The following is a 72089-nucleotide window of genomic DNA, read 5'->3' as shown; positions in this document are numbered from 1 at the left end:
AATGGGATTGGACGTGTTGTAAAGTTCCTTCATAACAAATCCCTTTTGAAAAAGAGAGGGACTTTTATTTCTAATCAAATATGAGAAAATAAGAGAATAAGTTTTAATCACAGCTGCAGTGACTTCCTCACAGACTTAGAACATTTCCAGAAAAAAAAATCCAATTTGATTTGCATTCAAATTTCTTTTCCCTCAAGCCTATACTGCATATACTTCAGTTTGGATTAATGTGATCTCCTTTACATAAAAGGCTTCTTCTTTTACATAACACTTCAAAATTATCATGCTATTAATAACCTCAAAATATGTTGATGAGGATATGATGAGCACAAGAAACATTATATACAATTTGCAATAGATCTACATAGAGATTTCTGCAAATGAGACAGTGTGAACTTTGAAGACAACCATAAAAGCGGTGAGGCATCAAGGAGAGTACTTCAAAGTCTTGAAATTAAAGTTATCATCAAGTTCAGTAATTTCCAAGATTAGTTAACCATTCTGAATAATCACAGCATCACAGAATCAAATAGAAAAGATTTCAAACAACTTAGGAGTAATGGGCTTAGGTCACACCCTAAAAGAGCTTAAATTCCTTCTTTAGTCTGTTAACCAACAGGATTATTATCAAGTTGGGAGGTTTGTTCTGGTCGCACTTATGGATTTATTTAAAAACATACTAATTATGGATCTGTCGGGTAGAAAGAATTAGGGAAGCATTTGAAGCACACAAATTAAAACATAGTCTCCAACTTCACTGAATACACACACATGCACATTCACCCACATAAAACATAATATGTTCATGAAGCACAATTACTAAAACTTTGGAATTTCTTAGAAAATGTATAGTGCATGGTATCTATAAGCCAAGTGAGCACCTTATTTTAGCTGAGAAACTTATCAGCCAGAAAGTTAATAGTAAGTGATGATGATGGTAAAACTAACATCACCCCATCCCCATCGGTGTCTCTGTAGAGCGTTTTGACACACAAAAAATTAGCTGATATAATTGAGAAAGTACTATATTATAAGCTAACCTAGATCAAAATTCTTCAAATAAAAACCTAACTTTAATGCAATATCTCTTGTGGCGTTGAGTTTTTGTTTTCATTGAATTTTACTGCCTGTATGCCTCTATTGTCATTCTACATAGTGATTTATAGCAAGGGCTTTGGAGCCAGACTATTTGAGTTTTTTGTCCCAGTTTTACCATTTACTAACTGTTTGACATGCGATAAATTAGTTAGAGACTATTTTGCTTATTTTACTTTTGTATATAGGAGATCATATTTATCTCAAGGGTTTTTTTTTGCAAGGAGTAAATGAATTGACAGTTTATAAAGCACTTGGAAAAATCCTTGGCACCTAATAAATATCTAATAAATGTTAGTTATGATTATTACTTTGTTAATAATTTCAAGCAGTTAAATGCCATAAACCTTTATTTGATGTCTTGTTAATTACTGTACTGTTAGAAAGATGCCTGGTGTATAATAGCTAGTCAATAGATACTTGTATGAGGCATGTGATGATTTAAATGGTTTTATTTTGTATTGTATATTAGTTGTGCTTCCACCTTGCCAGTTCCAAACTTCAAATTACAAACTATTCATCTAACCTAAAGGTGCAAATTAGAGTCAACTGCAGGAGATATAATCCCTCAAGTATAAAAATATAGCGCAGCAACTGAGATGGGAAGAGTAACCTAACAGTAGATCCAGCAGAAGGATTTATTTTAGGTAGCCTTGAGTGGAAGATGTTTTTGGAAGAACTAAACGGAAGAGGCTGACTCAGAAAAGGAAAAAAGAATCATGTCTGGTTGCTCAGTAATCCAGGAGGAAGATGCTCAAGTAGGTTTAAAATACAATGCCTTTTAAGAACTTCATAAGTTATTGTACCTTTTAGGGGAAAATCTAACTATAATTCACTGAACATTTACTATGCTCCATACTTGGTGGTAAGTCAGTACTTTACCCTCATTATTTCATGTTGGTCATATCTACTTTTTAGCTATTACCATTTCAATGTTAAAAATAATAAAACTGAAGATTTAGAGAATTTAAGCAATTTACACCATGTCACACAGTAGACATTAATGCAGTATTTGAATCTAGTGAATCTATACTTTTACTCATGATGACATTTACCTCCATTACTCAGGTACTACCATTATTCCCTGGAGATTTTGCTCAAGTAGATAAAGTTAAATGTATTAGCTATGAATTCAGTCACATGCCAGGGAGCTGTGGAATAGGTAGATGTTGAACGAAACGTCATTATTGCCTTTGAGGAGTCTACACTATAGTACGAAAGTAGGGGATCTGGACAAAGTCATTTTACATAGGAAGAAAGTAGAGTAAATCATAGACTCCTGTCCTATTCTGGGTAGAAAAGATTTCACAGCTGACTAGCATCTTCTTAGCAATTCTGGCCAATTTACTCCTTCTTTATAAAATGGAGTGATCAGATTAGAAGCTCTCCATGATGTCTTTCAAATCTAAAATGCAATGATTGTACCTTCACATTACCTGCTCATCAGTTTTTATGTTCTGCCTTCTAAAGCCAGGAAGGTAAGTTAAAATTGGGAGTTGAATGTAAGCTGCAGAAGGAAGGGGATCTGGATACCTGCAATGGAGAGTTCACATGGTCGTGAGACCACCATGGTTCCCCTAAAGGGTATCAGCATATACTTTATAATTATGCTGTGGCAATGCTTAGAAACTTATAAAACTGAGGGAGCATATCATTGTGTTCCCTCCCTCTAGTGCGTGACAGCCAGGCAGAGGAGAGTGCATACATTAAATCCATGGAGCCACTGCCAAGCCTCACGCTCGAAAATACTGTTACATGGAAACCTGATAACAATAAACACAAAAATAACAAATAGAACCTTAAGGATAAATAATAAACATTTCTTTTTTTTCTCCTTTGGTTTTCAACCTTTGCTCTTGAGGGAAGCATTATCTTTATTATGATAGTGGAGAGAATGTTTAAATAAAAGTGTAGTAAGTACTACACAAATATTCTCAAAAACGTGGTTTAGAACAAAGGATATCAATGCCTTTCTATTCAGGAAGAATCACCTCCCAACAAATCTAAAACCAATACTCTTAACATTTTTATTTCTATTGCTTTTCAAATACTCAAACACCATGAATAACTGAAGAAGCTTTTTCACTGATACTTTAGTTTTTCGGTTTTGAGATTACAGACACTGATGTCAAGTGGTGTCTAATCTATAGGCTTCCCATCCTCATCCCCATCCACAGCATAAGAAATAGGTCTTCAAACAAATAAGGCAAAATTTTAGCAAACTTTCTTTTTGAGGTACTGATTCTCAGCTCCCCCTACCTCTCTTGCTCTGACTATTGTCATTTGCTGCAGAGACACTGTTTTGTTATCTAATCTGCATCATAATGTGTGCTGGGAAAAACTGATCTACAAATGAGAAGTATTATTTTCCAGGACAGATGTCATAGCTAGCAGATATTAATAATAACTCTTATGTTGATAATCATTATACTTAAAGACAATTAGTATAGAGCACACTCCCCAAAATTGGTAAAATAGATCAGGAAAATATATTTCTAGAATTGAAATTTAAAGAGAACATTCAATACATCAGATTAACCTTTTACATAAAAGAATTACCTAGGTGTGTGGTTTGTGTGTTACCTGTAGGAATAAGACTTCTTCTGATAAAAGCAATAGCAGCTTCTATTCCAAGGAGAAGATTATAAACAGTACAAAAGAAGTTCTACATCAATCAGTTGTATTGTACCTAACTGAAATAATATAAACTGGAGCAAACATACAAAAAAGGTGAAAAATTAGACAATAATGTATCGTTTTCTCACAGATGTTTGGAGATATGTTTTTACTTTCAATTAGTTATGTGAATTCTGAAAAACTACTGTAACACCAGCACAGTCAATTAATAGAGATAACTGGTTTAATTGACATCTTCTCACTTACAATCCTATGTTCACAAACCCCTCTCTTAAATAATAAATTTAATCCTAGTAATTAATTCACCACAAGGAAACCTCTTGCTTAAAGTATCAAGATTTGCTTTATATATCGATCTTTTAGTTAACAAAAACATATTTCATTAGAAACTAATAAATCAGCATCTTATAAGTTTGTTCATGGATGTTTTGTTGGTGCCTCTGCGCTTGAACCTGCACAAATGAAAGACATTTGTGTCTAGAGCCATGATGGCCTCATAAAATACTGTATCTTCTTTATAAATTGTCCAGCTGGTCACTCTCTTTTGACATCACTTCAGGAGCAAGTGCTTCCCTCTATAATTCCAGATTACAAATATGTTAGAAACCTACATGATTCCAATATGAACCTTATTTACTGAAATAAACACTGGAATGTCTTGTCAGACAATTAACTAAATATTTAATAAAGAACTATCTAAAATCATTGAAGACGGATGTTTACCACAATGATAATTTACAACCAAATGGACATCACAAAGTTCTTCTTTGAGATCTGAGTCAAAATACATGATCAGTGCTTAGAACTATAAGCCCCAATATGTTAATTCATCTCTCTCTCTCTCTCACACACACACACACACACACACGAAGCGTGATATCAGTTTGCAAAGTTACTATGTGGCATAAATATTTCACTTACGACTAAATAATCTGAGTGACAAATTGGTAATGTATATACTTTTTTGTGACTGAGAAAAGGTATACTTTTAATATAATCATCATTTTTTACTACTTTAATAAATATTTTAAAAAATCAGTATATGAGACATTCTTGAGCTTTCTATGAGCTTTAAATAACTGAAATATCTAGATAAATTCATATTATCACAGATACAATGACTATTTTTACCTCCAGACTGGAATTTTTTACCTCAATGCAAGTCAATTACTGAGATTCAAATTCTGTTAGGGAACGGTATAGACATCCAGTAATTTGACTCCAGATCATAAGAATATCTTGAAATGAATACATTCCTGTATTTTATATAATAATTATTTGCAAAGATAATATATTCCCCCATTTTGGTGTTTCTGAACAAATTAAAGTGGGAAAAATAATTCTTAACGTATCTACCTAAGTTAGAGAAATTTCCTCTTCTCCCTCTTTATCCTCTCTTTTCTCCTGACTGAAGTCACATGGAACATCCGAATTTTGGAAACACAGTATTTTTTAAGGTTGTTTCTTGTCCTACCCAAGAACATTTCACTATTTCCTTCATTATATCAAGGAAATGTTAACATACATATTGTTCACTTATGATTTTTAAAATTTATCTCTGTAAACAAAGCTATACATCTTTCCATGCATTTTTTAAAGAGAACATGAACCAAAATTTCAAAATTCAGAAACAGATTTAGCTGATTTTAGTATAAATATATGCATATTAAGGAAATCTTACACTTGAGAGCATGGATTTTATCATCACTTATCGCTGTGCTTTCATAATGTTTCTAAAGAGGAAGACAGGGAACTGTCTATATTTCACAGGGGAAAAACAAGTCCAAATAAGTGGAGAAGTTAATCAGCTCATTTAACCATTCGGTCAAAGAAATGAAATTAAAAAGCAAGGCTCCAGCCTCTCAGTTCTCCAGTCTTTTTTTACAGAGAGCAGTCAAATATTACACTTGGAGTCTACTTTTATTTTCTTTTTTTCTTTGAGAAGGGGTTTTGCTCTGTTGCCCAGGCTGGAGGGCAATGTCAAGATCATAGCCACTGCAACCTCAAACTCTTGGGCTCAAGCAGTCTTCTTGCCTCATACCCTGAGTAGCAGGGACTACAGGCAGGCACAGCTGTGCCTGGCTAACTTTTGTTGTTGATGTTGTACAGTTTTTGTAGAGTCTGGGTCTACCTATGTTGACCAGACTGGTGGCCTTAAGCTATCCTCCCACCTCATCTTCCCAAAGTGCTGGGAATACAAGTGTGAGCCACCACGCACACCATTAAGTCTAGCTCTAATGTTCACATATTTGGTGAAAACTGAGTACCGATTAAATTATTTTGAAATTTCTCTAAAGGATCTACAAAGTGCAGTACAGTATATTTGATTCTGTGCTACAACTTTATATTGAAGCATCAAGGTTTAGTAGATATGAAATTTCAGAGTGAATTGTGAGACTGGATAGCCTATAAGCTGGTAAAAAAATTAGATAGAGAAATAAACAAAAATATAATATGATACTTCACTGAAGTATTGTATTGAAGTGATCATAGACTCCAGGGTGGAAATTAGAAAAGTCCAAGGAAGACTTCATTGTGGGAGTGGGGAGTGGCCATATTGTGACTCTCAACACTCAAAATGGGGGAGGGTACTCAGTTAGTAAATAATCTTCAATGGGATTACTAAAATAATTTAATCTATACTTTCTGCAATATAAGGGACACTGGCGATTAGTGTTTGTCTCATGTTGAGAAGTCTGAAGAGCTGGAGACAGGTTGGCCAGCAATTAACTTATAAGCCAGAGGAGAGGCAGTTGCAATGGGCTTGGTATGCATTTTCAGATTTTGTTTAGCCAAAGTGTATATTAGTGTTTCCTTTGAACCAGAAGTGGACTATAAGCAATAGAGGATTAGCAAGGGAGTCGCATTACGTTCTGCCCAGTAAAGGTGCTTATCCTCTATCAGAAGTTGGATCCCTAGATTTCTAGTGGCTTCAGAATTATTAATGTAAAATTGTGGAATTGTAAATGAGAGGTTCTCAGCAATAGGGAAAGGACATTCTGGATAACTCATGAGATTGGCCATAGCATGTTTTTCAGACCACCAATTTGATAGGATGTTAATTACAAGTTCCTGAAAAAAAGTTCTGTGATCCAATAACATTGGAAAATATAGTTACTAAATCTCCCTTTCTTGAATTTGCAATGCATATTAGTATATTAGAGATTCTGAAAAGACTTGCAGTAAACATAATTTAATTTTGCTTAAACACATTATTTACAAATGATTATTTGAATATGGACTTTTCAATATATCAATTAATATCATTCATACGTGCACACATACACACTCACACACAGACACACACACATATATATATAACACCTCTTGGAGCACAAATTGAAAAACCTTGCTCAATATTATCTTCCACATCTCCAAATGTCAATACATTTGCAAAAGAAAACTCCTTTGATAATATATTAGTCACAAACTTACTGACTCCACTTCCGCAACACCTAAATCCTGGAATCTCCAAGGATTTACCTCCAAAAATTTTATTTATCTCTCATATTGCAGTCTGCTAATTGAGTGACTCTTTGTTGGTGATCCTCCTAAAAGTGACTCAGGATCTGAGTTGCGTTCTACTTGTCCATATTACACATCCATCATTTCACACTTCTTTTCTTCAATCTCAAAGACAAGAGAGAGGAAAATAGAGACACCATAGCATTCTTACTTGTCTCAAACTAGAAGTAGCACATCACTTCACTACCTCCCACATTCCCATTGGCAAGAACTCAATTACATGGTTCCAAACTAGCAACAAGGGAGGCAATGTAATATTTCTTTATGCTCCAGGAAAAAAAAATAGTATGTTGGACAAATACTATTTTTCTGTGGCACATGTCATATGTATTTCCACAACAACAGAAAAAATAAATGAGGTAATAGGAAGGGGCTCCCATATTTGCATACTAGTTCTCCATTGCTACTTCCAACATTTTCATTCATACCCAAGATGCATTCATTCATGTAGTTGACAAGTATGTATTGAGTGTCTACTATGATAGACAATAATCTAGGTATCAGGGGTGCATTAGTAAACATGAAAGACAAAATCTTGCCCTCATAAATTTGAAAACCAGTCCATGAATAAGAAAATATTCTTTTCCTAAATACTCATTATTTTCATCTGCAAAACTGTTTGAGAATAGCTATTAAATAACTGTCATTGTGGTCAAACTATAGCATCTTTATTTTGTTTTGGATCATAGACCTAAAAGAAAGACTGTTAGAATTTAAATGAATATGTAATAAATGGCTAAATTTATCTTAAAAATCCCCTATTACACTTCACAGCATGTTTTCTTTTCTGGAAAATTTCAAAGAAACAGAAAAACCACAGTGCTATGATAAACAAACGTACAGAATGATTTAAATTTTTAATCATTTTACGATATTTTATTTGATAGAAATAATACTCTGTGGACCTATCAAAAGCAATAAATTGGTTTATATGTGTCCCATCATTTTAAATATTTTCTTATACATTTATTTGTGTTCACAGAGAGTAAGTAATTTTTTTGTGAATTTTTAAAATATGCATAAATTATATAGTCTATAAAGGCAGGAATTATTGTCTTTATGGTTTATAACATAGGGGCAAGAAGAAATTTTCCCTTTAAATCTGAAGATTCTCTACAAATCAACCATTAAAAAGCAGGTTAAAAGGAGAAAAGCATACACAATTTATTTTAATGTGAATAGCACATGGAAACTGTAGGAGAATAATTACTCAATAACCCCTGGGTACAGATGTTTATATACCCTTCTTCATAGGGGAAGGGAGATGCAGGAAAAGTGGCAATTCGAAAGATAGCAAATGGTTTTTAGGGGAAAATGAATGGACTTGGAGAACATACAATGGCCTGAGACAAAGTTTGTTGGACCTACAGAGCAGACAATGGCTGGTAAATGATTCTCTGAAGTATCGAATAGGCTTCATCTTTACAAAAAATACAAAAATTAGCTGGGTGCCGTGGTGCGTGCCTGTAGTCCTAGCTACTCAGGAGGCTGACGTGGGAGAATTGCTAGAGCCTGAGAGGTTGAGGCTGTAGTGAGCCGTGATTGTGCCATTGCACTCCAGCCTGGGTGGCAGAGTGAGACCTTGTCTCAAAAAAAAAAAAAAAAAAAAAAAAAGGAAAAAAGGAAAAAAAAAAGGTAATATTAAATGTGACCAAAATAGAAGACAGTGGTTTATGACAAAAGTCTGTCTAGGTGGGCTGACAGGCTTCTGTCTTTTTTCTTGCAATAGGAGTTAAGAAAACGAAAACGGAGGGAAGGAATCAGTGGTAATTGTTTTCTATTCTGGGTGGTCTGGACTTCCGGCAGATGAGAACTTTAGAGAAGGGTTTCATCCAGAGCTTTGAGAGAGACTGAGAGACAGGAGGGTGGCAAAGGTCACAGACAACTGGAAGCTGCTGCTTTAGTCTAGCATGTCAAAGCGCCATATTCAGGGGTATTAGTTTCCAAGCCCCAACAATAGTAAGCAGTCAATAAATATAAGTTGATTGAATTAAAAATGATATTCTGAAGTATATTTTTACATAATCAAAAACAATTTTATTAGATTATAACATATGTTCAGAGAAGCATACAACAATATGCATTTTGATAGGCGGAATTCTAAAGACATTCACCCAAGAATCTTGCCCTCTTGTTTTTCAACCAAATATGAATCTAGATACTGCTTTGAAGGGACTTTGCAGAGCTAATTGATGTTACAGGCCTTAAAGTACAGAGAGTATTTTGGATTATCTAGGTGGGCCCAATCTAAACATGTTAACTTTCTCCAGCTAGAGTCACAGGGCAGATAAATTTCTCCAGCTAGAGTCACAGAGCTGTAGAGAAGAAAGTGAGACAGGAGAAATCAGGTAGAAGAGATGAGTGACATTCAAAATGGGAGAGGTGCTCAACCTCCATTGTTGGCTTTGTACATGAAGGGGGCCAAACACACCAGGGAATGTGGGTAGCTTTCAGAAACTGAGAACAATCCCTGGCTAACTGCAAGGAAATGGAGACGTCAGTCCTACCACCATATGGAATTGAATTTTGTTAACAACCTGAATGAGGCTGGAAACAGATTTTGCCCTAGAGTCTCCAGAAAGAAATGTAGGCTGGCCAACACTTTGATTTCAGCCTTGGGAGACTCTCAGCAGGGAAACAGCTAAGCCTGAACTTCTGACTTTTAGAAACAGTGAGATAATGAACGGATGTCACCTAAAGCCACTAAGTTTATGCTAATTTGTTACTGCAGCAATAGAAAAAAAATCCAGGTTCAAAGAATTATTACACAATAAATACACTGATATAGCCACTATCCAAACCAAGAAATAAAAACCTGCTCCAATCGCTAGCCACCCTTCACTTCCCAAATGAACCATCACCTTTATTTCTAACAGTAGAGATTAGTTTTCTTATTTTTTAACATTATATTAATGGAATCAGAGGTATATGCATTAAGTTAGATCTCATTTATTTCACTTAACATTATGCGTATATGATGCACTCACGATTATATATATATATACCTATAGTTTGTTATTTTCACTGTTGTATATTTCATGGTGTGAATATACTTCACATAGCCTCAAATTTCATTCTGGTCTGCTTTATGCTTTCTTCCAATGTGTTAAGACACTTTCAGTTTGTGTGGCTTATTTTAGATCAAGCATCAATGATCTCAGGGCAAACTAAGGTAGTATCTTCATATTAGGGTTGTCATCAATTTTTATACCTTTAAATAAATGAGGAGTCTCCCAGCCTACTTGTTTCTTTGAGAAAAACAACATTGTTTCCCAAACTCGTCCTGCACCCCAAATCCTATCCAGGGCTGTGGGTGGAGAGGAGGGAAAGAAAGTGTTCGAGAAGGTACCTTAGAGATGGGTAATAAAGAAAGGAACATTACAAAAGAAAAAGAAAACTCTAAGAATATTGCTGTTTTATGAAAGATGGGAAACATAGAGATGTTAGGCTCACTTAAAGATTCTTTAAAAACATGTAAAATCATATGGGAAAACCAAACACTTAAATGGAAAAGACATGTAAAATTTAAAAACAAACCATTACTTAAAAGGATAGGAAAAGTTTCTCAGTTGATGTGTTTTACCTCAGGTTTTGAAGGACTGAATATTAAAAAGGATTCTAGACACAGACATGTGTGTCATTGGTACATGGCTAACATGTAATTTGGAATATTTTTTGAGAGTTTTTTTCTAGAAATGTAAAAACAAATTGGTAAAAATGTATGATGAAGTGATGGAGAGAAAGAACCAATGAAAAGAATAACTTTACATATTTTGCATTTATATATGTTACTGTCATATGTAGTAATAAAATTCATTTACAAGTAAGACAACCAAGGTCGATATTACATATCTCATCACTAGTTCTAGAACCTACTGTGGAAACAATTCTTTGAGTTTAAACTATTCTTTTTTTTACCTACTTAGGCGGCAATGTTTTATTTCTTTAGCGATGACAAGGTGGTTTCATTGACGTAGACTTGGATTTCTAAATCTCAGCCCTATTAACATTTTAGGCCAGATAAGTATTTGTTTGGGGGTCTATCTTAGGCATTTCAAAAGTTTTAGCAGCATTCTTGGCCTTTCCCCGACTAGATTTTAATACAGTATCCCTCTCCTCAAGTTACATGTACCCTGAGTGGAGAAAATTGCCCCTGTTTGAGAACCACTGGCCTAAATCGTCAACTTTTAAAAGTGTGGCACTAACAGTAGTGTCTTCAAGTGTATTCTTCAAATGCCTGTTACTACAGTGAATCTATGAGCATACAAGATCTTATAATTATAAAGGACATAGTAATCTAGAAGGGCAGTGTACAGAAACAAATGCGGGATATACAGCCTCTCCTCTCCTGGATCCACATGTGTGCATGTGTATGTGTCTACTGGGGGACGTGTATGAAGTGACTAATGTGAAAAATTATATTCATGGAAACATTTAGTGCTCACCTTCCAGAAATTAGAACAGAATGGACTGGGTGTGATCTAGTCACTCAGAAACCTTGTGTGTAACTACCAAGCATATTTTACCAGGTGCCAAAGGTTATACTGGCTTTAAAGAGTGTATCTATTCTGAAATTTGAAAAGAAACTAAGCAGCAATTGAGTGCTCAATGCAAGGGCCAGATCACTGCCTACTGTTTCCTCTTGGAGTGATTCCAGGTAATATTTGCACATTTTAACGACTTCGGATTTGACTAGCTTAAATAATTAGAGGCTGGAGCCAACAATGCAAAAATACTTTCCCAAAATGAACAATGTAAGCCTGTCATCTATAAGAAAGAATGCTCACAGTTACGGCATACATCCTCCTTAGTTGTTACATAATAGACTGATTCTTTGAATTGTGCTAAAGATTCAACACCACAGCTTCACACGCATAATATCAGACACCAGGGATTCCTTGTGCCTTCTGAACATGCCTAAGATAATGAAAGTTTACGGAAGAAGATAAGATGTATCTATTGTACTATTTTTTCACTTGCCATTCTTCTCCGACAAGAGTAAACAGAACACTAAATGAATTGCAGCTATTAATTTCTTTATGAAGGAATAACACTGTAATAAGACCTGCCTTGCTTTATCATCTGAGAGTCCTATTTTTCTGAGATATTCATACGCATGCAATCAAAATCCCTCATTTGGAAATGATCATAAAAGAAGTATCAAATCCATCTCTACATCAAGAATGAAATATGTAAAGCCAGCCTAGCTCCTTCTCTTTTTCTCCCCCTCTTATACAGTAATTTAAACATTATTTTTCAGGTATCTAATATACCTCTAAAATTCTGTGCAACTATTCCAATGTTGAAAATAAATAAAATGATCATTCTTGTTTAAAAAAAAAATAGTAAAACAACCTTTAGACCAAATGTGATGCATTATATTGACATAACAAATGTGGACATTAATTAAAGAGCAGCAGAATCCAGCAGAGAAGTTTGCCCTCCATCTGCTTGACCTGAGGTAATAACAATGTTCCATTAACCCAAACTGACAGATTTTCTAGGGTTTGTCTTCATCTCTAAAGTTGCTGCGCCTGGTATGAATAACCATATGTGTGACATCATCCATAACGTGCCATGTGGAATAAAATTAATTGCTTATGCATCCTATTTTGTTTTTGATTTTTATTCTGTCTGCCCCCTGAGCTCTGCATTCCATGGAGCCCTCTACTCTTTTCTTAGCTCACTGCCCAGGACATTTTCCTGTACAAAGTACTTAGGCCCGAGATGGCGTCCCAGGTTCTGATCACTCATATTTGCCAAAAGGAAATTAGATAAAGCCACATGACATTCGCACTGAGAAAAGAGTCAACCCAGAAAAAGTGAAATATGGCATAGTAATCATTAGGATTATTATTCAAGTCAAATATGAAAGCAGAAGTATGTTAAACACATCATGTTCTGTACAAAAAAAAAAAAAAAAAGAAGAAGAACTTACAGAATTTTCTAAATAATAAATTAGTGGGATGGGGGATCTTGTCCCAGAACTGAAACTTAAATCTTTGAATCTGTTCATATCTAGTATGTATTAGTTAACCAAGGGAACTGTTTTCCTCTTCCATCTCATTACAGATCAAACATCAAACGCTTTCCACTAGAAGCAGGCACCCAGGAGGCATTTTGTTTTGTCACAATACAGTATTCACAGCCACCCTGATAGGAGTGCTAACTCTCTTGGTAGCCTTAAAGAACAACAGTGCAGTTATTTGTTGTGCTTCTTCCTCTCCTCCCCTGGAATTGTTGCTTCACTGTAATAAGTAACATTCCTTCCAATTATCCAAGCTCCTCAAGTCCGCAGAGCTGACCTCCATGACTTTAGAAAAGACTCACTGTTTAGAGTCATTAATCCAAGATTATAAACATGGAGGGAGATTCATGAGAAAGGCATGAACTCATGGTTCCTGAAGAAAGACAATGGCATGCAGTGTTTTCCCAGAGGCTTTGTGTGTATATGTGCATATGTGTGTATTTTGATTTTAAATCCTTCCTTTTTCCTGCAAGAATGTTTTTTGCCCCTCATCTTTTCAACTGCCATTATTTTCTGGCTTGCTCTTCATTGTGGGCTGGCGGGAGGGGGGCAGCAACACCTATTACAACTGGTGTGTCAGGATGGCTTAGCTTTTCTCTGAGTCTTTGCCTGGACAGCAGAATCCAGACGGCAACATTCTGATGGAGTAGTGTGAAAGATGGGCAGATCAGATCTGCAAGTTTTGCAACCAGCCAATGCAAGAATTTAATTGCAAATTGCTTACCTCTCCTGTAAACCCATTTAATATTTGTTTTTAAATTTTGGAAATGATAATGATGCACCCTTCATGACTCTGTGTGAGTCATGTTTGCCTCTTCTTGAGTTCTACAAAGGCTTTTAAAAAAAATTTCTGGAGGAAAAGAAGAAATTGCATAAAATAGACACCTATGGTCTATACTGTTCTATTTATAAGCTAATATGGTAATTAGGAATCTTGAACTCTTTTTTGTGAACTTGATATGTATGCAACTCTTTCATCTTCACCAGAAATCATATTAAATCTTCTGAGATCTTTTTGGAAGCCGAAGAGGAACAGTATCCTGAATCTGCATGGTTTTGTTACTACATTACATAGGAAATTAAAACATTCTTTTTGTTGCTGGAATTGGCCATAGAACAGTCAGCATTCTTTCCCCTTGGTCTGGAACTCTGATGTCAATATGAGCTAAAATATTCTTCCATCTATCCCCAATCTCTGTTGCTTTTGCTGCCTCCTTATGAAGATTACACTTATGCTTAGCAAATGAAGAAAGGAATTAGTGATGCTCTCTCATTTCCTGTCTTCCCACAGATGGTGATAAATTCAAATTCAGACTCCATTAAACCTGAGTAGAGCAACCCAGCAGGTGGCTGTACTAATGGAAAATCCTGGCTTTGGAATAATGGGAATTATAACCGACAGCTCTTCTACACCACAAAAAAGATGATGTATTCTTATTGACAGTGTCGCATTTGAGTCCAGAAGGCTGATCTGATAGTTCAGTCCTGGCACAACGGAAGCTAAAAGCCCCCTGGGTGTTTTCTTGGCCACACCACTGTAATTTTTGTCATCTGAACTTTCTATTACAATTCATTTTACAAATCTCATATAAGTTGAAGAGAGCAAGAGGAATGAAAGGGAGGGGAAAGAAAAAAGGGGGCCTTTATTTTGCCTACAGGCATACTTTTATTCTTTTTTCTTGGCTTAAAGGACAAATAAAGGTTGACACACAACAGTATTTCTAGCCAATTCGGTATTTTTAATGCTGACATACTTGGCCCAAGTTCTTTTAGTGATCCTAGACAAGCTCATCGGAGGGAGTTTCTGTTTAAAAGATACATAGATTGCCCCGGAGGTGTAATGTCTGAGGTTCCACTAGAATTCTTGCAGGAATCCTACATTTGTATGCATTTTTTTTCTTTCTTTTCTCTTAGCTCCACCTTCCTTTTTAAACTCCAACATGTTATTTACAAAAATATGATTTGGTCACACTGATCTGAAATGGCATCTGGATGTTCAAATATTTAGAACTTCATATTTTCACTAAGCCTCCAAGTCTCTGAAAATATAACAAGCAGTTATCAAAATATTTCATTGTATTCACCATCTGTCAGCAGTTTAAAAATATTATATTAAGATTAATAATCATACTTTGCACTTACTCAATATAGCATATTTCCTCTTGAGAACTGTTGGTACTTTACAAAACTGAACTGAGTCATTGCCACTTTTTCCCACAAACAATTCTTCTGGGTTTAAAAAAAAAAAAAAGTTGGGAAAAATTTTAAAGACAGGTAAAAGCTGGAGATGAGCTGGAGAAGTTGACATTTAATTCATTCCACAATTTTTTTCTTCAGCTGATTACTTTCACTTACTTTTCATTCTGTAACTTGTTGAGCACGGATCTTTGTTCTAAACAGTTAAGGAGCTTTGACATTCTGCTTTTATTGCCCCAAAATTCAAAGCTTAGAAATCAGCCTGTTAACTAGAAGCAGACCTACTGCCTAGAAACTCTGTGGCATAAGGAAAGGGATCTCAGGAACTTGAAGAAGAATACAGACCAGAAGAGTCTGTAACACAGAGGGATTTGTGCTATTACCATTTTCTTACCAATGATTCATTAGAAGATATATATATATACACACACACACACAAAAACACGCACATATATGTATATAGCATATACGTGTGTGTGTATATATACACACATATATATACAAATATGTATTTAATGGAATATATATATACACACAAACATATATAAAAAATATATATTTAACTGCATATATAGATGGGTTTCATCTTTTTTAGTTAATTAGCTTGTCTTCATTATGGTATCCTGAATTGAAGAACCGCCCAGGTATATGTGAATGTCTCCACTTGCAAAGTAGACTACAACTCCCCATCGCATTGAGGAAGGAGCAAATCACAGCCAGAGAGAAACTCACAGAGAATGTTAGTTCAGGAACAATTATTTAGGACTGTGTATGCTAAAAAATGTGAATACTAAATCAGAAGAACTATGAAATATTGTTATCTTTGAATGGTTTCATTATGTAAAAGCACTAACCCAAATGCACAGATTGTCAGCAAAATCCTGAAAGACTCAGATGAAGTCACAAGGTAAATGGAAGAGAAATTTAATAGATTTCCCTGTTGATATTTTAAAGTCCACCGCTGTTGCCTGCAGGCATAAATTGCTAGGGAACCTTAAATGCCTGATGATACAAAAACTTTAAATGCCTGATAATACACAAATATTACAAATTTTCATTTAGAAGTAGCAGTAACATTTATTGACTCCTTAGTAAGTGCTAGGCTAGGTTGATGATATTAAGACTCTTAATATCCTTATTTTTCAACAAAATCAACAGGGACTCTTATGATTTAGGTCCCTTTATCAAAATCACTTTACTTAAATGGGGATTGAATTCAGATCTGACTGGCTTCAAAAACATATTGAAATCTCAATTGTGCAAGGCAGTGATTCTCAAAGTGTGGTTCTTGAACTATAAAATCAACATGCCCTGAAAACTTGTTATAAACACAAATTCTCAGATCCCAACCCAGAGTTATTGAATCAAAAACCCTGGGTTTGGGACCAGCAATCTGATTTTAAAAGCTCTCCAGGGCATTCTGAAGTATACTAATGTTTAAGAATCACAGTTGTAGACTGTTGTTATATTTGTATGTGACGAAAGAGAATGCAATGTTTGATGATAATTTGCATGCACCTTCTATAAATTAGCAAAGCAATATGCCAATTAAAAAATATTTAATGAGTAAATTTAGTGAAAACTCCCTAGTATATAGTCAATCATGTAACCAAAAGCAGGAAAGAAAAATAGCACTAACATAATATTAAGGAAGAATGCATCATCCATCTCTACCTAAAGTAATTATCAGTAAAAGGAATGAGGAAGAGCCATTAAGAGATTCAAAGTTAAGAAAAGCATTGATTCAAACTCATATATCTGTATAAATGAACTTTAAAGTGATGATGTATCAATTTGCATAAGAATGGCAATTAAGAAAATATTTAACTAGGCAGAAATATGTGCTAGGGATTTCATGATTTTTATTTCATTATTAAACTTTGTAAGGAAAACTACAGCTCAGAATCCTACTGAGGGATCATCAGTCACGTTTTGTAACTTGTGATCTCTTGGCCACATCTGATATCAAAGCTCAACATCTGATACCAGGGGAGATCTATAATTGTTATGTGGCCCCAAATGATGTTTCTCACATCTGGAATTCTGTTACCAAGAAATTTAAAAAGAATTAATAGAAAAAAAAAAAGTGACATGAAGTAGAGTTAGGGCAAGAGGAATTAAAACAAACTAAAGATCAGGCATGGTGCTTGCACCTGTAATTTAGGCAATATGGGAGGCCAAGACAGGAGAATCACTTGAGCCCAGGAGGTCAAGACCAACTTGGTTAAGATGGAGAGAACCTGTTTCTACAAAAACAAAAACAAAATTAGCCAGACACAGTGGTATGCACCTGTAGTCCCAGCTACTTGGGAGACTGAGGCAAACGGATTCCTTAAACAAAGGGGGTTGAGGCTGCAGTGAGCTGTGATTGTACCACTGTACTCTAGCCTGGACAAGAGAGAAAGACCCTGTCAAATAAACAAAAAAACACCACCACCAAGAATAAACTGAAGTTATAAGGAGGCAAGAATTGTAAACCAGAAAAGTAAATCAACCGAGAAAGAAAGAAATGAGCAAATAGGTAACGGGAAGCAGAAGAGTTAGAGAGAGAACTGTCGTGCTGTTCAGGAGAGAAAAGTAAAAGTGGAGATACATTTTGTAGACTGTAGCAGAAAAAAGGGAAAGAAAGGAGAAGGTAGGCTAGTTAGAAAGTTGTATGAATTTAGGAGAGAGATGGTGATGGTCTAGACTTGGTCAGTAGCAGTGGTTATGTAAAAGAACAATGAATTCTAAAGACTTTTTGTAAGTGTTGGAGGAAGAGGTATGGGAATCCCAAGTCTTCAGCAGCAGAGATTAGAATAATGAAGAAAGATGTTGTTGAGAGTTTTCAGCAAAAAATTAAAAAGGGTTGAGATCTTAATAGTCAGGATTCTCCAGAGAAACAGAACTAATAGGATGAATGAATGGATAGATAGATAGATAGATAGATAGATAGATAGATAGATAGATAGATAGATACAGAGAGATGATACACAGAAAGACGATAGATCAACTTATTTTACAAAATTGACTCCTATGATTGTGGAGGCTAGCAAGTTCAAAATCTTTAGTGTAGGCTATCAGACTGGAGATCCACAGAAAACTTAATGTTACAACTCAAACCTGAAAACAATCTGGGGGCAGAATTCTATCTTCTTCCACTGACTGGATGAGGCCTGCCCTTATTATGAGGGGAGTCTGCTTTACTCAAAGCCTACTGATTTAAATGTTAATCTCATCTAATAAATACATCACAGTGGCATCAGACTGGCATTTGACCAAACATCGGGTATCATTGCTACCTCCCTAAGTTGACTCATAATATTAACCATCACAAATTAGAAATACTGTGTATTATGAGGCAAGTAGTACTATGCTTCACGTAGAGTAAACAATCAATAAATGTAATTATGACTATTGCTGGGTCAAAGCAGAAGATATCAGGCTCCTCCCTAGTGAAGAGAAGTGGTAAAATATCAAGGATGTTATTGAGAAGTGAGCATCAAGCACAGGCAGATTCTCTCTACCTCCTTCTTCCTGAGCTTCTACTCTCATTGTCAGTACTTATCAGGCTTTATTTTATTCCTCAATAAACTCCCAGAGAGGCAGGGTGCATTGTAAACATTTTTTTTTTCCTATGCTCAGCCTTTTCTTGCCTTTCAGTAGGATTTAAAATAAAGTCATCACTAGGACAATAACCAATGCGTAATGAGAATTTTGAGACTTGGATGTTCCCACAGTCATAATCTCGTTTTGACTGGATGTCCTCTATTGAGATGTTGGATTGAGAGCAATAGTCTCAATAGGCTCAACATCTGCATGGCCAACTCCTATATCTCTTAATGTGTATAAGTCTAAAGTCAGAAGTTGTTAAATGAGAGACTTCTTGTTCTTGAGAAATACAGAGCCAAATTCACTGAGATTTAAAAAAATTAATGTGTACATATTAAATATTGTCAGAAAATATATAAGAGCAAAAGTCTACATTGAATCACCTATATTAAAGAACAGCAATATTTTTATTTTCAGGAGACAAACAGTTTCATGTTCAACAAGAAGAAATGCATCTTTCCTCCATAACAATTGCAAAAGAAATTCTGTTATAGAAAACTTTTTCCAGCATAATAATTCATATGGGCTCTAGAACCAAAAATCCAAGAATCTTACCTCCACCAGTTACTATGACTGTGTTTAAATTATTCAGCTTCTTTGTTTCTCTACCTACAAAATGAGGACAAAATGGTACTGAGAAAGAGGAAAGTGGCATCAGACAGTTAGCAGATAGCCTGGCACTGAGCTAGGCCTTGTTGTTAAACCTGCCTCACAGTTAGGCTGTGGTGTTCTCCCATTGAACACATAACGTCAGACATCGCCACCATCAGACAGTCGGTCTGTGACTGAGATAAAGTGAAGCAAAATCAACGTTACTTCATGATCATATCTGAGCAGAGACAAAAATATTGTGATTGCACAAACTACAATCCTCTCCCAGCTAACATCAAAAACATAAGCTTATTCATCAATTACATCTTAGCCCCTCTTCATTCATACTATGTTCTACATAAAAATTACTATGTCAAATTCTAGAATTCCCTAGGCTTCCTGGCAATGTCCTATGGAGAGAAAAAGTTTGCTTCCTTGAATTTTCACTAAAATCACCCAAGACTAAATTCCCTAAGTCCCTTCCAACACCTTCTTACTCCACAGGATTTCTTTTTTTTTTTTTTTTAGCTTGTTGACTTTTTTTAGGATTTTAGTTTTTTTTGTTGTAATGCATCAATAAGCCCAATTTTTCATGATTTGGGGTGTATTTATCTTAATCTTTGGCTGCAGACTGTGGGACTGTTATAAATATTAAATTGATTAATGCACAGTTTGCATTTAAAACAGCATCTGGCATATAGAAAGTTTAAGCCATCATTACTTTTAAACGCAGTCAAAATGCCTCATGAATGTCAGTATTCATATTTAGGTATGTTTATTTTATTTATTTAACAAATGTATTTTTATTCAGCATCTTCTACATTTTAACCCATTGCTATGTACATGGATATAAAGAAATGATAGTTTTCCTGTCTTTAAGTTAAACAGTAGACACCTGTGGATTTCCAGGACTATTTAAATTTTCCAGATAACTCCTTCTTACTGTTCTCTGTACCACTGCACAGAGATAATTACTCAGCCTCCCTTACCTTCATACCTCTACAGTTCCACAGGCACAGATCTCTGTTACATGGAAATCATCATGGATAGTTGAAGATAATAGGAGGGAATTTCATTGCAAATATAATGTAACCTAAAACAAGACATGAGGGGTCCTTATAAACAAAAATGGCCATCGTCAGAGAGATTACTAACAGATAAGAGCAATTTTCTAGTTTATATAGCCAATTGAGTATATTCCTGCTCATTGGGTATAATTATAAACAGGGACTCTTCCCTGTCAAGCATATCTTGGTTTGGATGGTAAATTTTGCAGTTCCCTTGTTTAGTGGTCATCACTCTTTTTGATACCTCATCTTAAAATTGGGGTCCACTTTTCCATCTCTGCTCTCTCTTTTCCATTACAGGCACCACAAATGACATCGAAAGACCAAGCAAGCAATCACTCTTACAATCTATTATTTAGAACCATTTCATTTCATATTCATCTTAACACGACTTATCCAAAAGATAGGATGGTTGTCCTCCTAGGACGAATATGTTTCAGTACTTCCTGGAATAGTTGGAATAAATGGCAGCTGGATTCTAATACCACAACAATGTTTTATAACACAAGTTTTATTCAATAAAATATTGGTAAATTTTCATCAGTGATATAGTAAGAATACATATAGCATTACTTTCTTGATAATATTGTAGTCCACTATATTACTATAACATAATTTGTTAATATATTAATTTTTTACTGTTCCAAAAATGTTTTAATGATGGCATTTCTACAAATTTCTTTATATTATTTTCTTTTTTTTCATTATTGCTCCAAAAAAATGAAATACATGTGCAGAACGTGCAGATTTGTTACATAGATATACATATTCCATGGTGGTTTGCTGCACCTATTGATCCATCCTCTAAGTTCCCTCCCATCACCCCCCAACCTATGCAACAGGCCCTGGTGTGTGCCTTTCCCCTGTCTGTGTCCACGTGTTCTCAATGTTCAACTCGCTTTTATGGGTGAGAACATACAGGGTTTGGTTTTCTGTTCCTGTGTTAGTTTGCTGAGGATAATGGCTTCCAGCTCCATCCATGTCCATGCAAAGGACATGATCTCATTCCTTTTTATGGCTGCATAGTATTCCATGATGTATATGTACCACATTTTCTTTTCCAGTCTATCATTGATGAGCATTTGGGTTGGTTCCATTTCTTTGTTATTGTAAAAAGTGCTGAACTAAACATATAAGTGCATGTATCTTTATAGTACAATAATTTATATTCCTTTGGGTATATACCCAGTAATGGGATTGCTGGGTCAAATGGTATTTCTGGTTCTAGATCCTTGAGGAATCGCCCCACTGTCTTGTACAATGGTTGAACTAATTTACATTTCCATCAACAGTGTAAAAGCGTTCCTATTTCTCCACAGCTTCGCCAGCATCTATTCTTTCCTGACTTTTTAATTATTGTCATTCTGACTGGCATGAGATGGTATCTCATTGTGGTTTTGATTTGCATTTCTCTGATGATCAGTGATGTTCAGCTTTTTTTCATATGTTTGTTGGCCACATAAATGTCTTCTTTTGAGAAGTGTCTGTTCGTATCCTTTGCCCACTTTTTGATGGGGTTGTTGTTTTTTTCTTGTAAACATGTTTAAGTTCCTTTTGCATTCTGGATATTAGACCTTTGTCAAAAGGGTAGATTGCAAAAATTTTCTCTCATTCTGTAGGATGCCTGTTCACATTGATAATAGTTTCTTTTGCTGTGCAGAAGCTCTTTAGTTTAATTAAATCCCATTTGTCAATTTTGGCTGTTGTTGCCATTGCTTTTGGTGTTTTAGTCCTGAAGTCTTTGCCCATGCCTATGTCCTGAATGGTAATCCCTAGGTTTTCTTCTAGGGTATTTATAGTTTTGGGTTTTACATTATTTAATTTGGGGATCAAAGTAAATGCACATTTAAGGCTCCTGATACATATTGCCAAACTGTCCTCCAAAGAGCTTTTATCAATTATAGGCCCTCCAATAGTAAATGTGACTTCCTATCTTGCTTAGATTTAATTGCTACGAATCACTAGTGACATTGATTATAATAAATATTTTAAATATTTTCCAATAATGGGTATATTTAGTTATTTGCATTTCTGATTGTTAGAAGTGTGAACATTGTTTGACATGTTCATTTATTATGTATTTCTTCTTTGGTGATTTACCTAATCTTATTATTTGCACACTTTTATTTCTGTGATTGTTTCGATAATTACTCTTTATATGTAAGAATATTAATGCTTTGTTTTATAGAGAGAACAAACATTTCACCAGTTTATATAATTATTATAATTAAATCATGCAAGTATACATTTTTAAAATTTTATAATGTCAAATATGTTGATCATTTTTAGCACAGATTCAGGGAGTTCCAGGTGTGAATTTATTAGATCTTCATATTATCACCTCTCAGTTTCCATGTTCATGGTCAATCAATTAAGGTTAAATTAGATAATGCCTGCAAGGGATTTGAATTTCAGTGCTTAGAAATTTGTAAAGTCTCAGTCAATAATTACTGAGTTACTTTTTAATAATGCTTCTTCAACAAAGTAATGTATTTATTTAACCTTATTATCTTTCAATGCTTTAGTGGTTCTTGTTTATATTTTAAGTCTTAATTAGAATAGAATTTGCCTTTTATATATGGTAAAACATTATTTATGTACACTTATTTTATTCATAATGCTCAGTACTCCAGAATCATTTTTTAAGTAAATTACATTTTTCCAAATTATTTAAAATGTAATTTCATAATAGACTGCATACAGTTCTCCCTCCCGACACATGCACTTTCATGCACACACATGAACACAACACACTTTGATCTGCTTTGTATTTTTTGTTCTGTAATAGGAACGTGTCTATTCTGGTTTTAGTATGATACTTGACACTTTAATGATTTTATCTTGGTGCAACATCTTTAACACTGTAATTTATTTTCAAGAAATTATTTGCCTTTTAGACAAGTTTATTCTTCAAAATATATTTTGGAATTATTTCATCAAAGATCAGAATAAATATAACAGCACCTGAGTATTTTTATGATAATTCTTTAAAAATAAACTAGTGTAATTTTTATTTCAGATTTGAGATTTTCTTAAGACTCTTGTTATCCTAAACAGATTTTTAATATAAGATAGATATTTTAATAGTACGTTTTGATGATCTATTAAAAATGTGATTCGTCTGTCACAGTCTTAAAATTTTCAACTATTACAGAATGATGTCACCTACTGAATAAAGAGTCCCATTTTTTGAAGAACTTAAACTTTCTCCTTAGAGGTGTAAGAGAGATTAATACATCTCTATGTAGTAAGCACATTGAAATATACACCATAGCAGGATTTTAGAGGTTATTAGCTATTGTCTTTAGAATATCAGTATAAAGCTCTGTTACAAAGCACTGTTTAAAAGAAAACAATGAAAAAGAAGAACAAAGTTGACTAACTACACTATATGACTAAGACTTGCAATATGGCTCCAATATCAAGACAGTATATATTGGCATAAATATAGACATAGAGATAAATGCATCATAATAGGAAACCAGGTTATACCTACCAATATTTGGGCAACTGTTTTTGGAAAAGGTGTAAATGTACTTCAATGGGGGAAAGATAGTCTTTTCAACAATTGCAAATAATTGAACCTCTATCTATACCTTGAACCATACTCAAAAATTAACTTAAAATGAATCATAGATATAAATTAAGCTAAACCTACACATTTCTAGAATATAACATAGAAGAAACTCTTTGTGATCTTGGGCTCAGAAAAAATTTCTTAGAAAAAATAAACAATGCACAAATTATAAAAGAAAAAATGATAAATTAGACTTCATTAGAATTAAAAGCATTTACTCTTCTTAAAGTAACTATTTTTAAAGGTTTAAACAAGTCACAGACAGGAAGAAAATATTTGCAAAACAGAGTTGACATCGTATTTGTTCCTCCAATGTATTTTAATAAACTTAGAACTCAACAGTAAGAAAACGATCAAATTTTCAAAAAGAGCAAAAGATTCGAAAAGACACTTTACCAAAGAAAAAAGCCAAATGACAGACAGGCAACACAAAACAATGCTCAACATCATTATTGACTGGGGAAATAGAAATTACAATAAAATTCCACTACACAAAGCTTAAAATAGCTCATGAGGATGTAGAGCGACTGGAAATCTCAGACATTGCCTATGGGAATGCAAAAAAAGTAGTCCCTTTGGAAAACAGTCTGGTAGTTTCTGCTTAAGTGAAACATACAAACAAATATATTTATGACCCGCTCTGTATTTACCCAGATAAATGAAAATATAGGCCCGTACAAATATATATACATGAATGGTTATAGTGATTTTATTCATAAATGTTAAAAACTGGACACAACACAAATGCCTGTTAACTAGTGAATGAATAAACAAAGTACTTCCATTCAGTGTAATACAATTTATCACTAAAGAGGAATTAACATGCAAAAATGCAGATACATCTTAAAATAGCGCTAGGAAAAGAAGTTTACACAAAAGACCACATACTGTGTGATTACAATGTTATGACATTTTAGTAAAGACAAACATATGACGACAGTAATGTCAGTAGCAGCCAGCCAGGTTGGGAAAGTGGATTGACCATAAACAGTCATGAAAATATTTTTCTGTTGACTGTGGTGGTGGTTACACACTTAGAATATTTGTCAAAACTCATAGAAAATGGTGCCTCCTCATGTAAGTTATACTTCAATAAACTTGACCTTTAAAAGAGTAGAGAATGATGCCTTGACTAAAGGAGATACTGACCTTGTAACTTGGGTGGAGTTTTCTAACTTTGAAATCTCAGTGTACCTATCACACTATTGAAAATAATCGTAGCGCATACAAAATGCTTGACATAGAGCCTCCTTCTGAGTAAGTGTTAGTTATCATAAAAAGGATGTGATGATCATATCCCACTTAGCAAGAGGAGTGAGGAGTGGTAATGAGGTAAGTTAAAGTGCACAAATGTTAACTCTTTTTTTAAGATGAACAGGAAAAACCCATGTACCCAACACTTTTGAAGCTAAGTCTTATCTTGTCAAATAGATTCAAATAGAAGATTCTCACAGCTTACAGAAGGTAATTTAAAAAGTTTCATTGCCAACACAGGAAAAATATAAACTATAAATATATGTGTGTGTATCATATACAGTTTGTTAATTGAAGTGTGAATGCAGTAGAAAGAGGGTATGAGTAATAGGTGGCTTAAGCCAAATTTAGTTTAGTCATATCCTTGCTCTGCCAATATACCTCAAGTTTAAATGGTATCACTGAAGCTGTTTCAGACTTGAATTGCTCCAAAGCATTATTCTTGTGCCAACTGGGCTGAAATCTGGTGGTAGTTTACTTCTGCAGCCAGATAGGCAGTATCTTTTATGTTTTATTTATTTATAGTATCACTTAAGCCATGCATAACTTTATATGCACTTATAAAGCTAAACTCACAATTTGTGAAGCAAACTTATGATGGGATGTAAGCAGTTTACAATGTGAAACACATTATTGGATAAGAAAAGTTATTAGAGAGAGTGTAGTAAATTAAACATTCAGCCCCACACAAGCTATTTGATTGCCACATGGAACAAGTAACGCTAGAGGTCTTAACCAATTTTTGTGACTTTTTCATGGACAAATTTATTTCAAATTTGACTCTGATTCCATAAATTTAGCTCCTCACTGCACCCAAGTAATGATGAGAAAATCCTCTTCTTTTCCTAGAATCTAATAACAGAAAACAAATGCTAGTTATCTGTCACCCATTCAAGAGGCAGATTCGTGGTAAAGACCCAGATTATCTATGACCTCCAAAGCTATAGGGATTTTTTGTTTGTTTTTCCATTACACCTTATGACCTTTCTTTAGAATACTTATCCTATTAAGGAGATGGATAGTATATGTTTACAGTGTGGCTATACTCATTTTTTAAATACTCAAGGATTTGAATTTTTAAATGGTAGATTTATAATTGGTATTTTTATTTACCATTTAACATTTAATGACAATGAATTATGAGCTCAAGTGCCTAGGAAATGTCTCCTCTTGTCCATAGATCATAAACAACTTGACTTAAGGGATAAGTAATGGTTAGTTTGAAATCTTCCGTTAAGAATAACTGCTCACTGAAAATCAATAAAAAAATGAACTCACATAGTTTTGTGATTCTGATGCAATCTAACAGAAGTTATTCAAGCTATTATAAAATAAGCCATCAATTAATATTATGAGTAGTTGTAATTATGAAAGCAACATAACCACAGTACAGAGGAAATAGTTGCCATAATTTCATTCCCCTAAGACAACTATTGTCGTTTTATAGCCTTTTAAATGTGAATGCAACTTTTGCAGTGTAGTCTTTTACAAAGTAAAACAGACCTGAATTTCTATAAAGCTCCACCAACTATGACCTAATGGCCCCTAACTTTTGACCAGTGAGCTAAGAATGATTTTTATGATGTTAAATAGTGAAAATTGAAAACAGAAAAATATTTCATGCCATGTGAAAATAATATGAAATTTAAATTTCAGTGTTATAATTTTTTGAAATACAGGCATGCTGATCTATTTATGTATTGTCTGTGGCTGTTTTTGTGCTACATGGGGCTGAAACTAGGCTAAGGCAATTTAGGTACTCACCTCAGGCACAGAACCTAAGGGTGGGGAGGGGTGCAAAAAGTTCAGTCATGAAGATAAATCATATCTAATGCAATATGTTAAAAATTAAAATTAATTCAAAAGAAGTTATAAGCAAAATATCTAAATATTATTAAGACAGCATAAGTTCTACAACAACAGAACTGAGCAGTTGTGACCAAGACTGTATCACCTGCAAACCTAAAATATTAACTATATTTAGTTTATTTGCTAACTCTTACTCTACAACATTTAGGCCTTAGAGTTATTTTCATATTTCCTCTTAACAGTTTCTACTTTAGAATATAATGTAGATTAGTAAAGTTTTGTTTGACAAAGATATTCCTTGCCAAAGACTCTTTGTCAATCAGAAAAGAAAAAATAAAATAAAATAAAATATATGTGGACAATAATATGGCAAGCATAAACTCTTTTTTATTCTTACTGTGGTTTTCTTAAAAGGAGGAGGAGAAAAAGGAGGAGCAGGAGTGGAGAAGAAGGAAGTCTTAGGCTGCATGACCCGGAAGATATTCTGTGGAAAGGGTTGATTTTATCTAATATGATACCAAATAAGATACAAGTGTGGGAGGCCATAAAGGCTTATAAAGACCATCACTCACCCATATTTACCGAACAATGGTTGTTCTAAAAAAATTACTTTTCCTTTAATGTTCTGTATTGAGTATTCTCCACCATAATCGCACTCTGAATAAGTTAAAGATGTGAGGCACCAAGCCTTAGATATTATCTAAACTCTTAACAACAGAGGAATAGACTCTGCCAAGCCTCAGGCTACACTTCTTCATTATTTTCAAAAACTAGTTACCTAATGACAGTTGCTTGGACATTAAGCCTAATGCTAACTATTGGAGATACTTCATACCCTGTCATATGCTTAAATATCAGAGGGAATATTCTAAAAACCTGATTTCTAAAGATTACTTTAGAAATTCTTACTTGTTTCTCTGAACTCTAATTTTTTCACACATCAGTTTTTATAAATAATTTGCTTCTTACTGCCATTAAGAAGGGGTAAGCTGACAGTTTCTCATATTTGCTCAAAGAAATCTTTGACACCAGTTTGTCAGAAGTCTTTTATTACTGTTGAGAAACTTGAGAAAAATATTTCCTGGAAAACACACTCAGGATTCCCTGTCCCTTGGGAGTCATTCTGCTTTAGGAAGATTCTGTTCTGTAACAAGGATTCATGTGCTTGTTACCAATGCAAAGTTATGTTTTACCTGCTTTTCTAAAAACAGGAAGATTGCATAATATTTTATTTTTATTTTTTTCCTAAAATGGAAGTGGTAATTAAGCACAATATTTTAAAATCGTATTCTAGTTTTGTAAACAAAAATGTTTAATTCTACAGATTTGCAACAAATTAAAGAATGAAAATTTTTGTATTGTCATCGTATTACTACATATAACTGACATTTAGCTGGACGCAGTGGCATGCACCTGTAGTCCCAGCTACTTGGGAGGCTGAGGCAGGAGGATCACTTGAGCCCAAATTCAAGACTGTATCACACTACACTTGTGCCTGTAACTAGCCACTGCACTCCATCCTGGGCAACATAGTGAGATCCTGTCTCTAAAATAAAGTGACGTTTTATTTTTGCAACTGTGGTAAACACTGAAGGACTTTACACATATTTGTGATTTTAAATTGTTTATTTACCTATCAGAGGTTCAGAGTGGCAAGCTTTATAAACATTCTAAATTACATACTGATCAATCAACTCAATTACGTAGTATGGTTAGAGCATCTAGTATCTTATAAAACTTACCTTTGAGGTCTGTCACCAGCAATTCCACCTTTACTAAAATAAAATATTTAAAGAATTCTAGAATTTAAATATTATGAAAAATTGATATTATGTCAAGTTTAACATTGTAAAATTACTCAAAGGCATAATATGTACCTGAAGAAATGCATGGCATCTTTGCTATGTAGAGTGGTTATTAAGTGCTCAGTGGTTGGCTCAGCATTTTTCTGTGTGTATGCAGTGAATTGCATAGAGTTCTTTTTTGATAAATATTTGCTGAATAAATAAACTTAGTAGATTGAACAAACACTGATAAAGTCATGTTAACACAGGCTATCAATGTGAACCTTGACAAAGCCTCATTAAGCATTTTAAACCAGTCTTCATTAAAACCTGAGTCTATATTAGAAATATGTATACAGATAAACAGATAATTAGGTATATAAAGTACATAATAACTCTGTAAGTAAATTTAGGTTCATGCATAAAAGAATCAGAAAGTTTATTTAAGGCTTTATGTCTAACAGGAAATATAGCAATCTCTATCTTTTCCATTTTGATGATAATTTGGATTCGGAGTAACATTTCAAGTGAAATTTCTTAAGGCACATTAAATATCCATTGTATTCAGGGCTATCACTCTGAGCGGATGCTGGTGGAATGTTGGCTCATTCTGTAATATCAGACTGTCGGATGGCTTTCATGTGTAATGTCTTCTCCCTATCATAACCTCTAGGTGGTCCCATAAGCAATTCTCCAAATCAAAGGACTGACAGACAATTAACATTTTGAAGTAGTTACTAAAGAAAGAACAGCATTAGAAACTTCGAGAATTTTAAATAGATTTTAAATCTACTTATACCATTAGGTATACTTTCTCTCAGGTCAGAAACGTGAAAAACACCTGGAAATACCTGAAGAGTTTGTTTCAAAGAATACAAATGGTATGTTGTACAGAAGCACTCGAAGTGCTAAAGAACAAAAACGAAACACTCATCTGGGCATCAAGAGATGTGTATTTTCTTCTCAGCGGAGCTAATGACTGGTTGTGTGATCCTGGACAAGTCACTGACTTTGTCTTGGCCCTTCAGTTTTTCACCTGTTAAATGAGAGAAGTCACAGATGCGTTTGATTATTGTAAACCCTGAGAGTTTAAGCCCTAATGGATTCTACAGAAAGTAGAATCAAGTCAGGGGAGTATGAAGAAGGCACCTGAGTTCTGTTGGCAAGGGAAGAAGTTGGCCATCAAAAGTTGGGGTGCAAGAAAGGTAGAGGGTCAATGTGCCACACATTGCTTCATGCTCCGAGGAATCTCCCTTCTACTGCATAACTTGCTAGCTCAGTTCTTTTGGTTTTTCTGATTCTTATCCACAGGACACTGCAATCACTTGCTGGATGGTGTGTATGTGCTCAGAGTAATCATTTTACATCCAGCGACTTAGAGTGTGGTCCTAGGAAGTGGCAGCATTTCAGCTGCAGAAAGGAAGAGGATCAGTCTGAGCATTCTTGAAGAAGATTGCAAAACTGCTTTTAGTTCATGTAGTGTATTTCTAGTCCAAGATTTCTTTTAATGGGCAAAAAGAGATTTTTAAAAGAAGGAGAAACTTGGATGTTTCCTAAAGCAACATTCAAAGCAATTAAATGGAGCTTTTTAAGCAACATGATCTTTTTCACTCTCACAATCTCCTCTTTAGCCTTAAGTAAAAACCAAAAGAGATCTTTGAAAAATGATGATTTTTTATATTTAATATATGATCTTTTCATGTTTCTGCTGTTATATGCTTTTGAGCTGTCTAACAACTATAGCTATGTAGCCAGCAGAAGGGCAGACTTGTCTTATATCCTGTGAAGAGGTGACTACCTGAAGTGTGAGAATGAAAGAAAAAATAAGAATTCTATGAAAGGTTTTACTACAGAGAATATAGGGCCAAGACCTTCATCTAACCCTGGATACACATTATTCTTAATAATGCATACCGGTATCCTTTTTTTTTTTTTTTTTTTGGCCAACTTTAAGTCATGAGCTTACAAAAACTGACAATATTTTACAGAAACAGATATTTTTTTAAAAAGCGTAATTCTATTTCCTGTATCTTTCACAGTTCTTTAATTTGAAACATATCACTTTTATCTCGTCTTGCTTTAACACCAGATTTGGTTTAATTAAATTTATGTCAAATGAACACATGAAACGAAAGGAAAATCGGAAAGCCTGCAGTTGCCCATTAGTGAGTCAGTGACTGCAGTGAAAGGCTTTTGAAGCCTGGCTTACTGCCAGGACAAGCTTGCAATGATGCTCGGAGACACCCATGATGCTTTGAAGGAAAGGACTTAGCTGACCTGAGCCTGCTCAATGGAATCAGTCAAAATCCTCATGGGCTGGATATAAAATCTGTAAGTCTTCCGTCTTCAACCATTTACCTGTCAAAGACAATGAGTAGGGGGCGTGAAACCACAATTCACATAGAAAAGTAATTGTACTAGGGCCATTTCTTCTTATTATGATTACAGCATTATTGATTATGTGGGTGATTTTGTTTGTTTTGAAAGCTACATGCCAAGCCTTTGAAAGGCAGTGCCAAACTGTCAATCCTTGGAGCTACTCTATCAAAACAATGTTTAACTTTGGCTCTCTTAACTGAAATACCCATCAATTAGTCAAATAATACATGCTATTAGCGAATATAAAAAGCATAACCTTCAGGAGCTAATATTTAGAGCTTTGCAAATTTGTCACTGTTAAAACACCTACGTTTAAAAATACATGAAGCCCTAAATGTTTTGACACTGCTGCTAAAATGCAAAGTAAAATCCCATGTCTCATACTGTTTCTGATACCACATGATCTTTGCGTCTTTGTACTTGAACACATTTATACATTCAGCTTCTGCACTGTCATATAAAAATATATCGAATGACTCCATGAATCAAATAATGATGTTTGTTCTGATTTTGTATTCAAACAACATGTCCTTAAAGGATACATATTATTTGCTTTCCTCTTTTTGCTTAGTGGGATCTGATCCACAGGTTCAGTTGTATTTTGTATTTTCATACTTTAGACATTAAAGGCTTTACACAAACTTTCAACACTAAAATAAATAACTCATTAGGGAGCAGCAGGGTGCGCTGATGTTAGTAAAACACGATATTTAAAAGTAAGCTTGGTTAGCATCTAGGAATATCAAAGGGACTAGGGAAGGCAAGAGAGGGCTATCAGTAGCTATTTTTTCTTTGTCCTGCTTAAAAATAATTCAAAGAAAGGTCTAAATGTTCCAAAAGTCAAATGGATATTACTGGAGGTGCTTCAACAATCCATTCATACCAAACATCATCAATGTGCTTGTTCAATTTCTAATTTACTCAGTTCTGCTATTCTCCTACAGGTATACTGTTTTATATTTTCCACCTCTTCTGTATGCTTTGCTTTTTTTCCCCATTATTTCATTTATAACTTAAAATAAAAGTAAAACAAACCAAAAGTAAAAACCCTCTAAGGGTTGCGATTTTTCCATGTGAAAAAGATTCCATTCACAGATCCAATGTGTCTTTCTATGTTCTAAGATAAGTGTCTGCACTGGAAAACCATATTAAGAGTTTCCTTCGGTAGAACATAATTTTGAGAAGAGAAATGATTTCTGCCAACAGTTAAAGATGAGACATCATTTCTTGGCCAATAGAAAAGTCCTTAATTTTGTGGAATCGATGAAATATGTTCATCTGGATTCTGCCACTTGCCTCTAGTTAGATATTAGTAGTCTTTTCATTTTCACGAGATCAAATAAGATATGAAAATATTCAGTGTTTGCAAATTCCACAGGATATAGTACAATCCTAGTAATATAAGAAAAAAGATGGGTTTAATTTGCACTCACATTACCTCTGATGAGGTTGAAAATGTAAGTTTATATTTAAATAATTTACTCCTTAAAATCATTCTATCTTTGTTCTCAATATACATTTAACATGTAAAATATTTTATAACACCAACCACACTTCTTTAAATGTACATACTTATAACTAAAAAGGAAGAACTGCATGTTTATGAAACAGGAATTATTATACTTTAATTCAAAATTCTCAGGGCCATATTTTTCTGTATAAAATTTTGTCAGTTCTTTCAAATATTTTGTCTTGTAAAGTATGAATTATATTATTTGTTACAAATTGCACATGATCATGATAACTGAGAATAATTTTTAAATGCTCTAAGAGGCTAATAATGAAAGTTTTAAGAAATTGATTATATTTGTCAACATGATATGCAATAGTCTTGCTTGCTTTTTATTGTGTTAAGATATTAGATATCTGCTTTACTTTATTCTTGGAGACTTTTTCAAAGGGTTAGAGAAGAAAATAAGCAACCACTCAAAACTATCCTAGAGACTGCGCAGAAATATTTATTTTATCTTGCAAAATATTTGCCAAGTAAGGTCTTTTCCAACCAGAATACATAATGACCACAGTATTCAGGCAAATTTTATCTTTTTTTTTTCTTTTCTGAATTATTCTAGCAATTGTGTAGTAGAGCTTTTCCCCCTGGCACTAAGGACCTAGTCTCTTTATTTCACATTTTAAAACCAAATTGCCAGAAGTGTCTGAAAGACTGTACTTCAGGGGGAAAAAAAAAAAAAGCACTTCAGGGCCAAGCTTTTGCTAACACACTGAGCATTAAGAGATGAATCAAGGGCGTAACAGAATGCTGAGAGCACCTTTGCACTGGAATCAAAGGCACATCACGAGGAGTCAACATTTTGCCTGAAGTTGCTCGCTCTGACTCTCCCATTGCCTGTAATAAAGTAGCTAAAAGGACATTTGGGACAATCCTGGGCCAAGCAGAGCTGTTTCAGATCCACCTAAAAAATCATAGCCAAAAGAAAAAGTGATTCTGAGAAACATCTCAATCCAATTCTTTATACCTGTCCATAGAGAAGAAAACGTATGGTGAGGCATGGCCACACTTACTGGGATTGAGGTTCAGTTAGTTGTTGCTGAACAGACTCCAATAACTAGCCACCAGTTTGAACTCTGCCATCATTTTGATTCAGTCAGTGTTAGTTTTGGAGTCTCTGTTTCACTAAGATGCAAATTCCCGAGTTGTATTTTCTGATTTCTTCAGGTACTCAAAGTGGAAATTTTGGGATGAAATGACAAGATAGAAGAACAAAATAAGTCTTTTAAAAATGATCCATGAAGGTGTTTTTTTACCCCATGTAGCTGTCAACAGTAAGAATATCCATCAGGAAGGGCTAGTTCAAAGTAGAGATTAATACAGAAGCCGTACGGTTCTGATTTTGTTAATGCCTCACAAAGTGTCTTCATATCACTGCCAAAGAAAAGAAAATTGCTCACAAATGCCATTTATTCATTTATACTTGTACAATGAAACAAACAGATCAATAAATGTATATAAAGCAGTTGAAGCGTTGAGAAACCAAACTTCATTGCACCAATTTTTTGGTTGTATAACTAACTGCATTCCTAATTTCAAACAGATGCTAAATTGCAAAGACAGTCCCATAATTTCAGGTACCTTTTCAACACAGAATTCTTTTTAAGAATTAAAAGTAGATAACTCATTTTCATATTATCCCCTAAATAAAATAAATGAATATATAAATATGTTTATTTTCTTAGGTTAAAATGGTGCCATTGAGAACAGATGGTTAGAGGTTAAAAAAACTGTTTCTAATATAATGTTAGAAATATGATTATTCCTCATATAAAATGCAAAATATTTAAATGGAACAAAGATCTTATTTATGCAACTCTAGCTTAAAACTCAAATGAAAGCATTTTTATTCAACTTGAAGATAATATTTTTTTCATAACTGCAGTTATCCACAGGAGAGCCCGTGTCACTTTCGTTTTTTAGAACAATAGCTTGTTTTGTCTCTTGTCAACATTGGCATGTAAAATGCTTGTAGTCATATTTTAGAAATCACACAGGGTTCGTCTTCAAGTTCTGTCATTACAAATCTCCTAATTCTAACAATATAATTACAAAATATTAAAATGTTCACAGCAAAGGGACATACAAGTTTGAAGGTTCCAGTCAAACTGATTATACAAAATGATAACACTAAGGTTGTCCCAACATAAAAGCTGACAAGTCAAAAGTGGGGATAATGTGCATTTTCACTAACAAATAATAAAGATTCTGTGCATCAGGACAGCCATATTCTCATGATCAGAGCCATTACTGGAAGAAAGGGCTTTGATAAAGACCACTAATTTTGCACAGAGGCAAATTTGAAAGAAACAGTAAGAGTGAATGTGCCCAATCCACCTCTAAAATATTAATTAGTACACCTCTGGAAAGATGAGCCCTTATGTTCCAGTTACAAAGACAGGGTTCATTCACGAACTTAGTTCAACATTCACCCTGCATAGCGATGGGGTGCAAAAAGGAAGGCAGCGATGAAGTCACTTACAGTTTGCAATTCAGCTGTCATGTGGAAGTCTGCAGTAGGTATGAGCAAAATATACTGTGAAGAATATGTGGCTCAATATTATACAGCAAAATCGAACTTTGCAACTGCTTATGCATAATTAACTACCTGGGACTAGCCTGCCCTGGTGCACCACTTTATAGAGTAATAAAAATGTAAACTAAAAATACAGACTCCTAGGTAACTGTGGTCACAGTACAACTCTATCTTCCTTTGCAGGCTTATTATTTCCTGAAGCTGTGGCTGACAGGTTCTATGAGCACACATTTTTGCATATATTTTGTTTATGTGCAAGCCTTGGCATTTCAGCCATCTCCTGCTGAGGCCCCTTCCAACCATATGCTTCTGTTTTTCTTCATTAGGTGATGTGATCCCTTTTGACTGTTGCATGCACGTGAAAGGACAGTGGGCTTTGGGGGGAGAAGAAGCCCTGCTTTAAGAGAGTACACGTCAGTTGGCCTTCAGCTGTTTGGAGTTGATTAGATCTGACAAGTGTTGAAGCTACTCATCGTAATGGATGTCTCTGCTTTAGCAGAGAGGGGGTGAAAAGGATGTAATTCCCAGTGAAAGAAAGCAACATGAACTATTATTTAATTACTGCTTAATATATAACTCCCTAGGAGTCCCTGTTGATTTACAGTTATAGCTTCTTCTTTTCTTTATTAATGGAACAATCTAGCCTTTCAATGCGATGTGGTTGAACCACACCTGTTATTGATAGGGACTTTCCCAAATGAACAAGGCAAATAATCCATTATAATACCCAAGCATGTATGATTCTGAAATGATTAATTTCTTTTCAAATATAGAAGTTACTGTTTTCACCCCATTAAAAAACAAAACAAAAAAACAAAAACCTTGCGCTAGTATTGCCCAGGCTTATTTCTTTCACTGGTTTAGGATATGGTGTGCATATTTCTGAATACTCTGAACACCAACCTTTTTAATTCTCTAGATTCTAGGAATCAATTAGGAGCCTCCACTCTCTCCTTCCCACTTCAGTTTTCACACCAATAGGATGCCGAGTTAAGTAGACATAGCTTCGTATTGTTCTTTGATCACATGCAATTTCTGGATGCCCCAAAGCTGACTATTGTCAACAATCCACCTTCTACACAGAATTTGTTGTCCTACTGGGGAAATGCAACTTTAAAATCTGAAAGTAGTATTGCAAGTCTGTTATTCATTTCCAAATTACAGTACTTTTTGGATACAAGTTCTAAAGTATTGTTTTCATTCCTTTCTTTTACTGGGAAAACAGTCAAGGCAAAAGAGTGATTGGGTTTTGGGTCTGGGTTTGATTCTACTCACATAGTATACTAAAGTTGCATACTCACTGAAAATATTTAAGCAGAAGGGTTCTGTCCACATATTAAATATATAGCAATAAGATTATTTAATTTTTTATTCTCTTCAATATATAATATGTAATAATTACATTGGTAATGTTTCTTCTATTTTCTTTTTTTGGCTACAGTTTATATTTGCCTTACCCAATTTTGCTGAAGGATTATTCTTAACATATAGTATCTATAACATATAGTAGTTTATGACATTCATGCAAATTTTTCAACTAACATTTCACAAATACACATTAGCTTATATCATTTTTAAAGTATTTTGCTGTATCCACATGTAGGCTGATAAAACTTTGAAACTTGTGGCTTTCTTTTAAAAGTAGCCAATTCACTAATTTGGATATTATCAGAAAACAGTTCATATGATAATACTAGACTGTCTAATGTTTTTATACTCTACATTTTTGTTTTCCTGAGAAATTATCACATCCAGCTGACTTAAGTATATATAAAATAGAAGCAAATACCTCACAAATCACAACAACACAATTTTATTTTGAAAGTTTTCATTTAGGTTTTCCCAAGCTAAATCCTGACCTCTTCCACATATTTTAATGTTTTCCCTTGCAGTCATGTAGGGAAATACATTTTTTATCCGATGACTCTCATTAACGTAGATCTTTGATTTGTATGGAAGGAGGGTTTATTTTCCATTTGTGAGTATGGAGGCTGTTGCCTGTTTGCTTTGGAATATTTTATTACTTTGAAACAGAATGCAAGTGTATAATTTTGTGAATGATCTCTTTCTTTAGTTTACTTGTGTAAATATAGATCAAATATTGGTAATCTTGGAGAAGGAAGGGCTATTTACGTGGCAGTTTCTAAAATGAAATAGTAGCTATGCCAAATTGAACAATTTGAGCTTTTATGCCAATTAAACAGTTTGACTCCTGATATAAAACTTGATGGTTTGAAACCAAATGTTAAAAATAGGGAGCAGAATTCACCATATATTGTGAAGATAAAATTGTATTTTTAAGTTTGCAAAACAATTTTTTTTGTAACTAATATTACTATGTCTAAATTTTCCCTGATAACACACGAATGGTTTCTTTCTTTTGTGGTTTCTTAAGAAAAAATAATTTAATTAAAAATTTAATTCTAGCATTTTGAATGTAAGGTCAATCAAGCTTCATATAATTCCCAATGTTTTTACATTCTTACTTTTTTCTCTGTTCTTTACAGTTTTTTTTTGTTTTCAGGGAGAAAGCAAAAATAAATAAATAAGAAAAGTAACCATTTTATGTCTTATGTGACAAGAAGTCATCGTCATTCATAATGAGAAACTAGGGTATTTCATTCCATAGTGCAGCATAGAGCAAAAACTGCTGATTAAATTCAAAGTGTAAACTCCCTCAGTAATTGAGCTATAACAAAAGAGTATTGAAAGAGTAGGTGGGTCTCTTCCCCCCAAGACAAGTATCTTACTGTTAATTAATCTGGTTGGGGGATTATGAGATAGAATAATTTACAATACTACATTTGCTATACAACAGATCATCTTCTATTTTAAGGATTTTTTTCATGATTTATGGGATTTTACAGGTTTAAAAGAGAATTGAATTTTAAAAAAGTTTCTATGTGGATAAATATAAAGCTACCTAAATCATACAACTTTGCTGATGCAGAAGAAATTTCAGTGCTTAGGTCTGGAGGTAAGAAATTTCCCTCAGATGATCAGAAACATTAATATCCCTTTTGCTTCTACTTTTTTTAAAAATGAAAAACACACATACACACACACACAAACACACACACACACATACATACATACACACAAACACACACACACATACACACACACACACATACACACACACACACACACACACCCCAGGTTACCACAGCTGCATAACAGGCTCCTGTTGGCCCTAAGGACAAATTCCTGGGTAGTTTTAATGACTAAAAGAATTCTAATAAGAAATTATTACTTAAGGGCATCAAAATCCCTTATAAGGTAAAATATTTTAAAAAGTGTTTCTTGTCTCATACTCCCAGACAACAATAAAATAACCAACACATAAAATTTTAGGGAAGCAGAAAACACTTAAACTAGATTTTCTGTCTAAAGAGAAAATTTTGTCCACAGAGCTCATAACAGATTTTGAGTTGCTTTTACTCAAATCAGAAAAAACACTTGCCATTACTTTCATGTTTTCAAAGCAAGTTCAAACATGACTATTGCATAAACGATGTAAAGGTTTAACCTGAATCAAATATATAACACTTGTCTAATTAAAAAGAATCTTCATGAAACTCATACAAAGTATCCTTCTATCATTTCTGCAAAGAGATCTGTAGATGAGAATTTTGTACCACACAGATATTCGATGAACATTTAAAAGAATAAAATGATCTTTTTCATACATGTATCAAATGGATTACTAGTAGCGGTTAAAATAAAATCTTAGGTCTCCTACTTTATATTCCTATTTGATAAGTATTTTAATTTTTATTAAAATAAATTCTTAGGTCTTCTAATTCCTATTTTAATTTGATCTAATATCCAGAAAGAATACTGCTGCCCAGAAATTCATCTAGCAGCAGCAGTTTTCTCCAGTAATACACATGAATTGGATACCCGGTAGAGGAACCGTGGTTAGTTTAAGAGGAGACACATCACCCCAAAATACAGGTACTACGCAAATTAACAATTCAAGTTCTATCTCCTTGTTTTTCAGAGAGCAGCGCTCACTTTACATGGCTCTATAAGCTGTCTGCACTAAAGACTCAATCCTAAATCTAAAGGAAAACAGTGGAGGTTTACAAACTACTTTTCTTAATCATCAAAAGTACAAGGGTGGTATTCTTGCTTCATTTGTGGGTCCACTCCAACTCCAAACTCCAGATCTGAAACCATTACAACACATGGCAGTTGGTCGATAGTGTGGAAAAACCTCATTTACTGACTGGCCAGACAGTTTTAAAACCTTCAGATTTTTCTAAGTCTAGGTTATTAACTGTCTGACTGTAATCACATCTTCACCATAGGGAGCTTCAAAAGCTTTTCATTTGCATTGAATCAGTTGCCTTCCTCTCTGTCTTTCTTTCCCCCTGGAAATAAGCTTAAATAATTCAACAAACTACACACATGGCTAGTGATTATTGAACCATTCTGAAAACACTCGAGGCAAATGGGCCATTATGTGGTGGGAATTAAAACTTTCCTTCCAGTTACTGGGAGGGTACGTATCCATACATAGCACATATATTTATCTGAAGCATTTCTTTGGTACTCTCCTTTCGCCCAAAACAATGTAGAAAAATACCTACAACTGTGCTGTAACTTTTATTTGCCGGTGCTGTTTTTGGAGGTTATTAGGTCAGATAAAATGCCTTTTGGTGTGCAAAACACTTCTTTCCCCAAGTGTGGAGACTAAGTTACTTTAAAATAAAATATAGTACTTTTCATAGACATACTACAGATGAATAAAAACAAAGAAATTACATTAGCTTAGTCATTCATTTTCATACTTGGATCATAACAGGATTAAACATGTTTGGCCACTTGATATAGCCTTCACTACAAAGATTTGTATTTGGTAAGGACTGTGTGTAAAAGTGGTTATGGATGTTTTACAATTACAGACACACCAACTTTTGAATTATCCAAAATCTGAAGAATATTTTGTCATTTGTGTTGCCATCTGTTTTTGTAGATTTCATGATTGAAGATAAAACCCCCAAGCAATGTCAGAAATTACAATTTGATGCTAGATTTTAACAATAACAAAACATATAAATTTTAAAAAGAATATTTTTATTGTCATCGTGCTTTTGTTTCTCTAAGCAGACAGCAATAAAAAAATCAAAGAATAAGGGGCAGAAAAAACAAATATTTTACGAGAACAATAAATTTTCAATGGGATATTGAATAATTGTCAGTGGCTGCAGAGTGGAAAATTTATTAAGAATAGGTATTTTTTTCTTTAAACATTGACTTTGAAGTCTTAAAAATGAATACTACTACGTTGCAGAAGGCTAATTCATATTTTTATTAAAGCACCAGCTATTAGATATTGTGTGTGCCCTGACACTCACCAAAGTTAAGAATTTGGCTGCTAACAATTTTATAGTAATGTATCTTTTGTGATTAGAGAGACAGACATATAATTTCCATTTTTGTTTTATATTTTAGTATTTATATAGCTCTGTAGCTGACTTCTAGCAGTGTACAACCTTTGTCAAACAAGATACATTTGTCTACATTATGATCTATAGAAACCATATATGTAAATGAACTCAAAAACCTTGTGTTCAATTAACATACCATGTATACTATGTGGAATTAAACTGGCCTCTATTATAGATGCAAATAAATAAATAAAAATGTTTCCACTGATTGAAAAAATAAAAGATTTTTGGGGAATGAGTATTTTATTGCAGATCTTATTGAGAATTGCCAGTTCATGGTGATAATGAAAAGTAAATCAACTTAAAAAAATGCATATGGATTCGACAGAAAAGAATCGTGTGTGTAATGAGTGATCAGTGACAACACGTGTTGTTTCAGTTCATGTATCTTTGATCTTCTGTATACCATTTTTCTAATTCTTTATCACAGAATGGATCCTGGCTCATAACCAGCTCTTACTATTTCCTGTTGAATGCACCTACTTGCTTTACTGTTTCTAGGTAGATATTACCATCAAAAGCAGTCACAGGGCACAGCGTGGTGGCTTTTGTTTGTAATTCCAGGACTTTGGGAGGCCAAGGTAAGCGGATCACTGGAGGGCAAAAGTTTGAGACCACCTTAGGCAACGCAGGGAAAACCTGTCTCTACTAAAAACATAAAAAATTGCCAGGCATACTGGTGCATGCCTATAATCCCAGCTACTTACGAGGCTGAGGCAGGAGAATCACTTGAACCCGGGAGGTGGAGGTTACAGTGAGCCTAGATGGTGACACTGCACTCCAGCCTGGGTGACAGAGTGAGATTCTGTCTCAAAAAAATAAAATAAAATAAAATCGAAAAAAAAAGGAAAAGAAAAATCAGTCAGAGCCATCCAGAATTTTATTTTAATATGTGTTTTTATGATTTGTTTAATTTAATATAGGTTTTGTTGATTATATTTTTATTACATGTGTCTTTACTGCTATTTTCCTGTGTTTGCTAATTACTCCTGACAATTGCTCCAACAGCTTGGGTGTCTTAACTACTCTTACTTTACTATAGCCCCAAGACAGAGGTTCATCCACTTCTTTGAGGGTGAGGGTAAGAAGTGGGTTATTGGCTGCTTTGAGAATCTGATTTCAATTATGTGTCCTCTTCTTCAAAAATATACACGCCCAAAACATTTTACATGGAAACTTCAGGGTTCACAGACCCAGTGAAATCTATCTACAATTAATGGAACTCAGATTAAGAGCACTTAACCTAAAGAGGGTTATTCACCTTATTGCATTGATTTTTAATACAAGTAGTGCAGTTCTTGTCTGACTCTGTTGGACAAAATAAGAGGTGTGCAGACTATTGTCCTCAAGTCATGCCTTGCTGCCATCTATTTTTATAAATAAAGTTTTATTGAGACACAATCCAGCCTGTCCATTTACATATTATCTCTGGCTGTTTTTGTGCTACAACTGCATTGTTAGTAGCTGCAACAAAGACCATATGTCCAAAGCCTGCAATAATTACCATGTGACCTTTTACAGAAAGCAGTTTGCCACCCACTGGCCTAAATGTGTGGTATGAATACAGAATAGTTCATATTCTTCAAGAAGCTAAAACTGTATGTTTAACATGAACTAATATAATCAAGTGTCTACAGAACAAGTGATTTTTATTTTATATAAGTAAAAAAATAAGAATAATAGTATGATGGTACCTGTCTACAATGGACATCCAAAGGACATTAGACAGTTCTGAATATCACATTTCAATAGAGTTATTAACATATTAGTGCTTTCTTTTGTTTTGTTTTCCTGTAAGACTAACTTGATGAAAATACACAAAACAATATGTTTAGAAAAAAGCAGTTGAACAAGGAGGTTTAACATGGAAAAGAAGAGATAGGAAGGTAGTGGCGTGGGTAGAGGGAAATAGTAGCCATTCTAAAATATTTTAGTAACTTATTGTGAAATGTGGAGTTTAATGTATGTTACCCCAGAGGCAGTGAGATGTTGGTAAACTAATTTTTTGAAGTAAAAATTCTGATTTGTGGTATTTGCTGATTTTTGTAGTGTAAATATTTCCACCACAGTTAATTTCAGGCTACCAATGTGAAGCCATTGAACGCAGAGCTGAGAGGAGATACACAGGATTGCTTTTCAAAGCCATCAAGCTCAGCTCCAGCACACCACTGCAGCCAGAGGGCAGAAGTGACACATTCAGCTTGAAGCTATCTCTAGAGAGAAAACATGGCTTACTGTAAGAAACCTTATGATTTCAACTGATTTCCTCAGACTGTGGTAAATTCCTTTTCTGAGAACATGTTTACCAGAAACTGTGTATGCACTTGATGAGCACACTAAGTAACTAAACGGAAAGTAAGAAGAAAGTTGTATTTTAATCTCATGCAATGGTTTATGATTCTACGATGTTTAAATATGAGTTAAGACACGTAAACTAAACATAGTAAATAACTAGAGATGACATCTTTTACTTCTTTTCCTGTGGCTTCTTGAGGGAAGGAATCTCAGAAAACCTCCCCCGATGTATGTAAGACATTGTGTGCGAGTGCCTAAACACATCATTGATACGTAGAAGAATTAACTTCCTTAAATGGCTGAAGGGAAAAAATGGCTTAATGTCAATTTCCTCTCATAATTCTCATTTTATGAAATGAAAAACCAATGCATTTGACAAAATCTATTTCTTACCAAGTTGAAATAATAAAAGTGAGAGCAGGTCTAGGCTAACTCTCTTGGTTGTCTACCCAACAGCCAATTCCTACTCTTACAGAACTGCAATCGCATCGGAGCAGTCTTCCATGTTAGGAGGATCTGGGCCTCTGTACAACCTTCAGGGAAAATGTTAGTAGCAATCTCCTTGTTAAAGAGTATTTTAAAAGTAGGTAGGTAAAGTTATTCAAACCAACGGGCAATGAGGAAAACGTGCTCTTTGTGTTCTGAGAGAAGAACAAAGAGGCATTCTCTTTTCAGGCATTCATGCACCAAACTATAAGATTCTTTGGACTGATCCAGCCATACTATGATTATGAAGGTTAAGACAAGAGCCAACATTCCTAGGGTGGCAGAGAATAAATATTTTTAAAAACTGAATGCTGAATGGAGCTGTTGAATCACTGGTTTAACCATCCCTGGAACCATGCTGCTTCTGAACTTCTTTTAATATAAAGATAAAATGAAGGTAACATAAATATTTTTATAGACAAACAAAAGTTGAGATAATTCATTAACAGCAGATCTGCATTACAAAAAAATATCAAAGAAAGTCTTGCAGGCTCAAGTATGATACCAGCAAGAAATTTTGATCTACACAAGAAATGAAGAATTTAGTCTTTGCAAACTAAGGGTAAATATATGATGCATTTTGTTTTTAATTTCTGTGAAGTATAATTATCTCCAGAGCAAAATACTAACAATATATCATTTGCTTTATAATATATATAAGAATAAAATCTGCAAAAACAATAGCCAAGTATGAGAGGGAAGAGATTAATACTACACTGTGAAGTAGAATAATACTATTTGAAGATACGGTTTGGTAGCTTAAAAATGTATATATATTTTCAATTTATTCTAAAATAATTATTCTATGTACAGGTTTGTTACATAGGTATACGTGTTCCATGGTGGTTTGCTGCACCTATTGATCTGTCCTCTAAGTTCCCTCCCCTCATCCCCTGACCCCCACAACAGGCCCTGGTGTGTGATGTTCCCCTATCTGTGTCCATGTGTTTTCAATGTTCCACTCCCATTTATGGTGAGAACATGCAGTGTTTGGTTTTCTGTTCCTGTGTTAGTTTGCTGAGGATGATGGCTTCTGGCTTCATCCATGTTCCTGCAAAGGACATGATCTCATTCCTTTTTATGGCTGCATAGTATTCCATGATGTCTATGTACCACATTTTCTTTATCATTGATGGGGAATTGGGTTGGTTCCATGTCTTTGCTATTGTAAATAGAGCTGCAATAGACACACATGTGCATGTGTCTTTATAGTAGACTGATTTATATTCCTTTGGGTATATACCCAGTAATGGGATTACTGGGTCAAATAGTATTTCTGGTTCTAGAAGCTTAAGGAATCACCACTCTGTCTTGCACAATGGTTGAACTAATTTACATTCCCACCAACAGGGTAAAAGCATTCCTATTTCTCCACAGCTTCACCAGCATCTATTGTTTCCTGACTTTTTAGTAATTGTCATTCTGATTGGCATGAGATGGTATCTCATTGTGGTTTTGATTTGCATTTCTCTGATGATCAGTGATGTTGAGCTTTTTAACATATGTTTCTTGGCCACATAAATGTCTTCTTTTGAGAAGTAGCTGTTCCTATCCTTTGCCCACTTTTTGATGGGTTGTTTGCTTTTTTCTTGTAAACATGTTTAAGTTCCTTGTGCATTCTGGATATTAGACCTTTGTCAGAAGGGTAGATTGCAAATCTCTTCTCCTATTCTGCAGATTGACTGTTAACTCTGATGATAGCTTCTTTGGCTGTGCAGAAACTCTTTAGTTTAATTAGATCCCATTTGTCTGTTTTGGCTTCTGTTGCCATTGCTTTTGATGTTTTAGTTATGAAGTATTTGCCCATGCCTATGTCCTGAATGGTATCGCCTAGGTTTTCTTCTAGGGTTTTTATGGTTTTGGGTTTTACATTTAAGTCTTTGATCTATCTTGAGTTAATTTTTGTAAAAGATGTAAGTAAACAGTCCAGTTTCAGTTTTCTGCATATAGCTAACCAGTTCTCCCAGCACATTTACTGAATAGGAGATCCTTTCTCCATCGTTTGTTTTTGTCAGGTTTGTTGAAGATCAAATGGTTGAGATGTGTGGTGTTATTTCTGAGGTCTCCATTCTGCTCCATTAGTCTATATGCTTGTTTGGTACCAGTATCATGCTCTTTCGTTTTGGTTACAGTAGGCTTGTAGCATAGTTTGAAGTCAGGTAGTGTGATGCCTACTACTTTTTTTTTTTTTCTTAAAATTGTCTTGGCTATACCGGGTCTTTGATTCCATATGAAATTTAAAATAGTTTTTTTCCAATTCTGTGAAGATTGTCAATGGTGGTTTGATGGTAATATTATTAAATCTATAAATTATTTTGGGCAGTATGGCCATTTTCACGATATTGATTCTTCCTATCCATGAGGATGGAATGTTTTTCCATTTGTTTGCATCCCTCTTATTTCCTTGAGCAGTGGTTTGTAGTTCTCCTTGAATAAGTCTTTTGGCATACCTTGTTAGCTGTATTCTTAGGTATTTTATTCTCTTTATAGCAATTTTGAATGGGGATTCATTCATGATTTGGCTCCCTGCTTGCCTACTGCTTGTGTAAAGAAACGCTTGTGATTTTTGCACATTGATTTCGTATCCTAAGACTTTGCTAAAGTTGCTTATCAGTTCAAGGAGTTTTGGGGCCGAGATGATGGGGTTTTCTAAATGTAAAATCATGTCGTCTGCAAACAGAGACAATCTGACTTCCTCTCTTCCTATTTGAATACTCTTTATTTCTTTCTCTTACCTGATTGCCCTGGTCAGAACTTCCAATACTATGTTGAATAGGAGTGGTGAGAGAGGGCATACTTGTGCCGGTTTTCAAAGGCAATTCTTCCAGCTTTTCCTCATTCAATTTGATATTGGCTGTAGGTTTGTCACAAATAACTCTTACTATTCTGAGAAACGTTTCATCAATACCTATTTCATTGAGAGTTTTTAACAGGAACGGATGTTGAATTTAATCAAAGGCCTTTTCTGCATCTATTGAGATAATCATGTGTTTTTTGTCTTTGGTAAAAATCCACGTAAAAAAAAAAGTGTATATTGTAAACCCTTGAGTGACAATTTAAAAATTAAAATGAGGTACAAAAATTAAGCTGATCAGGAAGATAAAATAAAGTCACTTTCAAATGCTCAAGTATCCCAAAAGAAGAAAAAGAAACAAAAAAACATTAGACAGTAGAAAAGTAGCAAGATGGCAGATGTAAATTGGATGATATGAAAAATTGTCTAAAACATTCATGGTGTAAACACCTTAATTAAAAGGCAAAGATTGATAGATTTGATAGAACAGAAGAACTCACTTCTGTATTGTCTATAATAAATCCACTTTAAATATAAGGATATAGATAGGTTAAAAGTAAAAAGACAGAAATCAGATATACTATGCAAATTCTAATCAAAAGAAAGTTGGATTGGCTGTGTTAATATCAGACAAAGTAGACATTAGAACAAGTCATATTGGCAGGAATAATGAGAAACATTATATAATGATAAAGGATCAGTTCATCAAAACTGTATAACAATCCTAAATGAGTATGCATCTAACAATAGGCTTCCAAATTTGACCTTGATATGTACTAAGAATGATCCTGTTTGAGAGATTGTTCTTATACACACTTGTTTTTTAAAAGACTGTTTATTCTTCAACTAATAGTCATATCATGTCATACGTCCACTTGCAGAGGTAATTTTCTTAGTTTATAATTAGTAGCATACATCTCTAAGATATATTAATAAATAATATGAGCCGGGTGTGGTGGCTCATCCCTGTAATCCCAGCACTTGAGAGGCCGAGGTTGGTGGATCACTTGAGGTCAGTCGTTTGAGACCAGCATGGACAACATGGTGAAACCCTGTCTCTACAAAAAATACAAAAATTAGCCAGGCATGGTGACATGTGCAAGTAATCCCACCTACTTGGGAGGCTGAGAATCACTTGAACTCGGGAGGTGAAGGTTGCAGTGAGTCCAGATTGCACCATTGCACTGCATCCCTGGGCAACAGAGCAAGACACCATCTGAAAAAAAGAAAAGAAAAAAGAAAAGATAAGATAAGAAAAGAAAAGGATAAAGAAATATGAATAACCACTGAGAATTCCTTCTCCTCCACTGGTTTGGCAATTTGACAACTTTGAGATCAGAAAATGTTCAGGGTCATATCTTTTAGAATACCTGGGTACAGAGATGAGTCTTGATCTTTTTTTTAGAATATTGAATATGAAAACCTAGGCAGACATAAGAAAATGCACTCTGCAAAATATGACAATTTAGTGGATCAGTCTTTTTCAACAATACACATCTCTGTTTGGTAGGCATTAGGTTGGGCAGGATTTATTTCTCCTACACATTCCTTCTCTTATTCAAAGTAATATCCTAATTTTAGCATGGGAGATTGCATATGCAGAGTTAATCAGATTAAAAATATAATCAACTTGGTTACTTTTTTAAAGTAAGATTTCTACAGATCTAAGTGTCTGCAGTTTTATATTTTGCTATTATATGTTCAATTAGATTCTGTTATGTCTACAATTTTAATACTAAAATGTCTTTCAAATGTTCACGTCAGAATATAGTTCTTCTTTTAAAAAATCTTACAATTAAAACATTTCTTGGCAAATACCTTAATGTTCCTTTAAATGATGGCGTTCCCTATGACTGTAAGAGATTAATCGATTTGTTCTAAATTGTTCAAAATCTGAGCCTTTTCATAGAAAAGCAATTTTCAAATATGTCACTTTCATATTAGGCCCATACACACTCTATTAAAGGGTTAACACCGTTAATTACTGCTTCAAAAACATAAATTATAATCAAACATGCACAAATATAATTAATTTCTTTAGAAAGAAGACTACATTTCTTTTCAAAAAATTTTAGTTCATTTAGTCAGTCATCATATATATTTTGATTGAATTTACTATTCTTAATGCTGGGAACACACAAGGGTATAAAAATTCAAACTGGTTTCTGCCCTAAGCAGCTTAGTAGAGGAGACAGAAATATTTACTTCATAAGACAGAGAAATTTCACCTTGGAAAGTTGAAAAAACTACACAGTGCAAAGAATGCCCCTAAAAGGAGGAGTTAGTCTATGGAAATGATGCTTAATCTGAGATCTAGAGAATGCATTAAAATTACTGGATGAAAAGAGAGTGAAGAAAGGTCGAGGGATAGACATCAGGGGGTACAAAGTCCCTGTGGCAAGAAGAAGCATGGTAAATAAAAGGAATTTTTTTAAATCATTTAACTTAAATGTAGAGACTGAAGAGAATCTGGTAGAAGATACAGCTAGAGAGGTAGATAGGACCAGGCCGTGCTACTTACTGTATTCTTTGTAAAAATGTATTTTATTTGTTTCCTATCAAGAGCAATGGGAAACAAAAATAGAGTTTAATTTAGGGAATAAAATGATCAAATTTGTGTTTGAGAAAATTCTTCCAGCATTAGAGAAGGGAACAAAGATGGATCAGAATTCGTTTTGGTACTGCCTGGCAACTGTGACGTATAGAATTCTATGATAGTTCCCAAAGTCCTTACTTCCTATGTATATACCCTATATAATCCATTCTCCTTGAATATGAGTAAGACTTATGAATAGGGTGATATTTCACACTCATGATAAGGCTATATTATATGGCAAAGGTGAAGGAATTTTGAAGATGTCATTAAAGACTTTGAGATCAACAAAGGCAAATTATCCTGGACATGAGCTAATCAAGTGAGTCCTTCAAAAAAAATTCAGTCCTTTCCTAAAAGAAGAGATTCAAAACAGGAGAGCTTCTGCTGCTGGCCTTCAAAAAACATAAACAAACATATTGTGAACTGCCTATGGAGACATCCACATGGAAGGACTTAAAAGTAGACTGTAGGGGCTGAGAACATTCCCTGGCCAACAGTTAGCAAGAAAACAGTCCTCATTTTTATATCCACAAGTAACTGAGTTCTGCCAACACTCTGAATAAGCTAGGAAGAAGGCCCTGAACTCCAGACGAGAAAGCAGCCTAATCAACACCTGGATTTAAACCTTGAGCCACCAAGCAGGGGACCCTCTCTGAACTTCTGTTCTACAGAAATTGTAAGATAATAAATGCAACATGTTTAAGCTGCTAATTCTGTGGTAATTGGTTATACAACATGGAGACTATTACAGCAGTTCTTATAATAGACCTGATGGAAGATGATGGTAGCCTGGCTAAGCATGGTGGCAGCGTTGGAGAGAGATGCTTGAGAAAAATTCGGAAGATAGAATCATCAGCACTTGGCAGTGTATTGGATGTTAAGTATGAAGGAGGGGTGTTAGGTTTTCTCCAAAATTCCTAGTTAGCTGAATTAAATCCAGGATCTACCAATTACTGAGATAAAGAATATCCTAAGAGGACCAATTGTTTAGTGGCTGATGGTGAGTTTGGATTTCAGCAGTTTAAGAGTTAAGTAGCTCTGAAACATTTCAGAGTAAATGTTTCAAAGTGATTATGAGAGTTAAATGATATATCAGAGTGTCTGCCCTAGAGTGAGCATGAATAAGGTTTTGCTTTTTTTAAAAAAAAAAAAGAGGCAAGATATTTAAGAACACAGAGAATTTGAAATTGTTGGGAAAATTTGGAATGTGTGTTGATCAGAGAAAGGTAGTAGAATTGATGGCAATTACAGCATATTTGAGATTAGTGACTAGGAAAACATGCCTAATGTATTTTGAGACTCCCCACAGACAATTCTAGGTGTTTTATGCAAGCTGGGAAAGTGGACAGTAAGGCCCACTTTCCAATTAAGTTTTGCCAGATCCGTAAGATTAAAGGACAGTTAAAAAAACAAAAAGGTGTTCAGGGCATTGCTGTTACTGTAATGACCCTATTCACATAGGCTCTATTATGAATAGAGAGAAGAAGTAAAGAAACCAGATAAAAAGAAAAGAAATAACCTGTTGGAGAAGGGAAGCTGAATTTAAAGGAAAACAAGCAACATAACTCAATATAATTAAATAGCTAAGTAAATACTCTGAAATGAATTTGATACGTAGGTCATTTGGTTTTGAGTTTTGTTATCCATAGTGATTATCTTCTTAGGAAATTTATGGAAAAGAACTACATTTAAAGAAAAAAATTATAAGATTATTTTATTTTATCCCTTTTCTCTCATAAAATTTTAAGGGTAAAAAAGTCATATAGTAGATAAGATGGCAGATTAAAAAGCCTTTTGTGTAAATACTGTATTTGTTTATATATAAAAAGTAAATGAACTTGACATCTGGATCATATGTAAAATCATGGTTAACAGATTATTCTTTGAAGTATGGTTCAGTTTGAATATGCATACTAGTAATGTGACATTAGGCAAGTTACTTAATGAATTCCATCTCATTATCTCTAAAGTGGGCATAATAATAGTAGATAACTAATGAGATTTTCATGATAAGTAAAAGATAGAATGCACTTAGCACAAAATTTGGCGGTAACTCTGAGACAAAATTACATATTGTTAAATTTTACCTTGGTTTAACTCTACAAGCCTCATGTGTTTAGAAGGTGAATACTGAAATGATAGTATGGGATGCTAGGGAAAAAATGGTAAGTTATATGGAGAATATATTATATAAAATGACTGGTCTAAAATACTGTAAACATTTCCAAATGGCTGGGATCCTAACTAGCACAGTCATACTAGGCAGGGATACACGTAGTAGGTATTCAATAAATCTTTAGTAACTGAATAAAGAGGACAATACTATGCTGATTATTATTATCTAAATAATAGTCAGTTAACTTTTAAGCAATTGTCATACTGCATTTAATTATTTGGTACCATTAAAAATACATGATTCAGGTATTCTTTTAGCCTGAAGATGTCCTCCATTATAGAGGGAAACTAAAACAACATTAACAAAAAACAAATAAAAATAGAACCACTTATTTTCTATAATAATTGGCCAGTAAGAAATTGCTGTCCTTTCATACTGCATACAGAAAATTAGAGTGTTAAGCAATTTGAGTTTGCTAGACAGTGTGATTGGGTAAATCAGAATGATAATTCAGAGGGCACAAGGGCTACCAAATTAGTTATTCAGCAAATGCTCCTTTTATAGCACCCATGAGGCCCAATTTTTCAATTTTTTATTTATTTTCCATGTACACCTGTTTAGCTGTTAGATTTCTTCTCTCCCCTGTTACAGTCTCTTGCACCATTTCTTAAGAACTGCACATACAGCGATATTGTAAATTAAATAAGTACAGGTGAGAAGTGGGAAAAAAAAGAGCTCTCAAGAGAGGGAAAGGTGAAAGGACACTAGAGCTCAAGTACATTAAGTGATTTTTACCCCATATTACTGTAAAAGACAATCCCTTCAGAAAATATGCCATTAAATAGGTTCAATTTTATTTTGCCATAATATTTTATTTATTTTTTAAATAAAGAGTTAAACATGTTCTTGTTTTTGAGGGAGATGTGTAACATTAATCTATTTTAGTGTCCTCCAAATCTCTTGCAATAACATTCCCTGTACTATAACCAGTTCACTGCAACACCTGACACTTGTAGTGTAACTTTAGATTATGGTGTACAATTAGCTCAAATGTTTCCCCCTGTGACATCAACACAGTATTTGGATGGAAAGTTATCTTGATCTGTTTCATCTAGAACAAACGTGGTACAGATAGTTTACCCTGCTATTGACTTAGAATAATCCCAAACCAAGAAATCTGGACAACAGAAAGCGAAATCAGAGTATTCATCAACCAGAGACTAATTGGACTTTTGGTGGGAAATACAGGTTTTAAAGTACTGACACGGCGGATGCCAGAGATTCAAATTGTTCTTAAGGGGAAAAAGTTAGAAGTCAGATGGTAACTCTCTTGATTTGGATGCTGTGCTGGTTTTATTGCAAGAATACAAGTAGCATTGCAGTAGTCTCCTTTGGCAACGCTTTTTCCTCATTCTTGATGTGGTATAATTTAAGGATATGAAACACTTTGTTAATCTTTTGTCACATTTATCCAATTTTGGCTATTCTCGTTATGACAGCTATTGCAAATTAGCAACCCATGGCAAATATATATATATATATATATGTATGTATTTAGGTATGTATATATGTATATATACATATATATGTATATGTATATATTTGTATGTATGTGTATATATATGTATGTATATATGGCCAGGTTGAACCTCCTGGAGTTCCTTCAATTTTTCATTTATCTGAAACCACATTCTGCAGTTAATTCATTACTCAGAAGTTACATCCATTCTCTATTTTTCCCTATTGGCACAATAGAAATTAACCTTTAATTAACAGTTTATTTGGAGGTCTGAGAGTCTTGACCAGATCAAAAACAAATAATCAAGCAAATAACATCACACATAAAAGTCTTCCTTTATTCACATCTGGCATTAAGGCATTTAAAACTGAATAAAATATAATTGGCAAATAACCATTTCTATGACTATATAAAATCATGTTAATAATTCCCTTCTTAGTTTTAAGTTGATTTGACACCATGTTTATCCAGCATCGAATTTGAGTTTACACTTTACACTTAACTTGAATTTTTTAATGCCATTGAAATTTTATGCTTAAATTGTATCAGAAGTAAATTGTCCTAACAAAGCAGAGTTTTTTCATTAGTTGGTTCCTTTTTAAAATTGTGTTTTATATTCTGCCACCCATTTTTTGTGTTATTTTTATTAGAGGGAGCAGGTAACGTGGTGTCTAGAAAACAAAGTACACGCTTCGTTTGGTCCAAATTTGCAATTTCCTTTTAGTGATTTTCTGGTTGCATATCTTTTGAACAAAGTATGTATCATATTTTATATTAAAACAGGTGATCTTTATTCATTTCATTTTTTATTTACAAAATACTTGAGCAAATAAGCACCACTATTCTGGTTAATAAAGTAAATGTTGAAGTAAAACTGCAGAATTTTCTGAGACTTTAGCAACTCTCTGGAAAAACCAAGGCTCTTAGCAGGTGGTGATTGCATTTTCTTCATCTAATAATAGCAAAACTTCTCTGACCAAAAGATTTTAAAGAATTGACTCAGCACATTTCTTAGCACATATGAAGTACTAACTTAATATTTGTGGTACTTCATAGATTTTAATTGATGTGGGCTTATGTACTGTGAGCATAATTTTAAAGTTATTCTTAAAAAATAAAGATGTCCAATATCCACTAGGAATGGATATTGAAACAGCTATCTAAATTTTGAACCATAATTCTTCATGTGGAAACTATAGTAATGTACATATCTCGTATATTTAAGAAATTAATATGGAAAATCAAATAAAACACTTAATTTTTAAGTGCCTGGTGCATGTAGGCACTCAAATATTGGTTACAATTATTACCATTTTTTTTACATTACATTGCTAAGTAATGCTCCAATCATTCTTAATATTTGTCCATTCATTGACTTTTGGAAGCTTTTTCTTACTTTCTTTTTTCACTAGTTGAAAGTGAAATGCTACTTGTCAATCTGACCTCAAAGACAAGTGGAGTAGTTTCCTCACCATATCCCACACAATGACCTGAAACAACTCAGTGGTATTTTCTTCCTGGTGCCTACATCTTTAGGGAGAATGGTATTTCCAAGATAAACAGTTTCATGTGTTCGATGAAAACTCTTTTCCTAAATACACTTGTTGCCCCGTAGGTGAGCCTAAAGAGACAGCAAGTGAGCGTAACAGGCAGCCATTTTGCCAAGCAATCAGCTTAAATAAGGCAGTATGTGTGGTGGTTAAGGGGTCTGATTGCAGGGATTAGGTTTATATCTTCCCTTCTAATTACTTGTGCCAATATTTTTAGGAAAATAGGGTTCTGGGATTTAAAAAATAATACTTTGGAAGCAAAATAAGGTAATTATGTTAGTGAAGTTGTGTTTTCTAATTACAAACAATAAAAAACTGTGATATATATCACAATGAGCTGCTTCAGAAATGCAAACAATGCATTGAAAAACAGCTTTTAGAAATATTCAATTTATCCAGAATATCAGATACTGAAACCAATAGACCCTGATAAGCAACAACTATATTAAACCTTTCTATTGTCAAAAGTGTTTTGCACATCTTTTGTAAATGATAGCGTATTAGCTGACGACTTCAAGTTTGAAGCCATAGAATGGGCTTTTAAAAATATGACCTTAAAAAATAAAGTGCAACATAGGTAAATTTACCTTCTTCCAGCCTCTCCAAAATTTGATTCATTACTTTTACAATACAGTAAGATTTAATACTCTCCTTTTGCTTAACTACCAGTCAAGGTATTGTGTTTCTATTTGTAGTGGTAGTCATTAATAATAATATATAATATCGTTGCACGATCAATAGATTGAAAAATTATTTGAAAGCCATCTTTTCTAACTTTTTTAAGTTAGTGTAGAAATGTGGAAAGCAAACTGAATCCTGAATTTGCTTTTTATTTTTGCTGTATCATTATCACATCAGTACCATAGCTACCTAAGCCAGGCAACAGTACTATGCATCACGTCACTTATGAATTGTGATCCTATACTATATATATCAAAAAGAATAAAGATGCATGCAACTATAATATAATCTTTTTAATAATGGGAGATGGAAGTTTATTGCTGCAAACTAAAATTTCCACTTATTTTGTAGCCAAAATGAAAATGTTCCGTATGACAAAATGTCAGCGCATTTAAGAACAAATGGATCACCATTCTGTAAAGGTAAGAGAGAAATTATTGATTAATGTTACTAGTTTGACTTTAAGTTCTGTAGTATATGCGTAGAGCTGAACATTTTCCAAAGGCACACAATGATATTAAAATACAGCAATTTCTTTAGAGTCTGAGAGACTAGAAGAATTGGACTTACATGAAAGGACAGTTTATGATCTATGCCAACTGTCAGTACTACATAAATTGATCTTTAAAAGATAATCTCTGTGCTCTGAAAAATAAATAAAACAGAACAAACAACTGCAATCACCAAAGCAAAGCAAACAAAAATACAGAACAAAACATGTTAGGTAGATTGAGTACTCACCCCAGAATCAGAAGATTCAGGTTCTAGTTTCAGTTCCAATAAAAAATATCACTTACTACCCGAAGCAGGGAATTGGATTGGATCATCACTCTAGATTTTCCAGTAATAATTGTCTTTGACTTGATGGACGGATGGATGGAAGAAGGAAGGAAGGAAGCAAGGAAAGAAGGAAGGAAGGAAAGAAGGAGGGAGGGGGGAAGAAAGGAAGCAGGGAGGGAGGGAGGTAGGGAGAGAAGGGAGACAGGGAAGATGAGAAGCAAGAGCAAAGGAAAGGGGAGAGAGAAAAAAATATATTGAAGGCCAAATTACCAGAGTATTTTGTTACAGGCCAGAGCATTGTGAGTCTTTGGACTACCAAAAGTAGACAAACAAAAGTAGAAAAATAAAAAATAAAAAGAGCAAAATAACACAACAACCTCAGTTTCTAATGAAAGCGACATAAACTAAATTCCCCCAAACAATGACATATATGAAATAAATGAGTTAATGTGCATAATTTCTTAAAAGTGTGATAAACAGGCTGGGTGCAGTGGCTCACACCCTTAATCCCAGAACTTTAGGAGGCCAAGGTGGGAGAATAGCTTGAGGTCCTCAGCAACATAGCAAGATCCCTGTCTTTAAAAAGAAGTAAGGAAATTAGCTGGACATGATGTTGTGTACCTGTAATCCTAGCTACTCAGGAGGCTGAGGCACATGGATCACTTGAGCCCAGGAGTTTACGGCTGTAGTGAGCTGTGATCATGTCACTGCACTCCAGCCTGGGCCACAGGGTGAGACTCTATCTCTAAAATAAATAAATAAACAAATACAGTGTGATAAACAATGATAAATTATAAATTTAAAACTTTTGTTGCATTTATTAGCAACAGTAGTTGGTTCAGGATGGATCTTTGGCTTGACTTTTGGGGAAACATATTTTAACAATGTGTTTTATGTAAACAACATGGTGCCAAAGAGAGTCCATGAAGTTCTATAGGCCCAGATTAAAACACTGTATATCCAATTTCAGTGGATCTTGGATGTCTCAGGTATAAAATATGTATGGTATTGTCTACCATTGGAAGTAGTGGATTAACCAATTGAGGAAACTGATAAGGAAAAGCTTAGCACAAAACATGGCGAAAGCAAGCATTTAAACATTAACACTCCAATGGTATCACTGTCATTTTTAAAAGCTAACAACAAAACAATCTGGAAATTAAATACTCCAAACAATGTTCTGAGATAAATTATGTATAAATTTAAATTTCATTTAAGTTATGTGATTTTGAAACATTGTTTAATGTGAAATAGAACTAATGAAAATGTTCATTAATTTCAAGAGAAGTGAATTAAGGAAACCCATGGAACTCCAGAAATGCATAATTTCCAGATATACAGAGTATGACCAAAGAGAAAAGATACCTTGTACAACTAAGAAAAAAAATCTGCATTACTTAATAGAGCAGGGAACCAATTAAGAACAGTCCCCTATCCGGTTTAATTAGGCTAACTACAGGTAAGGGAATCCTATGGTACAGGGAGGAGCATTAGGTGGTGAATTCTCACTGTATCTCTCTCATCTATGACCCCTCCACTGTGACAATGTTAAAGATATGTAGTGCTTGACTTTCACCTAAGATCGCCCTTTTAATGTGGAATTTAAATGAATTAACACTTTCACATTACTAGAAAGTGAGCTCCAGGAGTACCTCAATGCTGTACAAGAAGTAACAAATTACTTGCTCCTTTAATGATTTTTCCAGATTATCACTAGATTGTGCACATTTATGTCTCACATCAGCTTTAGTACATTGGTATCTTTCAAAAATCTGTGTGCTACCTGTGATAATAAAAAGAAAGATGTTCTACACATTAATCATGCAGTGTCAAGAGCTAAGCTTCAATATACTGCTGAAAATGAAATCACACGGTAGAAAGAAGACTTTATTTTTCCATTCTATGTGGTTGTATAGCTGCAACCCTGACTTATTAATTTGCTCCACTTACAGAGTCTTAATAAGGCATGTTTGATCAAAACTGGATCTTCTTTGTTTCTTTCTCCCCTAACATATTGATTTTAGTAATTAAGCAATGAGAAAACTCCAAAAAGGGTCAGACAACTAAAAAATTTAAAAACAAAAAAAACCTTCTAGCCCAGCCAATACATATATATGTAAAATTTCTCTTAATTTTATTTTCTCATTCATGAATATATACACACAAATATACATGTATATACAAATATACATACATATATGTATATTTGTGTATGTTCATGAATGCAAAATATACATACATATATGTATGTATATTTGTGCATAAATGTTTATGAATGCAAAATATGAAAGAACTAACTGCAAATGAAGTCAGAGTTAGATTAGAATATGGGTTATTTTTACCTGAAATAAGTTGAGATGCTAGTGTTAAGCAAATACAAAAACCTTAAGATTTGGGGAAAATGTATTATTTCTCTTTAGCAGTTTCTGTTTACATTAAAGTTTTTAATTCATGTATTTTTTTAAAAAAGAATTGGTCTGCCCATCACTAATGTGACACATTTTAATAGGTGCACATTCTTTTGTAGATCTGAGTGTTGACATTACTGAGAATCCAGGGACAGAAAAACAAGACACTGAAGGAAGTGAGGAAATTTTGCTGAGGGAAATAATTATAAAATCAACGTGAAAGGCGAAAAACTCTCAGGTCATGTTTTTGAGGATACTCTGCTCTTTAAGCAACAATTTGATTTCTTTCTTCAGTATATACAGCTGAAAAACAGGAATAGTAAACGGTATTTCAAGATTATCAGGGTAAATAATTACTACAAATTAATGTTAAACCATATTCCAAATTTATTTTACATATATATATGTATGTGTGTTTGTGCATGTTTGTATGTGTGTATATGCATGTGTGTATATATTCTTAAAATGTATCTCTAATTATTTATAGCAGTCTACCTGCCTGTCTTCTATCTACTTCTCTCCTTAAAACATTTCTCTAGTTTTTGTGACTATGCAGAAAGGAAAAGGTTATGGTAATGCTAGCAAAGAAAGAAAAAGAACATATTTTAGAGTTAAGGATCACATAAATTAAAGCAGAGTAGAGCAAAAGGTATTAAACCTGCTCATTAGTTTCTGAATGTTCATTTCCATCTGACCATAGAAATTAATGTTTTCTTGGGTATTTGTTTTCTTTTATCTACACCACTTCAGTGAGCCTTACTCTCCACAGCAGTTAGTATTTCATGGGGTAAGTAATTTCTTTCACAGATTTCAGAAAAGAAAACACATTTAGAATTAAATTTCCTCATTCCTGCTTAAATATAAATGCACAGCTGCAACATCAAAGCAATAGGGATTATGATTTTATAATCTCTCAAGTATTCTCTAATCTCTGCATCTGAAATGACTTTGTATCTGATAGTACAACAATAAATTATATGCCATTACTATCAGATCTGTATCTGAGAGTACAACAATAAAGGATATGCCATATGATGAAATTAAGCATCATATAATAATATGGTTATAACTTCATGTGAATATGTTTCAAAGACTTTCATTTAAAGGAGATTTAACTTTTCATATTAGTTTGCATGAAGAAAGCAGCATTGCTCAAATAACATTATTTGAGCACCCACTCTGGGCACTCAAAATATAACAGGCATTTTGGAAGGATGCAAACAACTTAAGACATATTTAATTTTCTTAAGATGAGACAGAAATTTTGCGTAATTTTACACATCATTACTGAGTGATCTTGGGCAAATTCAAGACCAGGATTTGTGTGATCTGACTAAGTCAAATTTGACTAGTTAGAAGATCTCTGGGTTTGACAATAGTGAAAACCAAGTCAGAAATTTGAGCTATATTTTAGATTAGATTAAATTGTCCAATTTATTCATGTAATGCAGATGTCAGAAGATCTCCTGCAGTAAACTATATTTTATAGCATTTTAAGTACTTATAGAAACAAATTATCAGCAACATGGGTGGGAAATTTATACTGGAACAAAACACTAATAAAACATAAGCTAAATCTTGCAAAGTAATTAACAGATTTTCTTACAGTATTGTCACTATTGATAACGAAATTGTTTTAATGGCATAGTGTGAAATTTAGAAGGGCAGTCATGCATCAAAAACACACAAAACAAAAGATAAAAGTTAATTTATAAAATAAAAAGAGAAGGGAAAATGTATTACTAGGTAAGTCTACTGCTCTACTGCAGGGAAACATCACAAACATATCATCATCTATATTGAGTCATAATAGTAGGTCTTTCAAATTTTAATAAAAAGGACTCAGAGGCATACAAACAACATTCAACATTTAAAGAGTGTGGTAAATCAGATTGTGTTCCTTTTGAAAAGGCTTTATGACGCAGTTGTTTATTCAGCAAAACAAAACTGTTTCCTGTGTCCGTTAACAAGCCTGGCTTTGTGCTACACAGACTTCTGTGGGGCTGACTCCTGTTTGGAACCATTTCACACTAATTAGAAATAAGAGAAAAGGCAGTGTTCATAAGCGCTACAGCTCTGGGCCTCTTTGAACAGCTCTCTTCCAAAATTAACTCGGTTGTAGCCCTGCGTGAATAATAGCTTTGCAGCAACAGTTTAGAGAAATATATTGTTAATAATTGCCATCTTGCTGAGCAAAATGCTGGAGCAAATTTTACATAACAGTACAAGACAAAATAGAAAGGTGAGTTTGTGAAGCTCTGAAATACACAGTTTGCAGTTCACTTTTGTTTCTAAGACTCCTCTCATGATTTTGGAGAACACAAACAGGTAAGAAGAAAACAAATCAGTGGCCAATGAAAAATGGTTGCTTAGTTTGTAAAATATTAATTGCTTGTGTTGATATTAATCCTATAGATACAGATAACTATAGAAATGCAGTTTCTTTTTCAAATAACACATATGAAGCAAAATAATTACATTTTAGTTTGATGTAATTAAATAGCTAAAAGTAGGTAGAATTATATTTAATAAGTAACAGAAAATTTGCAAAGTTTCTAAAGTAAAATATGCCTTAGAATGCACATAAGTTCATGCATAGAACAGAGATAGAAAGAAAAGGAGACAATGAGGAACAATTTTTTGAGATAGGAAAATGTAGCAGTAGAATCTAGGGCTTCGCCTAGTATCTAGAAAATGTAAGATAAAACCAAAAAAAAAAAAAAGAAAAGAAAAAGAAAAGAAAAGAAAAAAAACATTCCAAGAGGAATGCCACTCTTTGAAACAAATAGTTTATCCCATATGCATGTTGTTTTCTCTCATTAAACCAGGTTCCTAAAGATTACCTGTTCGGACTATGCGTTGGACTATATGATTTTTTTCTATGTCCAAATATCTCCTTTCCAATAAAGCAAAATTGATTTAAAAAATGAAAATTGGCCGGGCACAGTGGCTCATGCCTGTAATCCCAGCACTTTGGGAAGCCGAGGCGAGTGGATCGCCTGAGGTCAGGAGTTTGAGACCAGCCTGGTAAATATGGTGAAATCTCTTCTCTACTACAAATACAAGAAATTAGCTGGGCATGGTGGCGGACATGTACAAACCCAGCTAACTGGGAGACTGAGGCAGGAGAATCTCTTGAACCCGGAAGGTGGAGGTTGCAGTAAGCCAAAATCACGCCACTGCACTCCAGACTGGGAAATAAAGAGTGAAAATCTGTCTCGAAAAAAAAAAAAGAAAGAAAAAGCAAAGATAATTGGCCATAAGATTAGAAACCCTGCATGGCGGCCTTAAATTAGTTCTATTTGGCTATGGGTTTATGCTCTAATCCAAGGCATGGCAGAGGGAAAAGTTAGGTTCTAATTGGTAAATAAGCAATGAAATTGAATGAGATCAACAGCCTAGACAGACTGTTTGCCACAGAATCTTCCATTCATTTGCTCAAATAATTCATTTTTAAATGGCAATCAGACTTCAGGTTTTTGGTATACAAAGGTGAATAAGCATACTCACCCTTGCCCTCAAGCAGCATACACTCTTTGTTTAAAAGGGGGGAAAAAAAAGTCAATGACTAATTTGTACAATGTGCTCCAGAAGCACAAAGGAGTCGATTTTCTTAGAAATGAAGGGAAGGCAGAGAGGGGTGAGGAAAATTTTCATAGAGAACATAAACTTGAGGTGGGAATTAAGATACACAAAGAGAGGTATTCTCCATCAAAAGAAAAATATGTAAAAATCTAAAGACGTTAATAAATAGACCTATTCTCGATTAAGAAAATGTGGCACATATACACCATGGAATACTATGCAGCCATAAAAAAGGATGAGTTCGTGTCCTTTGTAGGGACATGGATGCAGCTGGAAACCATCATTCTCAGCAAACTATCACAAGAACAGAAAACCAAATACCACATGTTCTCACTCACAGGTGGGAATTGAACAATGAAATCACTTGGAGACAGAAAGGGGAACATCACACACCAGGACCTATTGTGGGGAGTGGGGAGGGGGCAGGGATAGCATTAGGAGATATTCCTAATGTAAATGACGAGTTAATGGGTGTAGCACACCAACATGGCACATGTATACATATGTAACAAACCTGCACCTTGTGCACATGTACCCTAGTACTTAAAGTATAAAAGAAAAAAATAGACTTATTACCCAATGAATTTCAACAAAGGAATAATGTGAGTAAAATATGCTAAGTGAATCAAAGACAAAGAATGCCTTGAAAATTGAATCTGCTTTTCTCCATAGTGTATTTCATAGTGTATTCATTTGTAAATTCTAAATTCAATTCAGTCAAGCAGATAGTTGTTAAAGACCTCGTCAATGCTTTATATGCTAGAAAAGGTATATACAAATGAATTGGAAATCACACCTAAAAAGCCTACAATTAAATAGCAGAGAGACAACAAACTGCATGTTAAATAAAGATATCAAAGACTAGAGAAGTGCAAATGAAGGAAAAATATTTAGACTAGAGATGAAGGTATTAATTATTAAGAAAAGGGGTCGAGCGCGGTGGCTCACGCCTGTAATCCCAGCACTTTGGGAGGTGGAGGCGGGCAGATCACGAGGTCAGGAGATGGAGACCATCCTGGCTAACACTGTGAAACCCCGTCTCTACTGAAAATACAAAAAATTAGCCGGGCGTGGCGGCGGGCGCCTGTAGTCCCAGCTACTGGGGAGGCTGAGGCAGGAGAATGGCGTGAGCCCGGGAGGCGGAGCTTGCAGTGAGCTGAGATGGCGCCACTGCACTCCAGCCTGGGCGACAGAGCGAGACTCCGTCTCAAAAATAAATAAATAAATAAAGGCTGCATAGGGGTGGGTATCTGGAAATATTCTTACAGGCCTAGAAAGACATCACAGTTTGATGTCAGTAGTGAGAAAAGAGAAGAAGGCATGAATTATAAAACTAATCTGGTGGGGAGGGGAAGATGCATAAAACCTTAGCATTGACTCAGTTCTACCTTGGAGATTGATTTATTTTCCTAGGTTGGGATTACAACGTGTGTGTGTGTGTGTGTGTGTGTGTGTGTGTGTGTGTGTGTTTTATATCCTCCCTGTGATGCTAATGAGTAACCAAGATTAAAGATTGAGAACAAGTTGACTGTAATTGTTTATGTCTAATTCTAAAAATTTTAAGAGAAAATCTATTTCCCTAAAACAATACAGCTGTAAATATTTAGATACATCTACAATGAATTTATTGAATATAAACACACTAAAAATTGCAAACATCATTATTTCCTTTGTACTACCCCATTAAGTTAAAAAATGTTGTATATAAGATATTAAGACTGTGAAAGCATCCTTTTTTGGACGTAATCTCTTCATTTCTTTTTTCTATGAAATTAATACTACAAATAGTGTGTTTACAGTAAACACTGCCTAGAACTTAACAGTATTCAAAGTAACTTTAACAAACAACTTGTTTTAAGGAACAATGTTTTTCATTACCACATTTGACTCTAATTTTCATTTGAAATTGCAATTATGCTGGCAAGTTACTTGGATTGATGGATTTCAACCCAATTAAATGCTCCTGTTATAAAGCAGGGAATTGGGCCAAATTACGAAAGACTGCTCCAATTCTAAATTTTTCGGTACTGAGAGTTTCCTTCAAGCTCTGATATATATGGAGAAGCAACCAAGTTAAGGCCATAGTTGAGGTTCATTAACAGAGATTTGCAAATTTAAGGCAAAGAAACCCTTATCTTAACCTTAAAACTTAACAGCACATTGCACACTTACAAAACTAGGTCACAGCTCTTTAAAAGTGTCCTATAGGTTTTCCTGCCATTTTAACAAGTCCGTAATAATCCCATTCTTAGACTAACGAAAAAGAAAAGTATAGAAAATGCCGAAAGGCAGGTCAGTACATTTTAACACATTAAAACTGTCAAAAAAGTGTCGTCCGAACTTAGTGCCAGGTTAGTGAAGGGATGGTCTACATTAGTTAGTATCCAAAAAATGTAAAGCCGTATTTAGATGTTTGCTAAGGAAGGCAGAGTCGCCTAGTTGCAGGTGTACAAACTTTGAAGGCAGACTGATTGGGTTCAAATCTTGCCCTCTCCCTTACTGACATCTTAGGCAGGGTAGTTAGTAATCATCTCCGTTCTTTCACCTTTAAATTGAGATCCATATAAGCACCAACATATTCAACAGCATCACGTTCAACAGTTGTGTAAAAAGTAATATGTAGTACCCAGCACAAAGCAAGTGATATGTATTAGCTGTGCTCTCATAACCCAGAAGAAAAAAAAAGATCTATGTTAACTTGTTTTAGGAAATTTTTCATAAGCTATAGTTAAGTATATATGGTGTAATACTCAAAATAACAAAAATAAATATTGGTGAAAAATCTATTAATAGTGCAATTTATCTCAACTCCAAGAAGAAAACTGTATTTTAACCTTAAACAATGCAGTGAAAATACAGAATATTGAGATAAAATTTTGAGAAACATGTTTTATTTAAATATAGCTTTAGGATCAAATTCATACCAAATCTTACGGTCTTTGTGTGTGTGTGTGTGTGCACGTGCTATATTGAAAAACTTATTTAATAATGAATATTAACTCTAGCAATTTCCAATTTCCAGATAATTAACTACATTATAAATAGGTATTTCTTTTAAAAAGCTATAAAAATAAAATATAAATTAGAAATCTACTTCTACATACAAACATAGAATCAAAGTGTCTGCAAAATAAAATTTTTAGGTGAGAAATTTGTGGTCCAAGAGTGCGTAATACTCTGAATGTTTTACTGCTAGTTAATGACAAGGCTCAGAAGAGAACCTAAATTTCTTAATTTTGAACCTTTCTGTTTATAATTCTTGTTACAGTTTGTAACCATGTATTTATTTTAAGTTATATTTAAACTACTATTTCTATTTATCTCCCCACTATATTCTAAGCTTCAGCAAGTCTGTTATATCACGATTCTATTTTAGCAGAATACTGAGGACATAGTTGGAACTCAAAAATAAATGAATCAAAGCTTTAGTGTTATACATCACTTTACAGTACAGTGTAAATATGAAAATTTTATTTTTTTCAAAAGATATTACTAAATTAAAATACTTACAGACAGTAATTACATTAATGATTTACCAGTTTTTGTTTTTATTTTTTAATAGAAAAATACAAGAAATGTTTTCATGAAATATAGGTAACTCTAGCTAGAATATAAGGGATTATAATATAAAGTTTGGTAATACCTAGAACAGTGCCTTACAAAAACTAAGTGTATAATAAATGATAAACAAGATTGATGATGATTACAATAAATGATGATAAAAAAGAAAATAAAGGAATGCCTTTTAGCCCCATGATTTCATTCCTACTGTATTAATATTTCTAAACTTCTTAATGTTGTTATATGGCGGTCCATAAATATTTGTTCAGCAAGAAACATAATTTCACTATTTATCCCAAATTCAAACAATTCAAAATATATTTTCAGTGTTTTTGATGGTTCTTCATGATCTTCTCCCACTATTGGAAGCTCTCTTTTGTTTTGCCTTCCTGTTTTATTTTCTCATTTCTTCTCTATATATTGTTATGTTAATTGTGATAGACAAAGTATCCACTGTTCTAGAATTAGCTCCTGCATGGATAAACGTGGCCACCATTACAGAATTAATTGCATTGAAATTAATGAATGACATTTGAATTAGTGAAGATTTAGAAAGAACAATGTGTCTGATTTCAAAAAGAAAATACCATAAGAGTGAGTAGACACGTTTTTATTAATTTTTTAAAATGTTTAATTTTTTATGTTTAATAGTTTAAGACCCATGAGTTGCTAAAATTATAGTTTCCTTGGGGCCCTCACCCTATTTCTTCTACTAATGTTATCATACATAACCAAAATACACTGGAAATGACTTCAATAAATGGACTTACTTTTCAATTTAATTTTATTTGAATTTAGTATATTGATATTCAAAAGATTTTTTTAAGTATAAATGAAATCATTTTATTGCTCACTAGTTGAGTGTTGCTCCCCACAAACATGTTTGAAAAGGTCAGAAGTCGTTTTGAACATGATGTCCTTATGTCTCTGTGAGCAGCCAGTGAAGGAACTTATCAAACACAGCCCTAGAACGTGCTCTTGACCATTTCTGGGGAGCTGAAGGAGGGTGTCTAAGAATAACCAACACCGTCAATTGCTAATTCGTTTAGCCCCTATGCCTATAACCTTGAAAATATCCTAACTATGATGGTAACATTATAGCAAAGGTAACTCCAGCATTTCCCAAATCTAAGAAGTAAACAAATTGTCTTTAGAGAGATATCCAAATTACTTCCTGCAGTACTTAAAGTTTGTAGATGACTGTGTTCTTTTATACCCTCTCCCCTTAATATCTAATGTTTTAAGAAAATATGTGAAATATAGGAAATATTCACAAGAAAGACTTAGCATAGGCCAACAGCTCCACCACTTAAATACTAAATCACTACATACTGTATACAATTTTTAAAAAATCAATGCAAAGTCAAGGTATGACAAAAGCATGTGGTTTGGAGTCAAATCTGAAGTAAAAACTTCATCTTATGACTTGCTGGTTGAATGATCTGGGGCAGCTGGCTAAACTTTTCTGAGCCTTAGGAACCACTCTCTGTAAAATGAGCACAATCATAACTATCTTGCATTGCTATTGAGAGGATTACATAGAGAATTATGCTTTAACGTGCCAGCTATTAGGATGCTGCTGTGGAGAGTTGCTCAGGCTGTGCACTAAACAGCTCCAGGAGGTTGTGCCTAATGACTCAGTCCCTGTTGACATAGTCCTGGCCCATAACTGAAGCTATAATAATAGTAATAATAACTGTTATCATTATAGATAATAATAAGGATAATAATAATATGGATCTTAATATACAGGATACATTACTGAGTGCTTTAAAAAATCCATGTAAACATTTTATAATATCAGGACTTAGAGGAATAACCTGGTTGAAAATCGGAAACAGTACACGTAGGCCAAGTTGAGGAGAGCAAAGGATACATTTCTGTAGTGAGAATTAGTGTGCATAGGTGGTTATTCTTTCCATCTCTGAAATTCAGGATAGTAAGTAGTTACACATCAGGGTAGGGGGATATCAGAACAAAAGCAGGAACTAAGATTACGTAGAGACTGAGAGAGATAAACCATAAAGTCCCAAACAAGCTACACGTAGGACCCAGACAAATGAATACCAAAGTTGGGACAAAGCTTCAGGCAGGAGAGAATTTAAAACTGCCAGTGTTCAGGGTACTAAAGTCAATCAATAATTTAAGAGCTGTAAAGTAATTGAATTAAAAAATACATTCCATTTGGAGCAGAAGTTGTAGCTCACAAATCCTGGCCATACCACTACGACAAGAAGGACCCTCATCATAGAAATTAGCCTGAGATTGGCCAAGGGTGGTGGCTCATGCCAGTAATCCCAGCATTCTAGGAGGCCGAGGTGAGCAGATCACTTGAGTCTAGCAGTTCAAGACCAGCCTGGGCAACATGGCAACGCCACATCTCTACAAAATTAGGAGAATTAGCAGAGTATGTTGGTACATGCCTGTAGATACAGTGATTCGGGAAGCTGAGGTGAGAGGTTCACTTGAGCTCAGGAGGTCGAGAGTGCAGTGAGCCATGATGATGCCACTGCACTCCAGCCTGGGCAATACAGTGAGACCCTGTCTCAATAAATAAATAAGAAAATAAATGAAGTAGTCTGAGATGAAACAATAGTGGTAAACTGTGTGGTTTCCTAGGCAATTGATATTTATCTTCTGTAAGAAATTCACCTGGATGCTAAGGCAATTCAAAATTTCATAACCATTAACTCTAGTCCTCAAAGTATGGGCAGATCAACACAATTTCATACCACAGCTAAATAAATGACCTGATGTGTGTAAACTGAGTATCCAAAGAATAGTTCCAGCTTTTTGACAAAGCAGGTAAACATTGCTTCATGTTTTCCAGTTTTATTCTCATTTAAATCTTGTTTTAATGTTTTATGCATGTTAAAATTTCATTTTATCTATATCCTGTAAATTTTGTCAACATCTTGATGAAATCTTAAGACTTATAAATAACCAATAGATAAGCAAGATCTGTGTAGTAAAATCACAAATCTAAAAGGAAAATGGAAATTTCCATCATGAAAAAGAATATAGTTATGGACTCATAAAGAGAACAAATATCTGAATTGTAATCCAGCCTATATGACATTTCACAAAATGTAATGCCAATATTTATTGTGAATCTATATTTTTGAATATACCTATCAAAGACTACTAATTTTCCCATAGAGTTCATTTTTATAAGAATCACATAAAATGTGGATCAATTATTTTTCTACTAACTCTATCAAATGCCTTGTCTGAGCTAATTATTTCCATCTCTTTACTGCACATTAGTTCATTATATCATTTGAAATCCAGTTTCTGCCACGGAAATTATTTTAAGACCACTATTTCCCATTCTTTCTTGGCTGAATACATTTTGCTCAGAATAAAAGTCATAGAAAAAAGTCCTTGGCTGCATAAAAGTCCTTTGTTGGTGCTTTTGAACTCCCTGGTCGTGGACTACAAAGAGTCCGGCGCTCTGCCTCTCACCCCTGTAGAACAGAAACGTCGCCTTTTGTGGATCTTGATATACAGGATACATTACTGAGTGCCTTTAAAAGCTTTGTGAACCTTGATGGAAATCAGAGGTGAAAATGACAGTTCAAATGTCTGGTCTGGGTTTAAAAGATCCATGGTAATATATTTTTCTTCATAACAGATGCAGATAAAATAGTGAGAGTTGTTCTACCAGTAAAAGCAGGCTCAGACTTACGGTCACCACTCTTTGTACTTGCCAAAGCCCTAGCCCAGTAGACTAGGGAAGCAGACTCACTGCTGGGGGGGTGGGGGTGGGGGGGCAGTGTGCAAATAAACGTTATTGTGCCTACCAGGATTGGAAAAGATTTGTATCATCAATGTCTTTAAATTCTGAGATGAAATTGGGATTGAAGTCATCTCTTTAATTGTACAAATTATATTTAATCATGATGAAATTATTCATAGTAATCTTAAAGAGATTTGAATTATCAGTGCTAGGTCAAAATAGGGGCCCAACAAATGTCTATTTCATTGAAAATGGAATTAGTTTGGAAATACATAAGTCAGGGTTCATTCAGGGAAGTGGAGGCACAATAAATGTTATGAGAATGAAGAATTTATTGATTAGACCTTCTACAAAATGTGGGAGAGTATGAGAAAATGAAGCTATGGAAGGAGGATGTCAGAAGATCAGAGAAGAAATCAATAACTATTCCTACTGAAGCCCCACTATGAGTCAACAAGTCAGATCTTACAGGAAATTCTGAGAGCCCAGCACATCCGGCCTTCAAAATGGCTCTGCTCATTGATGAGCGATGAGCAAAATGGGATGCTCATTGAAAGGTCTCTAGAAAGCCATTGCCTCTGATTGGTTGCCACCTCTGTGGCTCTGCAGGCAAGCATCTGTGGGTGGTAGTCAGCAGGACCATCAGTCAGGAAGATGAACTGGAGGTAGAACAGAGAGTAAGAAGGCAAGCTGGGACTCCTGGGGACTTCTGTGTCTGCCCATCACTCAAGATGACCCATTAACCCCTGGTAGTAATGGTCTTTACTTCCCTCCACCTTCCATATTTCATATAAGTTTCTCCTTTGACCAACTCTAATCCTAACTCTTATAGGAAAGATAATTCTAGAAAACACAGTTTCCAGTTTAACTAAGTTGACAATAATTCAGTTCAGCCCAAGAGTTTTCTTTCCAATAGATATGAAAATAATTGTACTGTTAAAACAATACATTAAAATAATCAGAAAAGGAAAACAAAAGAGTTTTCTGTATGCCTCCCAGATGAACTCATGGATCATTTACCTGACAAAACAAACAAAAGACTTATAATGCCATATCTCATGAAATAGAGCTATGTATGCTGATATAATGTTATTTTGGTAGCACACCTTTGTCTAGAACACTAAAACATTTGCTTTAGAAATGCACCATTTGGTTTGGATTTACAGCTTTAGTGGGTTGAAAATTTATATTACCAGAAGGTTGACAAACGCCTGTGCAGAAGTTAAAACAATAGTTATCTATCTGAAACAATTTTTCTCTTGAAGAATAATTTCCACTGATTATGGAATTATGTTTTACAAATATATAGTAACTAATTCAGTACAGGGTTTAAGTCTCTGTCTTGTTTGGTAAAATGTGAGTAGAAAAAACAGTATTGCTCCATCCAGTTTGCAGTCCCTTTTGGGAGTGATATAAAATCTTATGTGTGGATTTGGAACACACATGTAGAGTAACATCTGCTCTGTATGCTCTTCTATGTTCTTTCTGATCATTTTTCAAGAATAACATCTCTTTTTTGATCTTTGCTTTGTGCTGCATATAGTCATAATTGTAAGAGCTTAGTCATGATTTTCAGTCATCAAGTTCACAGAGTTAGTATATTCTGTTCCCAACCTTCACACTTCTGCTAGCCTTCTTAGTCATTCAGTACTCCTTGAGAGGCTCAAAACTCCTGACTACCAGCCTTCTCAATCTTAGGAAACTCAGGATGTCCACTCCATTCTGAACTCCATAAGCAAGGCCTCATGTTCATTTACCTAAGCACCCACTTGAGACTTTGATATTTGACTTAGCTTGTGTCTAGAAAGGAGAGACTGATCAAAGGTTTAAGTGCAAGTACTTTATTTGGGAGGGCAATCCAGACAGTAGGAATCTGGCACAGAAGGAGCAAGATAGTACATGATAAAAAGTCATTATAAAGAAGCATATTAGCCTCTTCTATAGAGGCTGAATGTTTAATGCTATAGACTTCCTAAAATGAGGCTTCAGAGACATCTGCCTAGAGAGATACTATTTATCCATCAGCTCCCTCACTCATGGATCAAAAAATACCCTACAGGGTATTCACTCTTCTGTACTTCTAGATTACACATATGTGAGTATCTAGTCTTGGAACAGGAAATGAGAGGTACATAGCCCAAGCCTGCACTAAAGCACTGTCACAATTCATCATGTGAAGCTGACTGGACAAAACAGAACAGATCACCACAGTAGCATCTGTAATAGGATTAGGACAGTAATCAAAGTAAAGTCCAAGATGTATCTTTCTAATACCGTCCACTCTTTGCACCACTTGGATCCCATGTGCCCTCTAATAAGTCTAATTCATCTAAATCTCCTTCAAAGTAAACAGCAGGAATCCCTCTACAAATATTTAATACAAGAGGGTTAATAAAATATAATCTCAGTTACTGTAACTTAATTGATCCAAAGCATTAATTGGTATGTATTTCCTTTTCCTTGACCAACCATATTATATAGACTTTACCTCCAACAAGCACTGTGGTATATTTGGGGCCCATGAACAATGGAGTGACTAAGACTCATCCATAAGGAGTCAGCTTTTACTTAATTTGGCCTTCACGGCACAATTACCCACACACCATCATCACTAGACAAGGAAATATCTAGGAGATCAATCAGACAATCCCCTAGTTGTCAGATACATTTTCCTTTGCCCATAGTGTATAGTATAATCCCTACCTTTATTTGATAATCAATCTATTACCTCTACAGTACAGTAACTGCTATCTTTTCCTGCTATTTAGCAGGCACTAATTGCCAAAGGTAGTTGCCAATGGTAGTTGGAACTTAAAGTTCAGTGGAAACTTTATTGTATCCTCTGGTAGACATGTTTCTCATTCCCACTACCCCCCCTTTCTTCATCAAACAAAACAAAACAAGATATGTGTATATATATAGCATACTCTAAAGTGGACAGATG

The sequence above is a fragment of the Macaca mulatta genome, chromosome 15 (genome assembly GCF_049350105.2).
Source record: "Macaca mulatta isolate MMU2019108-1 chromosome 15, T2T-MMU8v2.0, whole genome shotgun sequence".
NCBI lineage: Eukaryota > Metazoa > Chordata > Mammalia > Primates > Cercopithecidae > Macaca > Macaca mulatta.
Note: the sequence above shows the minus strand (reverse complement) of the source record.